General features: G+C 42.4%; 8 protein-coding genes, 1 long non-coding RNA gene and 1 pseudogene across 17 annotated transcripts; 4 read left to right on the top strand and 6 right to left on the bottom strand.

The window, feature by feature from the left end:
- Positions 1–20,493: 20,493 nt before the first annotated feature.
- LOC122032393 lies at positions 20,494–21,462 on the bottom strand (annotated as a pseudogene).
- Positions 21,463–23,130: 1,668 nt separating this feature from the next.
- LOC122032353 (iron-sulfur assembly protein IscA, chloroplastic-like) lies at positions 23,131–25,431 on the bottom strand. 2 transcript variants are annotated; one of them, XM_042591638.1, is made up of 3 exons: positions 25,186–25,431; positions 23,597–23,815; positions 23,131–23,406 (listed from the first exon to the last, which is right to left on the bottom strand). In XM_042591638.1, the coding sequence occupies exons 1-3, from the start codon at positions 25,334–25,336 to the stop codon at positions 23,264–23,266; spliced, it is 513 nt and encodes a 170-aa protein (XP_042447572.1). In that variant the 5' UTR covers positions 25,337–25,431; the 3' UTR covers positions 23,131–23,263. The 2 variants fall into 2 exon arrangements, with proteins under 2 accessions (XP_042447572.1, XP_042447579.1); XM_042591645.1 differs by having other exon boundaries at positions 23,597–23,812; positions 25,186–25,428.
- A 3,265-nt stretch (positions 25,432–28,696) lies between these two features.
- Positions 28,697–33,589, top strand: LOC122032344. The gene is made up of 7 exons (XM_042591628.1): positions 28,697–28,903; positions 28,998–29,097; positions 29,171–29,291; positions 30,456–30,577; positions 30,688–30,809; positions 32,818–32,977; positions 33,305–33,589. The coding sequence occupies exons 1-7, from the start codon at positions 28,741–28,743 to the stop codon at positions 33,312–33,314; spliced, it is 798 nt and encodes a 265-aa protein (XP_042447562.1). The 5' UTR covers positions 28,697–28,740; the 3' UTR covers positions 33,315–33,589.
- On the bottom strand, positions 33,506–36,649 carry LOC122032334. The gene is made up of 7 exons (XM_042591616.1): positions 36,324–36,649; positions 36,014–36,135; positions 35,554–35,643; positions 34,994–35,046; positions 34,149–34,251; positions 33,932–34,050; positions 33,506–33,840 (listed from the first exon to the last, which is right to left on the bottom strand). Exons 1-7 carry the CDS (start codon positions 36,568–36,570, stop codon positions 33,771–33,773), a joined length of 804 nt encoding a protein of 267 aa, XP_042447550.1. The 5' UTR covers positions 36,571–36,649; the 3' UTR covers positions 33,506–33,770.
- A 550-nt stretch (positions 36,650–37,199) lies between these two features.
- LOC122032325 (translation machinery-associated protein 22-like) lies at positions 37,200–40,406 on the top strand. Its single transcript, XM_042591607.1, has 7 exons — positions 37,200–37,491; positions 37,582–37,674; positions 38,087–38,151; positions 39,086–39,167; positions 39,279–39,346; positions 39,433–39,516; positions 40,057–40,406. The coding sequence occupies exons 1-7, from the start codon at positions 37,344–37,346 to the stop codon at positions 40,111–40,113; spliced, it is 597 nt and encodes a 198-aa protein (XP_042447541.1). The 5' UTR covers positions 37,200–37,343; the 3' UTR covers positions 40,114–40,406.
- A 274-nt stretch (positions 40,407–40,680) lies between these two features.
- Positions 40,681–45,843, bottom strand: LOC122032310 (probable phospholipid-transporting ATPase 4). Of its 2 annotated transcripts, none has more exons than XM_042591599.1 (11): positions 45,655–45,843; positions 43,568–45,397; positions 43,370–43,480; positions 42,940–43,216; positions 42,788–42,876; positions 42,612–42,699; positions 42,299–42,508; positions 42,070–42,195; positions 41,870–41,968; positions 41,603–41,794; positions 40,681–41,512 (listed from the first exon to the last, which is right to left on the bottom strand). In XM_042591599.1, exons 2-11 carry the CDS (start codon positions 45,379–45,381, stop codon positions 40,853–40,855), a joined length of 3,666 nt encoding a protein of 1,221 aa, XP_042447533.1. In that variant the 5' UTR covers positions 45,382–45,397; positions 45,655–45,843; the 3' UTR covers positions 40,681–40,852. The 2 variants fall into 2 exon arrangements, with proteins under 2 accessions (XP_042447533.1, XP_042447528.1); XM_042591594.1 differs by having other exon boundaries at positions 43,568–45,394.
- A 405-nt stretch (positions 45,844–46,248) lies between these two features.
- LOC122032294 lies at positions 46,249–49,489 on the top strand. Of its 4 annotated transcripts, none has more exons than XR_006126030.1 (8): positions 46,249–46,342; positions 46,640–46,714; positions 46,918–47,058; positions 47,708–47,803; positions 47,879–48,127; positions 48,302–48,419; positions 48,501–48,758; positions 48,912–49,489. It is a non-coding gene; the product is annotated as an uncharacterized LOC122032294 (long non-coding RNA). The 4 variants fall into 4 exon arrangements; XR_006126024.1 differs by having other exon boundaries at positions 47,874–48,127; XR_006126028.1 differs by having other exon boundaries at positions 47,874–48,127; positions 48,897–49,489.
- A 1,324-nt stretch (positions 49,490–50,813) lies between these two features.
- Positions 50,814–53,358, top strand: LOC122032262 (phosphatidylglycerophosphate phosphatase PTPMT2-like). 3 transcript variants are annotated; one of them, XM_042591551.1, is made up of 7 exons: positions 50,814–51,318; positions 51,451–51,573; positions 52,073–52,166; positions 52,369–52,451; positions 52,556–52,645; positions 52,924–53,196; positions 53,303–53,358. In XM_042591551.1, exons 1-6 carry the CDS (start codon positions 51,124–51,126, stop codon positions 53,194–53,196), a joined length of 858 nt encoding a protein of 285 aa, XP_042447485.1. In that variant the 5' UTR covers positions 50,814–51,123; the 3' UTR covers positions 53,303–53,358. The 3 variants fall into 3 exon arrangements, with proteins under 3 accessions (XP_042447485.1, XP_042447492.1, XP_042447478.1); XM_042591558.1 differs by having other exon boundaries at positions 52,924–53,209; XM_042591544.1 differs by having other exon boundaries at positions 52,924–53,358.
- A 732-nt stretch (positions 53,359–54,090) lies between these two features.
- On the bottom strand, positions 54,091–56,204 carry LOC122032284 (protein NONRESPONDING TO OXYLIPINS 2, mitochondrial-like). Its single transcript, XM_042591567.1, has 3 exons — positions 56,003–56,204; positions 55,798–55,925; positions 54,091–54,296 (listed from the first exon to the last, which is right to left on the bottom strand). The coding sequence occupies exons 1-3, from the start codon at positions 56,125–56,127 to the stop codon at positions 54,271–54,273; spliced, it is 279 nt and encodes a 92-aa protein (XP_042447501.1). The 5' UTR covers positions 56,128–56,204; the 3' UTR covers positions 54,091–54,270.
- A 594-nt stretch (positions 56,205–56,798) lies between these two features.
- LOC122032249 (50S ribosomal protein L1-like) lies at positions 56,799–63,003 on the bottom strand. Of its 2 annotated transcripts, XM_042591525.1 has the most exons (10): positions 62,419–63,003; positions 61,200–61,277; positions 60,158–60,199; positions 59,979–60,084; positions 59,348–59,412; positions 59,209–59,253; positions 59,027–59,134; positions 58,434–58,521; positions 58,163–58,209; positions 56,799–57,170 (listed from the first exon to the last, which is right to left on the bottom strand). In XM_042591525.1, exons 1-10 carry the CDS (start codon positions 62,968–62,970, stop codon positions 57,090–57,092), a joined length of 1,212 nt encoding a protein of 403 aa, XP_042447459.1. In that variant the 5' UTR covers positions 62,971–63,003; the 3' UTR covers positions 56,799–57,089. The 2 variants fall into 2 exon arrangements, with proteins under 2 accessions (XP_042447459.1, XP_042447467.1); XM_042591533.1 differs by lacking the exon at positions 58,434–58,521.
- Between the last annotated feature and the right edge of the window lie 4,630 nt (positions 63,004–67,633).

The raw sequence follows: 67,633 nt of genomic DNA, 5'->3' as shown, positions 1-67,633 counted from the left end.
CGGTGGTCCGCTCGGATGGATGGACCGCAGATGTAGCCGAGCGGAGTGGTGTCTCCATGCGGCGCCTCTTTTGACGGAGGGGGCGCTCTTCCTCCTGAGCCGAGCCTTCCTCTCGGACGGAAGGCTCTCGACTAGCAGTTGCGCCAGCCGCTGGCTTCGGGAGAGAAGCCTGAGCGGCTGACTCCCCAGCATTTGTCTCGCTCTCCCCTTCGTTAGAGCCGACCGGCTGAATGCCTAGCGTCTCCATCTCTTTGGCCGCCGCGGCCTCGAGCGCCGCCGCCTTCCTCTTCAAAATTCCAGCCATCACCGACTCCATGACATTGTTCGCTGCAAAGGAAAAAGGAGAAAATCAGTTAGCAATCAAGACAAATGTACAAGTAAGATTCTTACCGAAGCCGCTCGGGAGGGGGGTCCTGATCGGACTCAGACCGAATATGTACATCACCCCTTCAGGCAGGAACTTATTGATGTCAAACCTCAGACCGGCTAGCATGTTGGCGGCATGAAGATAGTCCGGTCGGGTTTTGAACCTTTTGAGCTCTGGTGAGGTTGGTGGTCCGATCTACCACTGCGTCCGGAAGGGGGCCCGCTCGGGCATACGAAGATAAAAATAAAATTCTTTCCAATGCTTATTGGAAGAGGCCAGTTTATTGAAGAAAACTAACCCGGGCCGAGCTTGGAACATGTAAGTGCCCAGCTCGGACTGTTTAGGGTAATAGAAATAGTAAAAGACCTCCGGTCGGAGGGGGATATTGTGGATTTTAAACAGGACGACAACGCCGCATAAAAGGCGGAAAGTGTTGGGGACTAGGCTTCCGAGCGGAATGCCGAAAAAGTTACAAACTTCAACGATGAAGGGATGAATGGGAAATCACAGACCGGCTGTGAACTGGTCGCGAAAAATACAAAAAGCTCCGCGCAGCGGTTTGTGTGGCCGAGCGGAGGGAGAGGGTAAGATAATTTCGAAGTCAGATGGGATGTCAAAATTATCCATCAGAATATCGGCGTCGCGCCGGTCGAAGCGCGACTCCATGGTAGTATACCATGGGCCGAGGGCTTGGGCTTGAGGTTGGGAGGAGCTAGCCATTGTCCGAGCGGACGAAACCAAAAGGAAGAAGATGATAGACGAAACAGTGCGCAGAGGACGAAAACACGACAAGAAACACAAGGCTAACGAAGAAAGAAAGAAGAAGAACCTTACAGAGGAGAAGGAGGATCGACGAAGAACGAGGGATCGCCGGAAAAAGAGAACCGAAGCTGTCGGAGCACTGAAATGCCGAAGGAAGCTTCTGGGCACGCGAGAGCAGAAATGCGGCGAAGGCGGAGAAAGCGAAGGATTTATAGGGTTGACCCCGAGCGGCCTCCACCGTCGGATTCAGGTCGCGAGAACCGGAGCACGCATCGCGCCTTCCATTTCGAACTAAGGCGGTCCCATCGAAGGTAACGCCTCCGCCGTACACTGACGGCATCAGGGGTGCCACGTGGCATTCCATCACGGGAGAGCTTTTAATAAGCGCCTTATCGAGGCACAGAGCGCGTGCTCGCCCTTAATGACGGAGATTGGCGCAAATTCCGAGGTGATCCGAGAAAGGGTGGCGTTGACTGAGGCCGTACTTATCTCCACACCGGCCGAGCGGATGATGGTTTCTTGGAAGCGCCGCTCGGCACAACGGGCGTCGCCTCCTTCGACTAGACTTGAAGGGGAGGCAAGTGATCCGGCGGTGAGAACAGGGGACCCCCTTTGAGGGAAGTCAACGCCACGTGTAGGTCAAAGGTCAAATGGCTGATCGGAAAAGGGGGACCGGCTGGCCGAACGGGGTCTAAGCAGAAGCAAAGGCAACCCAACGGGGAGTCGGGTCTCCGACGCTCATGGTGAATAGAGTCGCCTGGCCGAGCGGGTAGCCCACTCGGCCGAGATTTGAAGCATCGATACTGTAAAGGAACCGTTGGAGCCAAGCACCCGGTCGGACCGATGCCTACGTCCGGTCGGATCGATGCTTGCCGAGCGGATGGATACTCGGCTCGGGGAAAAATAAGACAAAGGCAGAGGGAACATTGGGGAACATCTTTTTCTGACAACGGGCATGTTCGACGACCAGGCCATACGTAAAATCGTACAACGGAAGGTTCTGCTATCCCATCGGAGAGGTGATCAGACTGTAGCAGTATGGTGTCAGGCATGTTCCTCTGACAAGCCCATACTACGGTATGGGAAACGACACGTGTACATCTCGGTAAGTGTGCACAAAGCTCTATATAAGAGCCCTCATACTTCGACGAAGGTAGGCGATCACGCATTCTCTCGTATTCGAAGCCACTTCTGCATTTCCTCTTGCCTGACTTGAGCGTCGGAGGGTCGTCGCCGGGAACCCCTTCCCGGCCCGACTTCCTTGCAGGTTCGCCGAAGATCTGTACGGCCGGCCGGAGATCCACCTCATCAGTTCATAGGGAGCCACGTGCCCAGCGTCCGTTGATTCAGCGCTCGGACAGGATCAGTTACCTTAATAAAGGTTTATTTAAACTCAATGTAGAAAATGCTACCTTAAATAAATCTACTGATATTGGTTGTTCATATAACATTGAGTCTTATGATATATGGCATGACAGATTAGGATATGTCAGTTTTAATACCGTGAAAAGGATGATGAACCTAGACATGATTCCTAAGCATGCTATAAATGATAAGAAAAAATGTGAAGTTTGTGTGTAATATAAACAAACCCGAAAACCCTTCAAATCAGTTGAGAGAAATTATGATATTTTAGAATTGATCCATACTGACTGTTGTGAGTTTAACGATGTAATAACGAGAGATCATAAAAGGTATTTCATCACCTTCATTGATGATCACTCTCGTTATTATTATGTTTATTTGCTGAAAACTAAGGATGAAGCTTTAGATAAATTTATGATTTTTAAATCTGAAGCTGAGAATCAAACAAATAAATCTGTTAAGAGGTTAAGGTCCGATAGGGGTGATGAGTTTACCTCAAACCTGTTTCAAAAATTTTGTCAAGATACAGGTATAATTCATGAGGTAACTGCTCCATATAGTCCTCAATCCAACGGTATAGCAGAACGAAAAAATCGAACCCTTGAAGATATGATTAATTCCATGTTAGACAGTTCTGGGTTACCCAACTTCATGTGGGGGGAAGCTCTATACACTGCATGCCATGTGTTAAATAGAATCCCCATGAGGTCTAGGGATAAAAGCCCATATGAGCTTTGGAAAGGTCGGAGGACAAGTTTGAAATACCTTAAAGTGTGGGGGTGCCTTGCAAAGGTACTAGTACCTGAACACAGAAGGAAAAAAACTTGGTCCAAAGACCGTAGATGGTATCTTCTTGGGTTATGCTCAAAATAGTATTGCATATAGATTTCTGATTATTAAATCAGAAATTTCTGGAATAGATGTAAATACTATTGTCGAACTTCGCAATGCTACATTTTTTGAGGATATATTTCCTATGAAGACAAGAACATCTCAGTCTATATCTAGTATTCCTACTAGAGATAAGTCTGCTTCCGAAGAGGCCCCATTATCCGTAGAAGGTATACCTTCCTCAAGTCACTCTAGACTAGATGAATCTAGTGAGTGTACAGAACTGAGAAGCAAGAGGCAACGTGTGTCTACAGATTTAGGTCAGGACTTTATCACCTATAATATAGAAGGTGACCCTGTGACATATAAAGATGCTATGACTTCTCCTGAATCTAAGTACTGGAAAGAGACCATTAAAAATGAAATGGACTCTATTATCTCTAATGCCACTTGGGAGTTGGTAGATTTACCTCCTGGGTGTAACACTATAGGATGTAAATGGGTGTTTAAAAGAAACTAAAACCTGATGGGTCAGTAGATAAATTCAAAACCCGTCTAGTTGCTAAGGGATTTAAACAGAAAGAAGGGATTGACTATTTTGACACTTATTCTCCTGTTACTAGAATTACTACAATCCGAGTGTTGATAGCATTGGCATCCATATATCATCTTGAGGTTCATCAAATGGATGTCAAAACGGCATTCCTTAATGGAGATCTTGAAGAAGAGATATATATGGATCAGCCTGAGGGACATGTAGTTTCTGGAAATGAGAATAAAATCTGTAGGTTAGTTAAATCTCTTTATGGTTTGAAGCAAGCCCCAAAATAGTGGCACGAAAAATTTGATAGTGTTATGCTATCGTTTGGCTTTGAAATGAATGACTCTGATAAATGTGTGTATGCTAAAATGAAAGGTGATAGTTGTATTATCTTATGTTTTTATGTAGATGATATTCTACTTTTTGGTTCTAACCTTTCTATTATTAATGAGACTAAGACCCTCTTAAGTGGTAAGTTTGATATGAAGGATATGGGTTGTACTGACATGATTTTAGGGCTGAAGTTGACTCGATCAACTGATGGAATAGCAATTTCTCAGTCACTCTATATTGAGAGAGTATTAGAGAAATATGGCTATAGCCAAGTTAAATCTGTAGTCACACCGTATGATCCTTCAAAAACTCTCTATAAGAATAAGAGTGGTGTGGCAGTGTCTCAATTAAGATACTCACAAATAATAGGTAGTCTAATGTATTTAGCAAATTGTTCTAGACCTGATATTTCTTTTGCTATATCGAAATTGAGCAGGTTTACCAGCTGTTCGGACAGAACGTATTGGGATGCATTAGACAGAGTACTCAGATACCTAAAAGGCACTATATCCTTGGGCTTGTGGTATGGGAGATTCCCTGCAGTCCTGGAGGGATATAGTTGATCCTGTCCGAAAGCTGGATCAACGGACGCTGGGCACGTGCCGCTCTCCGGTTGCTGACGTGGGTCTTCGACTGCTGGTGCGAACTTCCGGCGATCCTGCAAAGAAGTCGGGCCGGGAAGGGGTTCCCGGCGACGACCCTCCGACGCTCAAGTCAGAAAACGAATGGCAAGAAGGTGGCTCCAGGGATTTCAGATTGCATACCTCCGATGAAGTCTGATGGCGTTTATATAGAGCCACGGGAGCTTGGTGCACACAACCCGAGGTGTACACGTGTCATACCCCATACCGCAGCATGGGCTTGTCAGAAGAGCATGTTTGACTCCATGCCGCTACAGTCTGAGCGTCTCCTTGATGGGACAGCAGAATATTCGATCGCACCATACTGCGTATGGTTTAGTCTTCGAACATGCCTGTTGTCAGCAACAGGGGTTACTGAGATGACGTCCACACTGTCCCCTACTCTTTGACTTCTTCTTCTCGGATCGACCATCCAGCTGCTCGGCCAGAGCGCTCGTCTTTAGTCCGACGTAGGTGGTCGCCCGTCCGGGAAGACTGAGGGTCGTCCTTCCGCTCGGCTCGTATCGCCTGAGACCCTGGCCGAGCGGACAAACGGCTCGACCTTCATTCGTGCGTTGTCTCGCGGCCGAACGGATTATCCGCTCGGCTTTATGCCCCTTCCTTCCTTGGCGCCCGGCCGGATGGTTGTTCTTTCGGGTAAGGGCTATTGCCTGGTGCTCGGCATGTCCTGCCCGCTCCTCGAGCACAGGGGGTTGACCCTCCCATTGACTGCCGATCTCCACGTGTTGTCGGACTTTCCCTTATGAGGGCCCCCCGGTCTTGCCACAGGATCACTTGCCTCCCCTTCAAGTCTAGTCGAAGGAGGCGGAGTCCGACTGACTGGACTGTCGACTCGATTGAGTAAGGGCCGCTGTACTAGGCCGCTCGGCCGGGCTGGGGAATGCTCATCCGCTCGGCTTATATTCCCTGTCAAGTCCGTTCGGCTCTATTACCGGGTCGGTGTTAACGCTTGTTGCACGCTTGCTGCGTGCGGTGACAGGCGTTCATTAAATGCGCCCTGTGTCTCGTTGACTCGTGGCGCTCCCGCTATCGTCAGCGTACGGTGCTGGCCTTACTTTCGATGGGACAATCGCCGTTTGAAATGAACAGCTGGATGATGGCCTCGTTCTTTACGACCTGAATCGGACGGTGGAGGCTGCTCAAGGCCGACGTTATAAAGCTCGCGATCCCTCTTCTTCGCCGCATTTCTGCTTCATCGATCCCCGACGCCCCACTGCTCTTTCTTCTCCGGCGACCTCGCTTCTCAACTCTCCGACGACCCCGAGGCCCCTTGCGACCATCCTGTTGCTCGTAAGCCCTTCTTTTCCTCGCTTTCTCCCTCCTTTTCTGTCTGTCGATTGCCTCTTTCATTCTGCCACCTTCATTCTTTGCTTTATTTCCCTTTCCTTTTATCTCGCGTTCCTTCCTTGCCCCCGACCATGACCAGTACTTCCTAGCCGACTAGCGGCGCTCCTGGTCTATGGTACACGACCATGGAGAGCCGATTTGATGAGGAGGACGCCTTGCGCCTCACTCGGACATACAGCCTGCCGACCGACAACCACATAGTATTAGCCAACCTTACCGACTGGCCTCATAACCCGCCGCCTGGCACCGTTCTTTTCTTCCGAGACCAATTTTTGGCCGAACTACGCTTTCCTCCACATAAATTTTTCTTACAAGTGTGCAACTATTTTCGCATCCCTCTAGGCCAGCTAGTCCCGAACTCCATTAGGCTGCTGAGCAGGGTAGTAATTCTCTTTAAACTGAACGGCATTCCATTAGACCCCAAAGTCTTCCACTATTTTTACTACCCTAAGCAAGCCGGGTGGGGTACTTTCGTTTTTCAATCGAGGATAGGTTTTGTCCTTTTTGATAATATGCCGAGCTCCAACAAACACTGGAAGAAGCATTTTTTCTACATGCGCTTCCCCAAGCCACCGACCTTCCGAATCAAATGGCAGACGGCGATGCCAGCGCAACCGGAGCTCGGTAAGTTTAGGAGTGATCCAGCCTACCTTCATGCAGCCGACCGGCTGGTCGGCCAACGCTATCACATCGACAAGCTGCTCCTCCCGGGAGTGATGTATATATTTGGCTTGTCCCCCATTCCAGCCGACCTGCCTTGCAGCATGAGTAAGTTCTCTTATCGTCCCTTATCTTTTGTTCTAACTGATTTATTCTTTGCTTCTGCAGCCGAAGTTATGTGGCGCGCCAAGGCTACAGAGCGGCTGAAACTGCGAGCCGCTGAGATTGAGGCGGCCAAGAATAAAGAGGTCGCCGAGCGGAGCTTGGCCTCGGCTGGTCCGGCCAGCGGAGAGGGCGAGGGGACTCAGATTGTCCCCGAAGCCTTAGACTATAGCCGTCAATTTGGGTTGGGCCCGTCGGGTTGGCCCGCCCCGCCAAACAATTTAAGCGGGTTGGGTTGGAATTTTATCAACCCAAGTCCGCCGTGGGCCGACCCGCCTACGCCCGCGACCCGCGTGGGTCGGCCCGCTTGGGCTTGGGTTGGCCCGCGGGTTGAAAAACATATGTAAGTTAAGTTTTAGGTCAATTTATTATCTTTCTTTGTTATAATTTTGAAAAAAAAAATAGTACTTTTCATCCAACATAAGTACTCATTTGTGTTCATTTATATTTAAAATACATGTTTATGTATACATTTAATTGTAGAAAACTTTTTCGAAGTAAAATGTTGAAGATATGAAATATTTTTTAATTTTTTTAAAAATTTTTAATGGGCCCGCCGGTTGGCCCGCCAAACCCGCAACCCGCCTTAGAATGGGTTGGGTTGGAAATTTCCCAACCCGCCAAGTTGGCGGGTTGGCCCGCCCCGCCCCGCCAAATGGTTAGCCCGCCATGGACCGACCCGCCCCGTCACGGGTTGACCCGTCTGACAACTCTACCTTAGACGCTTCTGCCTCTCTCGACGAAGCTGCGGGCGATATAGAGCCCTCTACTCAAGTCGGGCTAGAGGGTCGCTCGATCGACGAAGCCCCCTTGGCAACTCGGAAGCGCGGACGGCCAGAGCGAGTCTCGCAGCCGACCCCATCTGATGAACGGCGCTCCGAGCGGGGCGATGAAGCTCCAGTGCTATCCGAGACGGTCTCCATAGAGAGTACCCCCACACCGCTCGGAGGAATATATGGCAACTGCTGGTCGGTCAGTGGTCCCCGAGCAGCAGATCACCCTTACGGGTCTTCTTGCCAAAGCCTGGGAGGATGCTCGGCTCTGAATTGCAATGATGACTCCCAGTCAGCTAGGCGATAGCAATCTACAATAGGCGACCGGGGTATGTTCTTTTACCGTGTTGGTTACTTGGCTTGAGTTTCTAACTTGTTCATATCCGTTCGCAGAACTGGGTGAAGCAGATTGCCATCAGCAATCGACTAGCCGAACTGGAGGACGAACTGAAAAAGCTCAAAGCCTCGGGGGAAAGCAGACAGTCAACAGCCGCTCTGGAGAAGGCCAAAAAACTCCTGGAAGCCGAGCGGGGTAAGTCCTCCGATCTGTCGAGTGAGGTGGCTCGCCTTGAAGCTTTGGTCAAGCTACGAGATAAGGAGATAAAGACTGCGACCACCCGGAAGCGCAAAGCCATCGAAGACATGGACCTGATAAAGGTGGAGAACCGGGGGCTAGAGCGGCGCGTGAAGGAATTGGACGCCTCGTTGTCCGCCGAACGGGAGGGTCGTTCGGCCGACCAGGCTAAAGCGGAAGGGGCTCTGAAAGATCTTCAAGCTGCCTTTGACGCTTCTAAAGCCACGCTTAAAGAGTATCAAGACGGGGAGCCCGGTCGATCGGCGGAGGTGCGCAAAGCTTTCATCCGCTCGGACGAATTTGGCAAAAGGTTCAGCGACAAGCTGTCCTTGACTTTTGAAGAGGCGATCAAGGTGGCGGTGGACTATTTGAAGACCAAGGGCCACATACCAGCCGAGCTGTCTGTCCCCCACGAAGACCTGGCTGTGATGATGGGCTCCATCCCCGATTCTCTCTTTATTTTTGGTGATAGTGAATGAAGGGTTTGTAAAACTTCTTTCAAGTATTTGTAATCTTTTGTATGCCTGACGTTCGGGGCGAATATTGTAAATTTTGTCTGTCCGTCGTTCGGTGTAAATGAATTCTCTCCTTTTGTTATCTGTTTGTTCGATCAGCATCCAATCCTTAACTTTTTGCGCCGGTCCTAATTTTCTCGCGCTAAGTGCATTTTATAAAGGAGCCGCACGACCCCACGCTTTCTTTATTCTTGCCTTATCGGCAGGCCCGATCAGAGGTCGGCCTTTACAATCGAGCAGGACCTTGCAGAAAGTTACCCGTCCGGAGGATTTATAGACTCCGGTTGCTCGCCTTTTAACGTCGAATTTTACCGTCAGCACCTGACGACCTTCCGCTCGGCGGGTTTATAGACGTCGGCTCGTCTTTCGATTTTTAACGTCGGAACTCGACGGTCTTCCGCTCGGCAGGTTTATAGACGCCAGCTCGTCTCTCGATTTTTAACGTCGGAGCTCGACGGTCTTCCGCTCTGCGGGTTTATAGACGCCGGCTCGTCTCTCGATTTTTAACGTCGGAGCTCGATGGTCTTTCGCTCGGAGGGTTTATAGACGCCGGCTCGTCTCTCGATTTTTAACGTCGGAGCTCGACGGTCTTCCGCTCGGAGGGTTTATAGACGCTGGCTCGTCTCTCGATTTTTAACGTCGGAGCTCGACGATCTTCCGCTCGGAGGGTTTATAGACGTCGGCTCGTCTCTCGATTTTAAACGTCGGAGCTCGACAGTCTTCCGCTCGGAGGGTTTATAGACGCCGGCTCATCTCTCGATTTTTAACGTCGGAGCTCGACGATCTTCTGCTCGGAGGGTTTATAGATGCCGGCTCGTCTCTCGATTTTTAACGTCGGAGCTCGACGGCCTTTTAAGGCTAACTTTGAAGCGGCCGTTCGGCGAAGCTATTTGCCCTTTAATCATTTTTGCTTCCTGCATTACAAGTATATAGGCGGCCCAAAATATATACAAAAATGAGTTACATCAGTGCACCTTTCACCCAGCTCGATAAGGCTGGAGATGATTCGCGCTCCATGGCCTATCCAATTGTCGCCCGTCTTCATCCTCCAAATAATAAGCGCCCGAGCGGAGCTTTTCGATGATTTTGAAGGGGCCCGCCCAAGGAGCTTCTAGCTTACCGACGTCTCCGACCGGTTTTACTTTTTTCCAGACAAGATCACCGACCTAGAATGATCTGGGGATTACGCGCCGGTTGTAGTTTTGCTTCATCCGTTGTCGGTACGCCATCAGCCGGACGGACGCCTTGGCTCGCTCTTCTTCGACCAAATCCAGCTCCATGTTCCTCCGCTCGGCGTTGTCATCATCATAATTCTGTATCCGGGCGGACTCGACGCCGACTTCAACAGGAATCACCGCTTCGCCGCCGTACACCAGATGGAAAGGCGTAACGCCCGTTCCTTCCTTTGGGGTCGTTCGGATGGCCCACGGGACACCTGGCACCTCATCCACCCAACTTCCTCCCAGATGGTCGAGCCGAGCGCGCAAAATGCGAAGAATTTCCTGATTGGCTACTTCGGCTTGACCATTGCTTTGGGGGTATGCTACGGACATGAAGTGCTGCTCGATGCCATAGCTTCTGCACCAATCTTCGAGCAACTTTCCTGTGAATTGCCGCCCGTTGTCGGAAATAAGTCGACGAGGGACGCCGAACCGACAGATGATGTGCTGCCAGATAAACTTCTTGACCATCTGCTCGGTGATCTTGGCTAGCGGCTCGGCCTCCACCCACTTAGAAAAATAATCGACTGCCACCAGTACAAATTTCCGTTGTCCGGTCGCCATAGGAAATGGACCAACGATATCCATTCCCCACTGATCGAACGGGCAGGATACTGTGGATGCCTTCATTTCCTCTGCCGGTCGGTGGGAGAAAGTGTGATACTTCTGGCAAGAGAGGCACGTCGCCACGGTCTGAGCGGCGTCTGCTTGTAAGGTTGGCCAGAAGTATCCGGCTAGCAGGATCTTCTTAGCCAGCGATTGTCCGCCCGGATGCCCTCTGCATGATCCTTGGTGCACTTCTTGAAGGATGTACGATGCGTCTTCCCAACTTACGCATTTCAAAAGGGGGCGGGAGAAAGCCTTCTTGTAGAGTTGATCGCCGATGAGTGTGAACCGGCCGGCTCTCCTTCTTAGAAGCTGGGCTTCATCCCGATCGAACGGTGTAGCTCCCGATCGGAGAAACTCCATGATGAGTGTCCTCCAGTCGCTCAGAAACGTGAGACCCTCCATCCGGTCGACGTGCGCCACCAAAGATACTCGTTCAATTGGCTGCTGGATGGCGACCGGCGTTATTGAACTTGCGAGTTTGGCTAACTCATCGGCCGCTTGGTTTGCCGCTCGGGGTATCTTCTGGATAATGACTTCTCTGAAATTGGCTTTGAGCTTTTCGAAGGCTTCAGCGTAGAGTTTGAGCCGAGCGTTGTTGATTTCAAAGGAGCCTGAGAGTTGTTGAGCGGCCAATTGGGAGTCTGAATGTAGCGTCACCCGTCCGGCTCCTACATGTCGGGCAGCCTGTAAGCCGGCTATAAGGGCTTCATACTCTGCTTTATTATTCGTAGCTCTATAATCAAGCCGAACGAATAGATGCATCTTTTCTTCTTGGGGAGAAAGCAACAATACACCTATACCGCTCCCGAGCCGAGTGGTCGATCCGTCCACAAATATCTTCCATATGGCTTCAGGTTCTGGCCTTTGTACTTCGGTGACAAAATCCGCCAAGGACTGCGCCTTTATCGCCGACCGGGGCTGGTATTGGATGTCGAATTCGCTCAACTCCGTCGTCCATTTAATGAGCCGTCCGGACACTTCGGGATTCAACAGCACTCTTCCCAATGGGCTATTCGTCCGGACGATGATAGTAAGAGCCAAGAAATAAGGACGGAGGCGCCGAGCGGCGAGGACCAAAGCGAAAGCCAGTTTCTCGAGCCCAGTGTAGCGAGATTCAGCATCTTTTAAAATATGGCTCAGAAAATATACAGGCTCTTCTCCGCTCGCCCTTACTAGTGCCGAGCCGACGGCTTGCTCGGTTGAAGATAAGTAGATACAAAGTGGCTCACCCATAGTTGGCTTGGCTAGTACCGGAAGAGAATTCAAATATGTCTTCAGATCTTCGAAAGCCCGATCACATTCTTCGTCCCAGTGAAACTTGGTGGCTTTGCGCAAGATTTTGAAAAAAGGTAGGCTCCGGTCGGCAGTCTTTGAGATGAATCTGGACAGAGCAGTTATCCGACCGGTCAAGCGCTGCACTTCCCTCAGATTTCTTAGAGGCGGCATATCTTGTAAGGCTTTCACTTTACTGGGATTTGCTTCGATGCCCCGCTCGGTCACTATGTAACCCAAGAAACGCCCTCCTTTTGCTCCGAACAGACACTTCTGGGGGTTTAGCTTGACTCCATATTTCCGTAGCGTTCGGAAAGTTTCCTCCATGTCTTCGAAGAGATCGGCCGCTCGGACGGACTTGATAAGAGTGTCGTCCACGTATACTTCCAGATTTCGCCCGATCTGCTCCTTGAACACTTTGTTCATCAGACGCTGATATGTGGCTCCCACGTTCTTCAATCCGAACGGCATTACATTATAACAGTAGGTGCCGTCGGCTGTAACGAAGCTGACTTTTTCTTGATCTTCTGGGGCGAGCGGCACTTGATGATAGCCTTGATAAGCATCGAGCATACATATCAGCTCGCAGCCCGCGGTGGAGTCCACCAGTTGATCGATCCGCGGCAGAGGATAAAAGTCTTTCGGGCAAGCTTTGTTGAGATCCCGAAAATCTATGCACACTCTCCACTTATTGCCCGGCTTGGATACTAATACTACGTTCGCCAGCCAGCTCGGGAACTGTACCTCGCGTATATGGCCGGCCTCCAGAAGCTTCTCAACCTCCGCCCGGATGATGGCATTCTGCTCGGCGCTGAAATCCCTTTTTCTCTGCTTCACCGGCCGAGCGTCCGGTCGGACATGTAGCTCGTGCTGCGCTATGCTCGGCGAAATTCCGGGCAGCGCATGCGTCGACCAGACGAAGACATCACAGTTTCTCTGGAGGCATTTGAGCACTTCCTCTTTCCGGTTGGCCTCCAGATCGGACGCAATGAAGGTCGTGGCCTCCGATCGGGTCGGGTGAATCTGCACTTCCTCTTTTTCTTCATAGATCAAAGAGGGTGGCTTTTCAGTGATAGTGTTTACCTCGATCCAGGGCGTCTTCATAGCGGAATTGGCTTCTGCTCGGACCATCTCGACGTAGCATCGCCGAGCTGCTAGTTGATCTCCCCGTACTTCTCCCACTTTGTCCTCCACGAGGAACTTGATCTTCTGGTGGAAGGTGGAGACGGCCGCTCGGAACTCGCTGAGCGCCGGTCGTCCCAAAATGACGTTGTATGATGAGGGAGAGTTGACCACCACGAAGTTTGTCGTCCGCGTCCTTCTGAGCGGCTCCTCTCCCAATGAGATAGCCAGTCGGATCTGTCCGACCGGTTGAACTTCGTTGCCCGTAAACCCGTAAAGGGGGGTTGTCATGGGCAGCAGCTCGGCTCGATCAATTTGTAGTTGGTCGAAGGCCTTTTTGAATATGATATTGACCGAGCTCCCTGTGTCAATAAAAACGCGGTGAATAGTGTAATTGGCTATTACCGCTTTAATGAGAAGGGCGTCGTCGTGGGGAACTTCAACCCCTTCCAAGTCCCTGGGCCCGAAACTAATTTCGGGTCCGCTCGTCCGTTCCTGGCTGCAGCCGACCGTATGGATCTAGAGCTGCCGGACGCTCGCCTTCCTTGCTCGGTTGGAATCTCCTCCGATCGGACCACCAGCTATGATGTTGATCTCGCCTCGGGAAGTATTACTTCTATTTTCTTCTCCCCGAGCGGACGGTCGGGGCCGTTCCCTAGACATCCGGAGATTCTCCCGCCTCGGAGAGCGATGCCGCTCGGGCGTCTGTTGTTGTCGCCTGTCAGCTATCGTCCGATCGGCTTCACGAGGCCTCTGTCGCCTGTCGGGCTGATGGCGACCGACGACCGCCGCCTCTAGGAACGGGGTGGGCGATTAGAGGAAGACTACGGCAATCCCTAGTGTTATGTGTGTCCATCCGGTGGAAGGAGCAGAACATTGGGGTCCATCTCTTCTTTGGCTTGGGCCACGCGGCAGCTACCTCTTGCACGTGGGACCTAGCATGGGGGGAGCGGATTGCTTTGGCCCTTGGTCCTCTGGGTGGCTGATGAGCAGCGTGCGACTTCCGTTCGGCAGGAGGAGCCCGCTCGGCTGGAGTTTTTTTTTCCGGGCCGCTTGGGCTTCCTCCACGTTGATGTATTCGTTGGCCCAGTGTAGCATGTGATCGTAGTCTCGGGGCGGCTTCCGAATGAGTGATCGGAAGAAATCCCCATCCACGAGGCCTTGTGTGAAGGCATTCATCATGGTCTCCGAGGTGGCCGTTGGAATGTCCATGGCCACTCTGTTGAACCGCTGGATGTAGGCTCGGAGCGATTCGCGGGCTTCCTGTTTGATGGCAAACAGACTAACACTGGTTTTTTGATAGCGCCGACTGCTTGCGAAGTGGTGGAGGAAGGTCGTACGGAAGTCTTTGAAGCTTGTGATAGATCCGTCCGGCAACCTCCGAAACCACCGTTGAGCCGATCCAGAGAGGGTGGTGAGGAAAACTCGACACTTCACCCCATCTGTGTATTGATGCAGGGTTGCAGTTTTATCAAATTTACCCAAATGATCATCCGGGTCGGTGGTTCCATTGTATTCGTCGATCGTCGGAGGCACATAGTGCTTGGGCAGAGGGTCTCGTAGAATAGCCTCTGAAAATTGGCGGTTGATCCGCTCGGGCGATGCGTCCGCTCGGAGGGCTTTCCCTTTTCTGCTATCTCGTCTTGGCATTTCATCCGAAGATGATCCTCGATCTCGATTAGTTGCTGCGGCTTCAGGAGTGCGGAATAGGGCTCGATGGAATGCAACGGTGGCCTGAGGTGCTTCCGCTCGGCCGCCTGATGCTGATGTTGCTTGCTGCTCTGCCCGCTCAGCTTGTGACTTTTGTTTTTGTTCCACAAGCTTAGCGGCCCTCAACTCGATTAGAGCGTCGAGTTCCTCCGTGGAAAGCGTCACCGTGTGCTGTCGTCTAGCTTCGTCCATTGTTTCCAATCGGATGCAGGAGTGTTCCCACAGACGGCGCCAAATTGATCCTGTCTGAAAGCTGGATCAACGGACGCTGGGCACGTGGCGCTCTTCGGTTGCTGACGTGGGTCTTCGACTGCTGGTGTGAACTTCCGGCGATCCTGCAAAGAAGTCGGGCCGGGAAGGGGTTCCCGGCGACGACCCTCCGACGCTCAAGTCAGAAAACGAATGGCAAGAAGGTGGCTCCAGGGATTTCAGATTGCATACCTCCGATGAAGTCTGATGGCGTTTATATAGAGCCACGGGAGCTTGGTGCACACAACCCAAGGTGTACACGTGTCATACCCCATACCGCAGCATGGGCTTGTCAGAAGAGCATGTTTGACTCCATGCCGCTACAGTCTGAGCGTCTCCTTGATGGGACAACAGAATATTTGATCGCACCATACTGCGTATAGTTTAGTCTTCGAACATGCCTGTTGTCAGCAACAGGGGTTACTGAGATGACGTCCACACTGTCCCCTACTCTTTGACTTCTTCTTCTCGGATCGACCATCCAGCCGCTCGGCCAGAGCGCTCGTCTTTAGTCCGACGTAGGTGGTCGCTCGTCCGGGAAGACTGAGGGTCGTCCTTCCGCTCGGCTCGTATCGCCTGAGACCCTGGCCGAGTGGACAAACGGCTCGGCCTTCATTCGTGCATTGTCTCGCGGCCGAACGGATTATCCGCTCGGCTCTATGCTCCTTCCTTCCTTGGCGCCCGGCCGGATGGTTGTTCTTTCGGGTAAGGGCTATTGCCTGGTGCTCGGCATGTCCTGCCCGCTCCTCGAGCACAGGGGGTTGACCCCCCCATTGACTGCCGATCTCCACGTGTTGTCGGACTTTCCCTTATGAGGGCCCCCCGGTCTTGATATGCGACCGGGGGGCCCTCATAAGGGAAAGTCCGACAACACGTGGAGATCCGCAGTCAATGGGGGGGTCAACCCCCTGTGCTCGAGGAGCGGGCAGGACATGCCGAGCACCAGCCGAGCGGCTGGATGGTCGATCCGAGAAGAAGAAGTCAAAGAGTAGGGGACAGTGTGGACGTCATCTCAGTAACCCCTGTTGCTGACAACAGGCATGTTCGAAGACTAAACCATACGCAGTATGGTGCGATCGAATATTCTGCTGTCCCATCAAGGAGACGCTCAGACTGTAGCGGCATGGAGTCAAACATGCTCTTTTGACAAGCTCATGCTGCGGTATGGGGTATGACACGTGTACACCTCGGGTTGTGTGCACCAAGCTCCCGTGGCTCTATATAAACGCCATCAGACTTCATCGGAGGTATGCAATCTGAAATCCCTGGAGCCACCTTCTTGCCATTCGTTTTCTGACTTAAGCGTCGGAGGGTCGTCGCCGGGAACCCCTTCCCGGCCCGACTTCTTTGCAGGATCGCCGGAAGTTCGCACCAGCAGTCGAAGACCCACGTCAGTAACCGAAGAGCGCCACGTGCCCAGCGTCCGTTAATCCAGCTTTCGGAACGCATTGGGATGCATTAGACAGAGTACTCAGATACCTAAAAGACACTATATCCTTGGGCTTGTGGTATGGGAGATTCCCTGCAGTCCTAGAGGGATATAGTGATGCTAGTTGGATAACGGACACTACTGAGTGTAAAGCGTTACTGGTTATGTCTTTACACTTGGAGGCGGTGCAGTTGCTTGGAGGTCTGTTAAACAGACGATTATAACCCGTTCTACATCTGAGGCAGAATTGTGTGCTTTGGATACCACAGTAACTGAAGCTGATTGGCTGAAGGGTCTTCTTTCTGAAATTCCCTTGATGATGAAGTCAATACCTTGTATTTCAGTACACTGTGATAATCAAACAACAATAGCTCAGATTAGAAGCTCCAAGTATAACCAGAAACAGAAGAGACATGTACGAATACGATTAAAGTCTATTCGTGAGTTAGTGTCTCTTGGAATGGTGTCATTGGACTTTGTAAGTTCAAAGGACAATATTGCTGATCCACTTACTAAAGGGCTTGATTCTGAGAAAATCAAGAGATCCAATAAGAGAATGGGACTGAGGCCTGTCCTGGATTCATCTATAGCAGCAACCCAACCTATCTGATTGGAGATCCCAAGAAGTAGGTTCAATGTGGTATAAACAAGCTATAAGGATGAATCGTAAGCATCAAATTGATTGAGATGTAATCTCATAGTCTCTTCCCTGGATAGATGCTTGACTGCTAGTAAGGATGAGCTTAGGAGCTCTTAATGAGTTCAAGGTCTTAATGACAAGATGCTTGCAGTACATCCTTGGAGAACTCACCTATGTAAGTGTAACTGTGGGGCCGCAGTGTGGGGGGTCTAGGCAACTCTCCTTAGCACTTATGAAACAAGATTCGGTGGCATGGCCGTAATGCACCAACCCAGAAGGATTCAACCGTCGCCAGTGATCAGTTGTTACCAATTGATCTTCACATATAAAAGGTTTAAGATCAAGACTCAGTTCTCTTCAAACCTATGTGAATAAGATTAGTGTACTTAGGTGAAAATTCAAACCGGAAGGTATTTTCACTAAAAGCTCATTGCAACCAAGCCTCAGAACTTATCTTTGTTTTCGACTAAAATAATTTAAATTAGTGGGGGATTGTTGAGCTTTAATTCATATTATCCCTTATGCTTTTAGTCCCACATTGCTAAGCCAAGAAGGTTGGAAGGCCTTATATATAGAGTCCTTCCATCCATGCTTAGCAATGTTAAGGGGACTTACACGCATGCGCGGGCTGAGCCCAAATCAGGTGGTTTCGGGGGGTTCGAGTCGGAAATCCATAAACCGGACGCGACGCACGCGATCATCGCGCAGGGGGGGTGCAAATCCCCAGTTTGGTGACCTGATTTATTTTTGTTGGTCCGGTTTGGTTCTGTCCCTCGCACCTGGTGGTTCAGTTCTGTCCGCGCGAGGAAGCGAAGCAGCGCGACGGCATCTGTTCGGTTCTGTTCGCGTCGCGTGAGGATGCGAAGTAACGCACCCGCGAAGCAGAAGCAAAGCGTGCGTCGCTTCCTCTGCACTGCTTCAAGTGTATAAATACACTCCCTCTGCTCCTTCTCAAATCACTCCGAAAAAAGAAAAGCATTCCTCTACTATCTGCTTTCTTCTTCTTCTTTCCAAGTTCTGAGGCTTGGTTCTGCGATCTGAGGTTGAGTCCGAGTGCGGCGTTCGTCTTGGAGTGCACCTACGAACGACGCGAGCGGTTGTCGGATCTTGGGAGGATTTTGCCAGAGAGTCTCTGCATCGTGGGCGGCAATAAATTCTCTAAAGACAGTCGGCAAGCCTGACGCTTCAACCGGAGATACACAAATTCGTAACCTTACTCTTATTACCGTTTATTGCATGCTTGTTATTTATTGGTGCAATTATAGATTACTGTGTTAGCGTAATCATATCACAACACCTTGTTTTTCAGAGCAAGATTAGGCCGGCAAGCATGTGCCCTGAAGTGAAAATGTTACAAGATTTTTTTTTTTAGAATTTTGTAAACCATCTAAGCAATAAGATATCTGAATTCATACATTACTGGCTTCCAAATACTGATACATTACTGGTTGATGTAGTGCTCCATATAAACATCAGCCAAATGCCGATGATTGCCGGTTAACAGCAGACATTTTGTGAAGAACAATATCCACCCAATTTACCATCATTTTCATAATAAGTCGAAAGAAATAAGTGTTGAATATAAGTGAATGGAGAAGAGGTGGAAGAAGAAAGAGGCTCCATTGTGAATTATAGGATCGAAAAGAATTTAGATATCTCCACAATGACATGATATTGTCCACTTTGGGCCTAGGCTTTCATGGCTTTGCTCTTGGGCTCTCCCCAAAATGCCTCATACCAATGGAGATATTTTTTCTCTTATAAACCCATGATCTTTCCCATGTGTTTTCAATGTGGGACCATGTTTGCAACCTTGCAACTCCAACAATTCCCCCCTCAAACAAAGGACCACAGGCTTCCCACGTCTGATCCTCGACCCACCAGGTCTTCCTGCCCCTCGGTCCACCCGACCTACTAGGACTTCCTTGCCTAGCCGCAACTAGGACTTCCTGCCTGGTGTCTGGTCCTCTTGATCCGAACATAGGAGCCGCAACTTTCTTTGTTCGAGGTCAATATTGTACCCACATGGCTTAATCAGACCATAGCTCTTGTGCACAGTCGGCGGTTAAACCTTTTAGCAGTCCAGGCTCTGATACCAATTATAGGATCGAAAAGAATTTAGATATCTCCACAATGACATGATATTGTCCACTTTGGACCTAAGATCTCATGACTTTGCTCTTGGGCTCTCCCCAAAAGGCCTCATATCAATGGAGATATTTTTTCTCTTATAAACCCATGATCTTTCCCATGTATTTTTAATGTGGGACTATGTTTGCAACCTTGCAACTCCAACATGAATGAGACTTTAGTCTCACATTGGGAGTTTCATGGCATGATGGTTGATTTATATTGATTCACATGCAATGAAGATGTGAACAAATGCATGGGGAGAGGCTCTCTTTCACGCGTGGATGCGCAGGGGGGTGCAAATCCAGGACTCGGATTGCACTGAATCATGTTGACTCGTGTGCGGGCACGACCCGCGTGTGCTGAATGTCGGACCGGTCGTTGATCTGAGCTCCTATATAAGGAGGTTGCAATCACAAGCAAAGAAGAGATACGCATCGAAGCAAGCAGAAGCTCTCCACCTCATTCCCTTCCTCTGTCGTGCGATTCTTGCTCGGCAGAGTGCCCGTGATAGCAATCGGGCGTCACTCAGTTCGCCGTGACCACCAGTGCTTGGTGGGGTTCACGGTCAATCGTTGTATCCTGGGAAACATACGACCCAAGTAAGCCTCGAAGCACCGCCGGAGGTGGGGGCGAATCTGTTTCAAGGAAATTGCGACTCGCAGACCTTAGTCAGCTCGCCTGGTCGGTCTCTTTGTTAGACCGACAGACTTCTCTGCCCGCTCGGGTTCTTCGCTCGGCCTGTCTGCTCGACCCGACCGGCCTGTCTGCCTCTTCCGACCGGCCTGTCTACCTCTTCCGACCGGCCTTCTGCTCGGCCCGTCTTGCTGTTCGCCCGACCGGCCTTCTGCTCGGCCTGTCTCGCTGCTCGCCCGATCGACCTTCAGTCCGCTCGGACTTTGCTGCTCGGACGCTCTGCTCACTCAGTCACTCCAAGGTTAGACAACCAACCCGTGATGGCAGACTGAGATTATCAGCTCAGGTCATTTCAACAGGTAAGTGAATTTAAATTCGGTATATTTAAATTCAGTTAATACCCTGTAAAATCTCCAGCAATAGATTGTTTGTGTCCAACAATAAGCAGCGCCACATGTAAAGAATAAATAGTTAGGGATTTTGTCGACAAGGTAAACAAAAATAATCAAACCAATTTAGCCATCAACCCGGGAACTTTACACTAATGAAATAGAAAAAAAACATTATAAAGCAAATGGAAGAGGAAAAAAAAACAATACCTGAAATTCCAGCAATTTGAAGGTGGGACTTAGAATAGCACATTGAAGAGCACAACCACGAGCAACACATTCACTTGCATTCATGGTACGCCTTGGCTCTTTGCCAAAGAACTCTGTCAAAATCTTGATAATAGCTGGTACAAGGGATCCTGATCCAACAACTTCAACTGGTGAATATCCTCCACACTTAACCCACCTTCAGTAAGTGCCTTCTCCAATGGCCCTTTGACTCGCTCCAAGATGGGAATGTTGATCTGTTCAAACTTCTCTCTCTTGATAAAACCTCTCACATCCTTCTCATCCATCAGACATTCAATGTTCAATGGAGCCTTAGGATTTGCACTAAGAACCTTCTTTAGCTTCTCACATGCTGCTAGGAGCCTGATACAAGCCCTAGCATTTTGATACACATCTATCTTGTATTCATCTCTGAACTTAGCAGCAAAGAACTTCATCAAAATCTCTCCCGCCAAGGGACCAATCAAAAGAATGAGCTAATATCTCCAGTTGCCTCTTCTTGTTACCAGCAATACAAACTTGCATGCTTGCATGCCCAACATCAACAAAAGCCACATTAACCTGATCATTCTCTGGTAAATCTGTCTTATAGATACCATATGTCAGTGCAGTAGCAGTGGTCTCATGGAACAAGCGGAGAGGACGCAAACCAGCAATTGTAGCAGCATCCAGCATCACTCTCCTCTGGAGAACATTGAAGTAAACCGGAATACCAATGCAACAATCAACAACTGCTGCATTTAGATTCTTCTCTGCAATACTCTTCAGATTCGACAGAACCATCGCAAGGATCTGGGTCGCAGTAAATGTCCTCAGTTAACCGAGGTAGTAAGAAGACAACAGCAGGGGTCTCACGCTTCGATTCATCGTTCAGAACTACATCGATGCCACGTTGCCGTGCTACCGCAGCAATGCAGCTCTCATTCCCGACGTCGAATCCCACAACGCTCATTTTCAAATGCAATCTCGAAATCGAAACTAAAAGGAGATCGGTGAATTAGCGGATCAAGAAATCAATTTTTTGACAAATGGATTTGAAAAAAAAAACTAAAATAAGACTAATTTTGTCCAAAAATATATTTATTATTATAGTAACAGGAAACTACCGCTCTGGGAATCTAACTACAGCATAGATTAAACAGAGCACTCCATTTGATCTAATTTCAGACCAAGAGCAACAAAAAAAGAACGAACCAAAGCAAAAAACTGAGCTAAACAGAGGAAAAATCTATTGAATAACCACTAAAAGATTTTCTTATCTTAGAAATATACAAATGCCGAATCCAGAGCAGGGAGAGGATTCGGATCGTACCTCGGAAAATCGCCGATCGATATTTACCGATTTGTCGTCGTCGCCTCAGTTGGATCTGTTTCGGTGGCCGTTACGCACGGAAGGGGGCAACGTCATCAAGCGCCCACCCCACCCTTTGCGCTGTTTCTAGTACTCTCGGCTAGGGATGTAAATGAACCAAACGGTTCGCGAGCTATTCGGAGCTCGATTCGATAAAAAGTTCGTTCGAGTTCGTTCGTTTATCTTATCGAGCCGAGCTCGAGCTCGATTTCGAGCTCGACAATTTTATCGAGCCGAGCTCAAGCTTAAGGATATTCGGCTCGTGAGCTCGCGAACATGTTTGTTTATAAACTCGCGAGCCAAAAAAAAACGAACCTTAAAACGAGCCAAAAAAACGAGTTCTAAAACTAGCCTTAAAATGAACCAAAAAACGAGCCAAAAACGAACTCTAAACGAGCCCGAAAATGAGTCCGAGCTCGCTTAACGAGTTAGGTTCGTTAACTTTGATAATCGAGCTAATAACGAGCCGAGCTCGAACTGTTCGCGAGCCTGATAATTCTAAAACGAGCCGAGCTCGAGCCTTGTGATAAAAGCTCGATTCGAGCTCGAGCCCTAATATAACTTAAACGAGCCGAGCTCGAGCCTGATACTGTTCGGCTCGGTTCGACTCATTTACATCCCTACTCTCGGCTCCGAGAGATCTGTGAGTCGACGGTTTCCGCCGGTTGGACCGTTGTGATTGAAATCGAACCGGGCAATTGAGGAAATGAACCGGAGAGTTCTAGAAGGCCTGGTAGCTTTTCGTCTTCTCTTTCACTCGTGGAAACGCACCCAATTTTTTTAATTAAAATTTTAAATTTATTTATCGTAATATAAGTGTTTAACGAGTCTCATAATAAATATTATTATGTGGATTTGGTTCTTTAATATTTTGGCTAAACGTTTTTTTGTGGATAATTTCATTAGTTACGAGCTTTCACTCATTAATATCAAAAAAAAAAAAAAAAACCAATCGTTACCCAGGAATATATGAGAAAAAGAGTAGCATCAACACTACCAAGCTCAAGAACAAGAACAAATGGAATGGCCACATCAGTGAAGAAGAAGATAGGCTACCAAAAGCATAACAAGCATGAATCCGTAGGCCACCCCCCGATCAAACGTTGCCCAGTCATTGCTCATCGGGGTCGGGAGCCTCAGCTTGGTCCTGCACCAACTTCATAAAACTCAAGAAGAATAAGCTGTATCACTAATATAATTCATTTTCAAAAGCAATTAAACAACAAATCATCATTGTAGATAACGGAACAAAAGTAAATGAGCTGTCTAAGGACTTGAAACAAACATTGAACTACTTTTCTATGTTGTACATTGTTTATTTACCTCCTTTTTTTTTTGGCACAGAGGGATTCATAGAATAGTTAACAGATACATGCTTTTATCGGTCACAAGTGATATAGATACATTTTACATTTCCGCAGCAAAGGATTTACCGCAACCGCATGTTTGCGTTGCATTAGGGTTCTTAAATGAGAAACCGCCACCTATGAGTGCATCACTGAAATCTAGCTGCATTCCGTACACGAAAAGGAGGCTCTTGGGATCACATACTGCAGAGTCGAGAATCGTGAGAAACAAATGTTAATCCAACTACATCATACAATCAAATTATTAGCAAAGGCCTAAACTACATACGATAAGATTGGTACTGGGATCATTTGGTTCTGCAAATGGATTTTTCTTAAGTAACCTTGCCAAGCAATACCCTCAAGGACAAAGTTTTGAATCGAACAAACATACCTATCACGAAACCATTGTATTCTATGATCGAGTCATCGGGCCGTGAATTAGCTCGGTTTTCAAACTCCATAGTGTAGGACATGCCAGAGCATCCGCCCTGCTTCACTCCGATTCTCAAGCACAGATCTTCGTTGCGTTCAGATCTCATTTTATTCAGATGGTTTAAAGCTTTATCAGTTAATGAAATTGCAGGGGCAACACTACCAGTTGCTGGAGCTGCTACAACAATAGCAAATTAACTTTCACAGCATTAAAGAATATAAATAAAAAAAACATTATTATTATTATTATTATTATTATTATTATTATTATTATTGCATAGGCATCTGAAATTCATTATTGACGAAAAGTGGCACCAAATACAAAATGAAATTATGGGTTTGAACAGAGAATGTCAAGAACAAAGAGTTAATCAATTTGTAGGAAGGTCGATCATAAACTCATAATTAAGCTAGAAGGCCATACCACCTGATTATTTAGAACCTTGCACCAGAAAAGAATAGTGTTACAATCAATTCAGTTAAACTAAATGTTTTTCAATACAAATCGACAACTCAATATATAGTGCGTGTGCAACTTCTTTTACCTAAAACTTAATTGGTGCAGCAAAAATGCACTGACACACATACACCAATAAGTAATGAAAGAAATGTCCATATGATTCGAAGGGAGTGATTTGCAGAATTATATACTATTAAGGCTAGAGAACATTTTACCTTCAAATTGCTAGAGCTGAAAAAGTATTGTAGGTTAACATGCTACTTTAGTAACGAAACAAAACTAGAAGAAAGATTGCAATTGGCAGAGTTTAGGATTGTAAATGAGCAAAGCTTAATCAAGCTTTGTGTTGTTTAGACTTGTTTGATAAGGTGATCGAGGCAAATAAAAATGAACATAAAATTAACCAAGCTACTCTTGGCCTGATTTTTTTTTTTTTTTTTAAGCTTACGCTTTGTTCACGCATAGCTTAAGTTTGATTCATTTAAATGTTATATCAAGAGCTTGTTATAAGAGCATTGTCGATGATGGTTCACAAGCTTTGTTCGTGTATATTTTTCATGAATATTGTTCATGAACAATTCACAATTTTTATTCACAAACGTAACGAGTTGAATACATGTTCAAACTTGTTTATTTAGTTTAATGAGTTATTCAAGCTTATTCATTTAATTGATCCTATGCATATTGAATGAACATATACGAACTTTTACTAAAGCAAACACCAAACTTAATTCTAACAGAGCTCACTGTTTCTACATAATTTTAGATCAATTTCATATGTAGCAAGTTAACATACAAGAAAGAAATCTGTAGAATTATGTTACTTTATGCATTAGAAGGGGGTATAAAAAACACTTAGACAAGTAAAATAGAATGACAAAGCACAAGGAACAGTTCGGCCAAAATTTCAACGTAGACCTAAAATTTGGAAACAAAATTTCATTCCAGATCAACCAAAGTAGACGGTCAAAGAATGGTACGAGCACAGCGTATATGAGCAAAAAGGAGCGAACGTGTATAGCACAACAGTTTCAACTAATTCTTGCTATAGAAACAATAAGCTAACAAAGGGAGTCCAGGACCAATACCTGAAATAAGCGACGATCGGACACAGACCAAACTCCTGCGACGGAAATCGCGGGGAAACCTAATCGAAGACGGAGGTGCAGCCGCGGTTCGAGAATCTCCGCCTTGCAACCCGCATAAGATCTGGCTAGGGACTCCGGCGGAGAGAGCCATCGTAGAGCGAAAGCGAGATTGAGAGAGAGGAGACGCCGGTATTCTTCTTCTGTCGCTTGGTCTTTTTCCAGGGATTTCGGGCACACGACGGCCTTAAAAATGGCTTCATTTTCCTAGTCATTTATTCCACCACGCATCCAACTGGGTCCGCCTTGCGGGTCCCGCCAGAGTATATGTCAAGTGGGTGGAAGCCGAGCCGCTAGCCAGGATCACCGAACAAATGGTTAAAAAGTTCATATGACAACACATCATCTGTCGGTTCGGCATCCCTCGCCGACTGATTTCCGACAACGGAAGGCAGTTCACAGGAAAGTTGCTTGAAGACTGGTGCAAAAGCTACGGCATCGAGCAGCACTTCACATCTATAGCCTATCCCCAAAGTAACGGTCAAGCCGAGGTAGCCAATCGGGAAATTCTTCGCATTCTGCGCGCTCGGCTCGATCACTTGGGAGGAAGTTGGGTAGATGAAGTGTCGGGCGTCTTATGGGCCATCCAAACGGCTCCAAAGAAAGGGACGGGCGTCACGCCTTTCCACTTGGTGTATGACGGTGAAGCGGTCATTCCTGTTGAAGTCGGCGTCGAGTCCGCTCGGATCCAAAATTACGATGAGGAGAACGCCAAGCGGAGGAACATGGAGCTGAATTTGGTCGAAGAAGAAAGAGCCAAGGCGTCCGTTCGGCTGATGGCGTACCGCCAACGGATGAAGCAAAACTACAACCGCCGCGTAATCCCCAGATCATTCCAGGTCGGCGATCTCGTCTGGAAGAAAGTCAAGCCGGTCGGCGACGTCGGCAAGCTAGAGGCACCGTGGGCGGGCCCCTTCAAGGTTATTGAAAAGCTCCGCTCGGGCGCTTATTATTTGGAGGATGAAGACGGGCGTCAACTGGACCGGCCGTGGAGCGCGAATCATCTCCAGCCTTATCGGGCTGGGTGAAAGGTGCACTGGTGTAACGCATATTTATGTATATTCTAGTTGCCCATGTCCTTGTAATGCAGGAAGCAAAAATGAATTAAAAGGATGGCTATCATTCCTGCCGAGCGGCTGTGTTAAAAATTAGCCAGGAAGACCGTCGAGCTCCGACGTTAAATATCGAGAGACGAGCCGGCGTCTATAAACGTCCGAGCGGAAGATCGTCGAGCTCCGACGTTAAAAATCGAGAGACGAGCCGGCGTCTATAAATGTCCGAGCGGAAGATCGTCGAGCTCCGACGTTAAAAATCGAGAGACGAGCCGACGTCTATAAACGTCCGAGCGGAAGACCGTCGAGCTCCGACGTTAAATATCGAGAGAGCAGGCGTCTATAAGCGTCCGGCGGAAGATCGTCGACTCCGACGTTAAAATCGAGGCGAGCGCGTCTATAAACGTCCGGCGGAAGATCGTCGAGCTCCGACGTTAAAAATGGAGAGCGAGCCGGCGTCTATAAGCGTCCGGCGGAAGATCGTCGAGCTCGGACGTTAAAAATCGAGACGAGCCGGCGTCTATAAACGTCCGGCGGAAGACCGTCGAGCTCCGGCGTTAAAAATCGAGAGGAGCCGGCGTCTATAAGCGTCCGAGCGGAAGATCGTCGAGCTCCGGCGTTAAAAATCGAGAGCGAGCCGGCGTCTATAAGCGTCAGAGGAAGACCGCCGAGCTCGACGTTAAATATCGAGACGAGCCGGCGTCTATAAACGCCGGGCGGAAGATCGTCGAGCTCGGTAAAAATCGAGAGCGAGCGGCGTCTATAAACATCCGGGCGGAAGATCGTCGAGCTCCGACGTTAAATATCGAGATGAGCCGGCGTCTATAAGCGTCCGGCGGAAGATCGTCGAGCTCCGACGTTAAATATCGAGAGACGCCGTCTATAAACGTCGAGCGGAAGATCGTCGAGCTCCGGCGTTAAAAACGAGGCGAGCCGGCGTCTATAAGCGTCCGGCGGAAGACCGTCGAGCTCGACCGTTAAAATCGAGAGACGAGCGGCGTCTATAAACGTCCGAGCGGAAGACCGTCGAGCTCCGACGTTAAATATCGAGAGACGAGCCGGCGTCTATAAACGTCCGAGCGGAAGACCGTCGAGCTCCGACGTTAAATATCGAGAGACGAGCCGGCGTCTATAAACGTCCGAGCGGAAGACCGTCGAGCTCCGACGTTAAATATCGAGAGACGAGCCGGCATCTATAAACCCTCCGAGCGGGGAATGCCTATAAAGAGAATACAATTGCCCCAGAAACTCACCCTCAATATCATTAAATCGTCTCTACGTTCCGCTCGGCCCAGAGCCAAAAAGTACTTGCTCGATACATAGCGAAGGATCTCTGCTATCAGGGCGGAAAATTAAGTAGGCGAAGTATTACATGTTTAGCCGAACGGCAGGGCAATGCCAGGCACTTTGTAAAAATCCCTTTCGAATACCAGAGCGGTGATAATGGGAGAGCGGACGAACACATATTTTGGTTATGTAAAAAAGACAGCAAATATGAGGAAAACATTGCATTAAAGTTAAAGTTTTAGGCCGAGCGACCCAATTACAAAAAAGGATGATATCCTGGCGAGTGGCCGAATTACAGAAAGCTACTCAATATAATCATAAAGGTCCCTGGGAATGTTATTCAGAAGCGCCACCTGATCGCCGGTCGGAATAGCAGTAGACTCCGGGAGAAGACCCTTAGACTTCAGATAAGTGGTGGTGGCGGTCATAGCCAAGTCGAAGGCTGTGTACATCCGCTCGCATATTTTCTCCGAGAATTCGGGCGAGCGGATGTAGCTCTGTCTTAAGGCAGCAACTCGACTCGGCTCGGCATCTTGATATTCTTTGAACGCCGCCTGGGAGCCAGTAAGGGCCTCATTCACGTTCTGAATCTTAGCCGTGTCTGTCGAGCGGCCCGCCGTCTCCCTGTCGAGCTGCTCTGTCAATTCCTTTATCTTCAGCTCCAGGCCCCAAGCCTCAACGTTCTTCTTCTCCAGATCGGAGGAGATAAAATTTATATCCATTTGTGGGATCCGACATCCTCTACATTTATATAATTTAAAATTTAAAATATATAAATAATTAGTTTTTTATATAAAAAATAAACATTGGTAAATATTTTGAAAATAAAATATATTATATATTTGGATCGATCGTATGATCTCAGGGTGCATTCATTGTGCAAAAAGTGGATCCTGTCGCCCAGCGGCTCCCTAGGTCTGGCCCTGCAGAGATCCTAGGAGGAGATAAATCAGCGGTGAATGCTGACCCGGATAAAGGTGGTGTCTCCGGAATTTAATACAGCCGGTCCAGATTATTCATCCAGTATGTGTCTGTGAACTTTTGACCCTATAACTCATTGTGCAAGGATGTCACGCCTTAACCGGTTGATCCAGACCGCGAGGGCTCTCAGGGTGCATTCGATATATGTACAGAGAGAGAGAGGAAGCGGAGGAGCAAAATGCGGTGGCCGTGGGATAAGTTACAGCAGCTACAACGGCGGGAGAACCGGGGGAGGGTTTGGGCGGCGGCCATCCTGCTATGGCTGTTGCTGATGCTGGCCACGCCCAGGATCCCCCGCACCCCTTCCCTCCACCTCTTCGCGGACATGCGGAACTTCCTGGGTCTGTATCGTCTTCTTTCTAACATCCAATCTCTCTTATTGCTTCTTCTTCTCCTCGTCCTTCTCTTCATGCTCCATTGCTTATTGGAGGACAGGTGTTCCGAATACGTTGAATGTTCTTACGAGTTTTCCCCTTTTGCTCGTCGGAGTCCCGGCGCTTGTTCTCTGCCTCTCCGGGTGTTGCTTCGGCATAAGGTTCGATTTTTATTGGTTTTATGTGCTTTCCACGCTTATTTTTCAATTTTGATACAAGTTTTTTTATTCGAAGCTTGCGGGGAGAAATTTGGGGATGGGTGTTGTTCTATGCCGGAACGGCCGCAGCGGCGTTTGGGTCGGCTTATTATCATCTGAAACCTGACGACGATAGCGTGGTCTGGGACAAATTTCCGGTACTTCTTCTCCTTTTTCTGTTTCTTTCTTCACTCTTTTGTTGTGTAGGTAAATGTTCAGAGGAGGAAACCTAATTTTGAAAGTCATCTCTCATGAACGGGGGTGAAGAGTAGATGACTTTATGCTAACACAGTGTATGTTTCAATCTGCGTTCTTAACCCTCGCTCTTATATAACAATTAAGCAGTGGCGATATACGGGTGGGGAGGTATATATGACACAAAACGTTTGTTGAATTTTCATAGCTGATCTTAATTTTCAAGAAATCCTAGGTAGAGATTTGGAGACGGTCCAACAAGAAGCCATAATGTTAAACTAAATGGCAATCTCCTCATGGGGCTGTTAAACTAGAGAAAAAAAAATATGCCAACTTTCAGACAGCCATTAGTTTAGAATTTAGAAGAAATTTTTTCTTTTCAGTTAAACTCAAGTTGTTGTGGTTAATAAATTTGATTTCAATTAATAGTTTCCTTATCAGTTCCATTGGTTGGTTTTCTGTTTCCACCATTCTGTTAATTCAATGTCATACAGATGGAGGAAGTTGGTCTTGCATTCTGTTTTAACATAAATCCCATTAGTTGTGCAATATCCAATATTGATACCTTCGGTTAACTAACAAACTGTAATATATTGATATGAAGAACTTTCCATGAGATGGAAGAGGAAAGAAATTGTTGTGGAAGATATCCTTCATTTTCTTCATTTACATAATAGGTGACTAACTGCACATTTCTTCTTGCACTTCCCCTTAATATTAACTTGGGCATTGTGCTTGATTTGAATGTAGTTAGCCAAAAAAAAAAATTGAATTTACTGTTGAATACCTGTGCAATTCCTCTAGTCGTGTTAGATGGTGTAGTTGGTTTGATAAAGCACTTGCTCGATAATTCTGTAACAATGATAGTTCACTGGTTTGTCAGCCTTTGGTAAGTTTTTGCTGGCTAAAAATTAACAACAAAGTTCCATGTTTTATTTTGGAATTTTTCACTTGGTACCCGGTAGCAACATGAGTGTTAAATTTCCCTAAATGTCATTAATTGTAAACTTTAAAGGATCTGATGAACATTAGACATTGCTTCATTTGACACGTTATTTTGGTGTTTTGTCCCTCCCTTTTTTTAGTTGCTTCATCTAACATCTCTTTTATATATGATTCTTATGCAGACAATGACTTCAGCTGCTTCACTGCTATCGATATTAGTAATAGAGAGAATAGATGAGAAGATTGGAATGGCTTGTTTGTTCTCCCTCATGACATTTGTTCTTGTCAGCATTGGATGTGAGAGGTGATTGCTTGATCTTTACTCTGCATTCAAGATTTTTTTGTGCACCTTAAATGCTTAAAGATTTATGTAACATTAGATTTTGTTGAATGTGCTATCTTAGCTGGTTTCAGGACATTCGATGATTTGCGACTATGCATGATGTTCCACATTGTTCCATGCATTGCAATCCCTACTTTGCTCTTCTTGTTTCCGCCTAAGTACACCCATTCAAGATTTTGGATATGTGCAACTGGTAAAATTTAAGCCTTTCTTTTGTTTTATTTACCAATAACTAACATATGCATATAATCAGGGATGATGAATTACAAATTCATGCCTTTTTGTTGAAAACTATCTTTAATGTATTCTTACTCCTAGCGACCCAATATTCATCAGTACATTTTGTTTTCAAATTTTGAGCAGTAGAACAGTTATATGATTGTGGAGTCCCACTGCAAATTATGTCATAGAAAACTTTACTTATACCTCGTATGAGTAATCTAGCACTTCACAAGACATCATCATCACAGCCATCCTTTTAATATTTGGGGCAAGCTACTTAGTCCTCACTTGAACGATTAAATTGTTACCAATTGCAACTATCTTACTGTCTGTGATGCCCAAGACAGAGCTGGGTCGACTCTATTCAATCTGTAATGGCATATATACGTCTGATATATTAAATCTTGTTGCAAAAATTATTTTATGTTGCCATTTATTACTTTTATTGCTTGATCTTCAGTTCCTTGCTGGCTTGAAGTTAACAAAACCAATAATGGTAACATTGAGCTTTTAAACAAAATGTATCTCGATCGTGATTATATCAATGTGATTTTTCAGATAAAAGAACTCATCCCATCAATCAAATACTCTCTATTTCGGCTTTGAAATGCTCTGAGCTTAAATATTGAGTGTTTCAGTCATGTTTTTTTTTACTTTGGTTTTGATTTCTTTTTGGAATTAATATGGAATTTGGGTTCAAATCTTGTGAAAATATGAAACTGAAGAGTCAAAGATGATCAAGATTGTCAGTGTAAACTTTGCAATACAATTTTGTGTCCCCGCTTGAATGTCGTTCTTTATGTCCTCTCGGATGGGTCTAGTGGCTAACGCATGAGGTGTTGCCACCACGAGGTCTGGGGTTCGAAACTCGGTAAAGCCGAGGTAAATGCCTCCCTTATATGCTAGTTATTATTCCAAAGGCTAATAGCCACCCGTGATTTACCTCCTCCGTGTTTAGGGCTGTAAACAAGCCGAGCCGAGCCGAGCCGAGCTTTGGGGTATTCAAGCTTGTTTGATAAGATAACCGAACCGAGTCGAGCCGAGCTTAAAATGAACCAAGCTTTTGAAATGAGTGTTCAAGCTTGGTTTGGTTTATTTTTTATGAGCTTGAGCTTGTTTGAAGCTTGACTTGAGCTTGGTTCGTTTAGATGTTATCAAGCTCTTAATTCAAGCTTGGCTTGAGCTTGGTTCGAGCTTGGCTTGAGCTTGGTTCGAGCTTGACTTGAGCTTGGCTTGAGTTTGGTTCGTTTAGATGTTATCAAGCTCTCAATTCAAGCTTGTTTGATTGTTTGAAATTTTTAATTGTTTGATTGGTTATTAAGATTGATAATTTAAATTTATTTATTAATTTAATTTAATTTAATTATTTATTTAGGATATTGAAAAGAGTTTTATTAATAAATATGGTTCGTGAACATTGTTCACGAACATTGTTCACGAATATTGTTCACGAGCGTTAACGAGTTGAACATATATGTGTTCAAGCTTGTTTGTTTAGCTTAACGAGCTGTTCAAGTTTGTTTGTTTAATTAATCTTATGTATATTGAACGAACATAAACAAGCTCTTACCAAGCCGAACACCAAGCTTGTTCACGAACGCTTGGTTCATTTACAGCCCTATCCGTGTTGGTCCTGGGACGGGTTGGCGGGGGCGCTGGGGCGAGCGTATTCGTCTTTTTCTGCCACCTTGAATGTCGTTCTTTATTCATATAATGATGGAATCAAATCTACTCATGGGTTCATTTTTTGATAGATTTGCTATAATACTAAGATATGCAAATTGCATTTACATGAACATAGAAATCATGGCTGGTTAAATTATGTTTTGAAGATTCACTATCTTTCTTAGCTTTATATTCTTTTATGTTCTTCCTTACTAAATGATGATTTTTTTCATGCGTGATAATCACCTTGCTATAGTTGCAGTAATAACATATCAGGATCCTTTAGGACTTAAGCTGCCATTTAATCCAACCAGGATTTTACCTCCTAGCCAGATTTCTATCGGTAGCCGATAAGAAGGTTTACAGTTCAAGTCATTACATAATAAGCGGGCACGCATTGGAGCATCTATGCTTGGCAGTAGTTCCTATCATACTCACACTGATGCTTTGGCTAAGAAATATAAAGATTGCCAGGTATGTTCATGCTAACTGTTTTTTTTCACAGAACTTAATCACGCAATTTTATCATGGTTCTGAAGTGCATCATATTCTAACTTTGACAGTGTATTTTACTTAATTCTTAGATTAGTGATATATAATATCTATGACGATGGCTTTCAAAATTCAAAATTTAGTTGATAATTTAGAGATTGACAGTCTTCTGTAAGCTACTGTGAACTTACCACAACATAGCATGACTGTTTTTATCCATATCAATTAAATTAAAGCTTTTCCTTATTGATTAGTTTGTTTTTTTTCCCTTCCATTTCATATCGATCCACATCTTGTTCCATCTCGCAGGGATTCGTAGTCGAGTAGAAAGAACACTAGAATCATCAAACCGACTATGATCAAATTTCGAGAAGAAAGAAGTTAGCCAATTGCTCCAACAAACTGAGATGCTAACTGGAAGTAAATACAAGCCATAGTTGAAAGTAGCTACTGAATTCATCTTTTTTTTAGTTTCTTAGAATTCGAAAATAGCGAATTTGTTTTGCCCTCTTTTGGCCAATGAATATGACTGATGTTTGAGAATTTGAATTCATGCCAAGTTCTTCAGCTAATTCAGAACTTTACATTCATTAATCATTCGTATCAAGCTAAACATGCTTAAGACTTCTGGCTGATCTCAACCAAACTATCGTTTTTCACAAGTCTGACTAACTTAAGGCTTGTTCCTTTGGAGAAGGCTTCAACTGGACCATCATCATCGTTATTCAATAAACGATCATGCGATATGAAGCTGGTTTTTGCTGATTTTAACATCTCAATATTGCACTGCAAAAGGTTTTGTAGATAATTCGCCGTCTACAGATGCAGAAGTTGTTGGTTTTTTCCTGCCGATTGAACAAACACCTCCCAATCATCCGTCAAGTCAAGAGGCAATGGGATGAGCATTCTACCCTTGCTACAGAGAGAGAATCTCACCGAAGATTATTTGTGCGAAGTTCCTCTGTAATAAGTTCTGTTGAAGCTCCAGTCAGGAATCCTAACTTGTACATGATTTCTTCCAATCTCTTCATGTTTGTTAGGTAAAGATATCCAACCTGTTAAATCATCTCCGTCAACCATCAACCGAAAACCAATTTGCTGGAATAGATTAGCGATAACGTGCAAAAACATTCAGTGGGATAGATTAAAATACCAGTGTTTCGAATGAAGAAGCTCTGTTGTAGGCAGCTATACCGACTCGCTTTCTGGTTCGTGTTTTGCTGGAAACAATATTTTTCCCCCAACGAAGTATTTCCCTGCACAACAAAATTCTTTTTGGTGATTGACAAAATAATATGTGAAAGTAACAAGGAGCCAGAGGGGAATAATAATTTATCGGAAAATCAGGTAAGCTTAAGCAAGCTAAACTACATTCAAATTCCTATCGAGCGGGGAATCTTTAAGGACAAGAAATTGCAAATTCAGCTCTTTCGTAAACAAAATCTTCCACTGATCAAGAAAGATTGACATATCAACAAGCATTCAACATCATTGAGATCATAAAATTGTATTAAAATTGATAGAGTAGAAATCTCAAACAGATATTCATGAGGGTACAATTAATAGAGTTAGAAAATGGATGGTTGAAACAAAGAAGCTTCTTGAGTTTTATTTGATTGTCATGTATTCCTTGAGTTAATTTAGAAGTTAATTTATAGATGAATTGCTTGGTAATTGGGAAATAGTGCATAAAAGAAGTAAATACAATGCGCAAGGTTGAAAGAAAAGATAAAATCAAGTGCACAATTATCCTGGAAGCAATCAGGCCTATATCTATTATTCTAGTAGACAGATAAGATGAGAGAATATAGGTTAAGAAAATCTAATCTAAGACGACTAACATAATTGATAATTAACTGAGAGAATATTAACACTGATATAATTGTGCTCAGAATTCAATCGAGAATATGCTCAATGTACGCGATCCCAAACATTAGGGGCTAACATTGTAAATATCGTACTTACGAAAGGATAAAGAATCAAGAATCTCATTCTAACCTTTCTTCCTCAGTCAAGTAGTCTTCATCAAGAAGCTTCTTGAGCAATAAGTCCTGGAAACAAGTATGCAAAACTCACATGAAAGCAGTAATAGACTGATTATTATTGAGTGCAGCTTAATTACATCAGAATTAATCAGTCAAAATGAATGCAATTTCAAATTATAATGAAGATGTGCCTCGATTTGGAACATCAGTCTTTCTAATTGTTAGAATAACACTTGGTCATTTATTTTATTTTTATTGAAAAAGATAGCTACAAGAGCTCTCAAGCACTCACATCTCGAGTGAAGGTGGATTTAGAACCCAACACCTACATAATAATTTCAAAGACCTTACAGTGCTATGACATTATTTATCAGCAATAACCTATGATAATAGTTGTTATAACAAGTGATATTATTCGGTTTATAAAGACAGCAAAAAGGCTAAAAAGTCACAGGTTAGCGTATGAATATACAATCTGATATTGATAGTAAAATAGCAATGTGAGGAAAATTTGATGAATGGATGCTGCAAACATAGTTAACATAAGCACATTAAGAACAGAAGCTTGCACACCTGTGCTTCACAGCGCACAACTTTAGTAACCCGATCATTGTATTCGTTGATACTCAAAGGTGGATATAAAAAGTGCCTTCGAGCATATAACTGTATATCCAACGAAAGGGAGTCAAAAAAGAACCATTAGAACCATGGGAGATGCAAATGTTTATTTTTTTGCGTAGTAGATAAGTTTCAAACTCACATATGACGATAGTTATCATCACACCAGAACCTCAACTCATATAAAGACTCTTGATAAAATAGACTATAGAGTGGTAAATAAGAAATCTTCTAGTTGAAAAAAATGTAGCTTGTTGGTTAGAAGAGCTTAAAGATACTTTAACTGTTGTAGACAGTAGTAGAGAACAACAATATTAGAAACAACATTATAAATTAGTGAAAGTTGTGTTGATCAAGAAACGACAATGAGAAAGTTTTGATTCCGTATGAAAGATGTTTTTTTTTGAAGTTCAACCTCATATATGCAGTCTCCCAAGTATGCCAGAGATGCCGCATTGTAAATTGAACGCGGCTTGTTCACTTTAGGTGCAACCGGCAACCATGTCTCCAATCCCAGGTACTGCTCGTCCGATTTCCCTACCACCGCACAAATAGTGAATCAGGAACGAAGTCACTCGAAGATAATAAAGAATGATAGGGCTTTTTCTCAACAAATTGAAAGCTTGAAATTTTGTTTAAGTTCCCGCATCCTCTTATTTGCTAGCGATCGCGCTCCAGAATAGCTCGCCTACTAATTTATACATTTTTAGAGATCAAAATGGCACCTTTCTTGGCGGTGGAGCGGCGGGCAGCGTTGAGGAGCATAGAAAAGTCCTTCTCGAGGAAGGCGACCCTCGACGGAACGCTGGATGTGGGTTGGGCGGTGGTCGCCGGAGGAGGAGGAGGAGGAGGAGCGGGCGGCGGGACTCGAGCGGGCTTGATCGGCTTGAAGGCCGGAGGTTTGGGGCTCGGGTTGGTGTCCCACGAGGCCCTCACCGCCACCGGCGAGTACGCCATGGCGATTGCAGCCATCTCGGAGCAGGGGAAGACCGGAGATTCTTCGAGGGTTCTGCGAAGGCTTGGCGATAAGGAAGAAGGTACAATTGTGAAATGAGATATATGTCAATTATAAAACTTTCCTCTTTAAACCCCCCTCATTTTTTAGTAATTTCAAAAACGTTGAAATAAAAGAAAATTCTAAAAATTGGTTGAAATTACAAAAAAAAATCATTTTAAACATGTTTTCTGTCCATTTGATATTCATAAAAAACAAATAACTACGACTTTTTAGATATTTAATTAGTTTGAAGTTCATATAAAATTATATATACAGATATTTTGAAAGGTATAAATCATAATCCTTTATTATATGACTATTTATTATAATAAAGAGCACATCCTTAAGACTTTTAATCTGTGTAGAATTGTATCATTTTCTCTTTTAAAAAATACTTTACAATTTTTCGTCCAAAAAGTAAACTCGCCAATAATTATGAGGGCATTTTCCCAATTTTTAAAGTAGTAAGGGTAAAGTTCTACATTTATCAATTTAAAATTAATATAAAATTCATTATGTTTGTTTAAAAGTATACAAAAAGAAAAATAGAATAAGGCAATTGCATGGGCCGGCCCATTGTAGGCCCAACTTGCTTCTGTATTTTCTGCTCCGCTTCTCGATTACGCTACGAGAGGGAGAGGGAGAGGGAGAGGGAGAGCCGGAGAGGGGAAGAGAAAGCGAGAGAGACAGAGAGAGTGAAGAGAAGAGAGGAAGAAGGGAGCAGAAGTCCCCCTCGACGTCGACGACCATGGCGGAAAAGCCGCAGGCGGTGCGTGTCCTCTACTGCGGCGTCTGCAGCCTCCCCGCGGAGTACTGCGAGTTCGGCCCTGACTTCGAGAAGTGCAAGCCCTGGCTCCGAACCCACGCTCCCGATCTGTACCCCGATCTCCTCAAAGGTATCTTCCTATTTGTCTTCACCACCTCCTTCTCGTCTCTATCCCTTTCCAATCCTTCACCGAATGATAAATCTGGGTTAATTTTGGAAGAGACGGACGCGGACAAGGCCGCCCAGCAGATGAAGTCGGTGGCGATCTCGGGTTCCGCTGACGCAGGGGGAGATGCGGGCGGGGCTTCTTCAGGTTATTCAAGATGCCTACTTTTTTTTGTTGTTATTCATTTCTTTATCCGACGAATCTTCGTCGGAAGTGAGCTCCCGGTATTCTCTGATCTACCTTTTCATTGAAATTTAATCAATGATGAGGGCTCTCTTTGAAATGTTGATTTATAAATTGACTTTAGAAACGAAATCGATAGTCTGATATTGGAGTAGTTTAATTTTGTGTCCTAGGTCGGAAAGAATTCCTTTGGCCGATGCTTACTATCAGCCATTGTAAATTGGATACTATTTTGAATTGTTTTTTGTGTATTTCTTTTAGCACTATCAATTCTTCTGATTCCAACCGTTGTATATCTAGGGTTTAGTTATCAGTGTCACTTTAGATGACCTTGTTTCTCTGTTTCTTTGTTTAAAATTCCGAATTCCTTGAACAGGTAGTGCTTCAGCATCTAAGCAAGAGGAAGTAAAGCGCCTTCCTGGTGGTAAGATAAAGAAGAAGGTGAGTTATGTAAACTTTGGTTTGTTTTATCTCAGCTTAGGAGATGCGAGTCTTTTTGAGTTTTTTCAAATAAATAATTTTCATCTTTGACTGATGGATATTATTATGCACAAAGTTTATTACTGTTAGAAATAGCGTGTGTATACTTCCAAACAGATTTGTGTTTCAAAATCTTCAATTGACCATACAAAGAGATTTTGAGACTGAATTATTTATTGTGACTTTGTGAATTATTCTTCTATGATCAAAGTCAAAGAATTTGAGATTGCCTGCAAAATGGATCCACAATTCTTGTCTGATGATTAGCTAATCTGTATAATGAAAAATATATATTCATGCATTTGAGCTTGTTGGTAAGCCTTCTGACCAGTTTATCACTGCCAGCTTATCTCATAATCTCAGTATTGGATGATTTTTGTTATTTGTTTAACCTTATATATTGTCAAGTATAGTTCGATATAAATTATCTAAAGGTCCCATTCGTTGTTATTCATCTTGGCCCATCTAGCTAAAATGAACTAACTTGTCAATTTACATTTCTTCATATATTGGTAACACACTGAGTTCATCCTATTATCCATTTAGTTATTGGTTTCTTTTCATGGTATCGACTTCATTCAATCCTCCATAGTTTTATCCAAAATGGTTTATCAAGTAGAGTTAGGACAGGCTTCAATTTGTGCAACATTTTCAGTGGTTGTACCTATGTTCTAATGATTAAAATTGATAGGTTCGCTGAAATCATGATTTTGTAAATGATCTAAATTGTGGTATAATAGATTTTGAAGCTTGAGCAATGTGAAACCTTAGATTAGAAGGATAATCAATGTAATTAGGTTGCCTAAATCTAAATTTTCACATGTTTTAGTTAATGTTGTATTCTTAATGGTTTTTGCTATAATATGCTAATTAGGATTAGCTTATTTTGATCCAGGAGAAACAAGAAGTTATCATTGAAAAGATTGTTCGCAATAAGCGCAAATGTGTTACTGTTGTGAAAGGCCTTGAACTTTTTGGTGAGTGACAGCCAAACAATTTTATTTGCTACTAAATTTGAGAAATGAGAAATCTGAACATGTTACAAATATAACTGTCTCCAGTATTTATAATTTATGAGATTTTTTTAGGTGTAAAACTGAGTGATGCATCAAAGAAGCTTGGTAAAAAGTTTGCTACAGGAGCTTCTGTTGTCAAGGTAAGCCAGCAGCCTAGCATAGTTTAGTTGATGGAGGAAATGCTTTTGTGTTGTCTAGATACTAACTTCTAGTTTATTAATTTAAGGGACCAACCGAGAAAGAACAGATTGATGTGCAAGGAGACATTGCCTACGATATTGTGGAATTCATTACTGAGACTTGGCCAGATGTAATCTATCACTGTTTTTTTCATGTCTATTAGTATTATATCTGGTAGCTTCATCATGGTCATTTCATTGTAGAAAAAAAAAACATATTTGAAGGAAATTTTAGTACCATGCATTTATCCTTTCCCTTAAAATAGACAAGAACATTCTCTATGATACACTCTATTCACTCATAGTTTGAGATTAAATAGGCGACAAGGCCAGTCTATTGCATTTCATTTTGTCAAAAGTTCAAAAACATTTAAGTTTTCACACACTTCAAAAATTGGAAAGCTAGGTCAGTTGTCCTATCTTTCTTTTACCTGATATTTGACCAACTTGATCACTCTTCACCTCAGTAGATTGAGATCTGTTCTAGATTGAATCAGCTGGGTTTAGCCAAGTTTGAGACACTATTAACTGTATGGCATTCAATTAGTTTAACTACTCATTCCATGCCACTGCATCTCCCTATGCTGGTCCTTCGCCGCCAAATTTAATACCTTCATCATATTTACTTCATTTAAAGTGTAATAATTTATCTATATTTTGCTATCCACCAGGTGCCAGAAACTGCAATTTTCTTCATAGAGGATGGAAGGAAGGTTGCTGCTGCTTAATGGTTACGTCTTTAGGAAATAAAATTTTTGGGGAAATTGCTTGTAGCAATACAATGTCTGAGCTCACTTCACCTCACTAAACTTTATCTGTATGCATGGATTTCCATTCGATCCCTGACCTCTTTGTAGCAGGGTGTTCTTGTTTCAAGGGGCAAATCGTATAGGCAAAAAAACAGTAAGGGTCAGGTCCTTTTAAAATTATATATATCTTGTTCTGTTTGTGCTCACAATCACAAGTAATTCAAATGCACTAGTGCTTTACATGACTTGAAATTGAATGGGAAATTGCTTTAGGGTGTGTATTGACTCTGTTAAACTTGAACACATTGAACGCAATGCGTTTTGCTCTGTAAATATGCTTAAACATGGATAAAATCCGCCCGACTAGTTTACAGTCTTGAAAGTATTGAAAGACTGCAGTACTAGACTTGCTCAAGAAGTGCTTTTACAATGAACATGTATTTACAAGGAAAAAGGCAGCCATGAACCAACAACATCCATAGAACAAAACTGAAACAAGATATGAAAATGCATACCCTAAGCTAATTCACATCCATGTGCACCTCATTGTTCTCAAACTATTTCCTTGAAACTTTGCGTCGATGCAGGTATAAATATCATACACAATGTAGCCGATGTCATCCCTTCGATGAACACAAGCAAATGGATCAAGAGCCAAAACATTACAAAGCGAGTCAAAACATTACAAAGCAACGGAGGCCAAGCCATGGTCTTGGCCTCATGGTTGAGTCTGGATGCTCAATGAGACTTTCTTCTGCAACTTCCACCTTAGTTGCCTGATCTTGGCTTCTACTCTTGCCGTAAAGCCAATCTTAGTCTTCTGTCTGGCCTTCGACCTCTCCCTCTTCCACATGCGCCGGTCCTCAACATCCATATTGTAGTGTTTGATCTCTTGGATGATATGGTGATCGAGTGGGTTCACAGATCTTTGGTAGGAGATGTGGACCAAGTAAGGAAGATTACAGGCAAGAGCGATGAGAAGAGTGGCAGCCCAATAGACAGGGGCGGGGCCGAGTGCTTCTGAGAGTATTTGGTAGTCGTTTCCGGAGATCAAAGGGGAGCACATTCCATAAACAAGCAAAAAGAGGTACCATGTAGCAATGCTGCCCCATACAAAGAGGTGTTGCATCCAAGTGAAGTGGCTCATTAGTTGAACTATTTGTAAGTTCACGGCGCAAACAATGCAAGTGAACATGCTTGTTCCAACAATAGCCATGTCAGTCGTCTGTCCCTCGACACGGAATGCCTGGCTAGAGAATATTTGGATGCCGAGGAAAAATATCAGTACTGATGAGTATACCCCATTTCCTATCCAACCAAAAATCCTGCACCAATCGAAAAAAAGGTTCCTTGGTCCTTGTTGGTACAAGGCTGGGAACTGCAGAAAGACCAAAACAATATGAATTGACCTAAAGTGAAAGGAGATGTAAATATTTTCATAAAATAATAAAAAGTTTATTTCGTTTACCTGTAAGCATACATCAGACGATACATCTTGTTCGAAGACACCTAACGATATCACTGGCAATGAGGTTAGAATGACATTGAACAATAACATGTACCAATCATCGTATACTGATTGTCCAGAGAAGCCAGTATAAGCCTCAAAGTAGAAGATTGTGAGGCCAAAGGCGATGTTCTTGTAGAAGAAATAGCAAATCTGAGCAATAAATGAATATCATTCTTTAGAGAATTACCAGCAAAAGCATAAATCTATGGTTAACCAAAAACTCACCATCAGCGCTATCCTCTTGTAGCACCAATGGCCGTGGATGACAAGAAGCCGTTCAAGGAAACTAAATTGTGAAATGGAGAAATCACTAGCCATTACAGCCTGCAGCATGAAAAACATGAGCATGCTAGCAAACTAGTTTTATGATTTCAAAGTCCCGTAAACACAATTGGAATTTGATAAAACAAACAACCACTGCAAACCTGCATTCCTTCGACGCCACTAATTCCGACGCCGATATCAGCCTCTTGAATCATGCCTACATCATTCGCACCATCACCTATTGCCAAAGTAGTTTTTCCTGTACCTTCTTTCACCAACCGGGTCACCTAAACGAAGTAGATGTGCATTACTAAAACTCCATTGATGATTTTGTTCGAAATAATTGGTTGGTGCAAAAAACAATAGAGTATTCAATATTTCTATCATTACCAAAGCCTTCTGCTTCGGTGACACTCGACAACATATGACGGAAGCACATTCAACTGCTAGACTCAAAAATTGTTTTTTTAAGTCATCTTCCAGGGCATAGGTTAAGGTCTTGCCATCTATGATCAAAGCAAATGCTGCGTTAGGATCCTTCTCTAGATTGACCATTTGAGAGGCATCGGTTAACTGCATCATGATATTCTCTTTTGCAGCCTGAGTCATTTCTCAAGTAAAAATACACAAATGGTAGATATCAATGTTCTGTGGAGAGCAACGAACAACGATAGATTAACAAAAATCTGACAAAATGATGTACCTTTTTAGGGTCTAATGACAATATATTACTGCTATCCACCGATAAACGTATCTGTTTCATGCCTTGCCTAAGTAAACTACAAGCAAATCTGCAATAGGCATTGGAGTTTATCGTGAAGGCTCGAAAGGAATGACTCTATTTCTGGATATAATCTTTTTTATCAGTGAGATTCATACCCTATATTGATTGCAGTCTCAATCTTATCGCCAGTCAGAACCCAAATCTTCAGACCAGCTTGCGCTAATCTGTCTATGCATTGAGGAACCTATGACGAAACTACATGGTCAGCATGCTCACAGGAGTAAAATTTAACAATAAAGAAACATACTCCTTTTTGTAATTTGTCTTCTACAGCAGTTGCACCGATGAGAACCAGCTCCCTCTCGATCATGTCTGCGACTCGCTCAAGTTCAGATTCTCTATTAGGCCCAATCGCAGTTTTTGCTTTAAGAAACTCAACATTCCAAGCAGCATACTCAGATTCTTCAAGTGCCCGATAAGCCAATGCTAAAGTGCGCAATCCTGCTTCCCCATATTCATTTAGGTGTTTGATGGTCTCAATCTCATATATTCTTCCTGCTTTTGACAGTCGCTCCAAAATGATGCTGTTTGGTTCACCCAAAAACATTCTTTAGAAAATTAAAGGGCGATGTTTGTTTAATGGATCTTATAGTTACAACACAATGATATTGGTTGAACGAATCTTTGAATATAATTCATTATTTAAGTGTATAATAATATGAGTAATTCTATTGTACCTATCAGCACCTTTACATAGAAGAATGATATGTCCATTCTCATCACGTACGATTACTGACATTCGCTTTCTTTTGCTGTTGAATTCCAATATATTTAGAATCTTGAATTCCCTATAGTAGAACTGACTAATTTAGATTCCATGACCTACCAAGGAGACAAGTAATTGACTGATAAAAATATTCAGATGTAGCTTTGACCTTTCTACAGGATCCTCTGAAGGAGAGTATTTTTCCCTCACAAAGACACTTGATTGAGTCCTCTTCGAAAATTCAAAGCCAAATTCTCTGGCTGCAACTAGGAAAGCTCCTTCATCTGGTGATTCTGCTTCATAAGTAAAACCATTCCCTTTGTTGTTTGGCTCAGCGATTGCCGTATGGCATAAAGAAAGTATCCTCAGAAATACAAGAATTGTACCAGAATTTGGTTCCTTTGACCAATTGCCATGCACGAGACGTTCATCTTCAAAGTTAAAACCCTTTATTGTAAGGTTATGTGAATTCTCAACCATGCTAATAGTGCTACCTTCCGATTCTCTTTCTGGTGAGCCTAAACCTTCTCCACCGCCTTCCCAAAGATCCTCAATATCTTTATCCTCACCAGTTTCACAAGAAGCTTCTGATAGCATATGCTTTGCAGCAGCAATATCGACATCACTGGAACCAAGACCATATGAAACTCCTGCAATGGAGCACCTCAAAAAATCCATTTGGTTGCATGTTAAGGTGCCAGTTTTATCTGACAATATCGTATCAACTTGACCAAGCTCTTCATTCAAATTGGATGTTCGTGCTTCTGCTGTTTTCCCCGTTTCCTCATCACACATGTAAATATCTCGGTTAATGAATGTTGCTTGCAACACTTTGACAACCTCAAGTGAAACATAAAGTGAAATTGGCAGCAAATATCCATAAAGAATAAGAGCAGTGACAAGATGGTAGACGCCAGATAATATGGGCTTCGATGCATCGTAGATGTAAGAGGTGTCTAATGGTTTCAAGTACCACCAGTGTGGCATCCCAAATTTTACGAAAACAGCATAACCTACTGCACTTATCAATGAAATTAATACAAGAATGGTGAAGAGAAGGTATATAATTTTATCCATTTGTTTCTCTATTGTGCTCCTCTTTGATGGTGATGGGGTAGCATTCTGCATAACCTTACTGTCATGACCAGTGAAAATAACCACTCCATATACCAATGTAGTATTTCTAAGCTTTGAATCCCTAAGAAGAACCTGACTAGGGTCAAGTGCATAAATCTTCTTTTCATACTCAAAGTTACCGACAAAAGTGTAGAGACTAGGATTAGGGTCCTCACAACGGATTGTGCCAGTAAAGTCTGCAAAGGCCACATCATCATCCAATGGTAAAGTCACTTCCAAAGATCTTTTAACCTTCAAATTTGTTTCTCCATCCAAATTCATGGTCTCAACATAGCAAATTCCATCTTCATAACTTGAGGACAAAAGAAGCAAGTCAGCTGGGAAGAACTTGTCCTTCTCAACCTTCACTACATCTCCAACACGAACCTCTTGCCAATTCTTGTAGCCGAATCGTCCTTCTCCTTGATGGACACTAACCTTACGGCTATTGACCTTCATGTCCTGCATGAACCTGTTCCAATCTTCCAGCGCCTCTTTGACCATGCTGAGCCCAACCACGAAAGCCAAGGGCGCAATCATGCTGACAGCAGAGAAGGGAGTCAAGGGAGTGAGGGAGAGGAGTGCGGTGAGAAGGAAGTAGAGATTGGCCACCCGACGGAATTGCTCAAAGGTGGCCTTTGGGAGGAAAGTGATGATGTTGTACTTGGTGGTGCTGATGGAATTGGAAGGGTACTTGAGGGGCTTCTTGGAGTGTAATCCGGGTTGGTTGCAATGTGCCACCCGCGAGAATCCGGGACCTTGGAGGGCCGGGGATTCATCGTTGTTCGTCACCGCCGTGGGACGGATACAGGAAAAAGTATAGAGATTCGTCCAGCGGAGACGTTCATGTAACCTTCTCCGGCCCATTTCTTCCCTTCTCCTGCTATATCCATTATCAAAGTTTTAACTTTAGGGCAGAAAATCTCCGACAACACAATCACCAGCGAACAAAAAAAAAAATTCAAAATTTTCATCTACCACAGACTTCGATTTACTCAGAATGCCACAATCCGACGACAAAGCCGAAGAAAAACGACGATTCTAGAGGAAGGAAACGATCATCGACTTTGCATCAACTCCTATTGCAAGACAAAAGCTGAAAAATTCGACTACATTAACAAAAGGGATTCGACCGCGCACCTGGATCCGACTTTAGAGGCAGGACGGAAGGTTCGCCGGAGCTCTGATGAGATCGAGGAATGGATAGCGACCACCGATCGGCGCGTGAGGGCGCGGGCGCTCCCTCACGCGCTGGGAGGCGGAGGAGGGAAGTCTCGAAATCGTTGGCGCAACGTTTTAGGCACGTCCTCTCTCGCTCGCCCTTCAATTGTTCGCGAAGGTTAAAAAAAACAGAGAAGGCTAATAATTAAGCTTAATTAGGTAATTAATTAGCATTAATGACTGGGGCAAGAGGTAATCTCGGCGTGGGGCCTATGGTGAGGTGATGGCGTCGACACGTTTCATGGTTAAAATAATAATAATAAATAAATAATATATTATATTATTATTTCAATTGTTTATTTTATTTATTTCAAATAGGAAAATCTTGTCATCGATTTATTTATTTTATTCTAAATTTCTGAAATATTGTTTTTTTTCAAAAAATAGAGAAAATATGACGTGGATTGAAGTAGGTGGGCTCTTGGTCCAGGTGGAACGACGTGGCTTGCGCTTTCAAGAATCCGACCGTTGGAGCGTCCTATTAATTCAAATGCCGCTCGCCTTTTTTTCCTTCCGCTTCTTCCACCGACAACGATTCAACGCTTCCCTCCTCCCTCTCGCCCTCGACTCGACGGCGATCGACGCGGAATCGCAGCAGGAATCGGAGGTAATTGGCTTGGTTTTCTAGATCCATGCTCGTATTGTCGCGTTAGTCGCTTGATGATTAGGATTTGATTAACCTTTTGTTCCCCCGCAGATTCTTTCGTTTTCGCACTCGTTTGTTGGGCAAAATTTAGGGTTTTCATTTTAATCTTATTTTTAGGAATGACAAGAGTTAAGTCTGTTACTTCTTTTGGTTTGAAATTTTACTAGAAGCATTTGTGGAAATCTAGGAATAGATTGTTTGATAGGGGATTCGAAGGTTTTAAATTCTTGAGTCTCATGATTTCTTCGCCGGATACAGTCTTCTTGAAGGATCCAGTATTGGAGAAGAGATGGACGCTTAATGATTTCGATATCGGGAAGCCCCTTGGAAGAGGTAACTTTGGCCATGTCCATGAGTTGGGGAGTTTTCTGAAACTAATAATATTGCCAAATTCAAGCTTGAAATTTTCAGTGTGATGACCTCTTTAATTTTGTTCCCATTAAATTGACTGCTCAAATGCGTAGCAGGCTAGAGTTTATTTTGCTAGTACGTTCATTCCTGTTATAATTGATTTTTTAAGTGCCATTTTGGTGAAGCTGAGTTACCATATTGTGGCACTGAAAGTGCTATTCAAGTGCCAGCTCAAGCAATCTCTAGTCGAGCATCAACTGCGACGTGAAGTTGAGATACTGAGTCATCTTCGGATATTACGCCTATATGGTTACTTCGATGATCAGGTTTGGCTATCTCTTGATTTATAAAGATTATGGTCATATTGCACCTGTATTTTGTCTTTGACACCTCAATTACCTAGATTCTCCTTGTATCACATACTCGAAATTACTTGATATTGGAATATGTAGCGACAGGTAAACTCTACAAGGAACTGCAAAAGTCTAAATGCTTCAGTGAGAAGTGAACTGCTACTGCGAGTTCTTTGCTAACACGCAGAGTAACAGTCATTAGCGTATGAGCTTTTATGTGTTTCTGACGGAAAACTAACTCTAATCTTTTACCTATAGAATTTACAGCTCCTTTCTCACCTGTGTACAAGTGTTGTGCATTTGTAAATGAGAATAAGTTTCATTCCTATCCTATGTACACCTACATTACAAGGAACTGCAGAAATCCAAAGGCTTCAGTGAGGAGAATTGCTATTTTGAGTTCTGTGCTAACTCTAATACTTGACCATAGAATTACAGCTCCTTTCTCGCTGTATATGAAGTTAATTAGATGAGGCTATAAGCTCCATTTTGTAAGAACACATTTGTTGTGCATTTATCATTTTCTGATTCTTGAACTCAATTTCTTTTGTCCCTGTGCTAGTATATCAGCTTTTCCTCCTCCCTTTTGCTCATATGTTTTTTCATGTTCATAATTCTTCAGTACACTGCATCTTTAGCACAAGCTCTGATATATCGCCACGGGAAGCATGTGACGCATAGAGATATTAAGACATAGAACTTACTGATTGGACTCCAGGTAATTCTTATTGCTTTCATTTTTCCCTAAATATAATAGCTAAAATGCTTACACTGAATTCTTGATGCAGGGTAGGTTGAAAATTGCAGATTTTGGATGGTCAGTCCACACATTTAACCGTAGACAAACCAGACCATGTGTGGAAACACTAGATTAACTTCCCCTTGAAATGGGCATGCTAATCTTTACCATCAGTGAATCCTATAAAGATAGGACAAGCATGACTCGAGTGTGGATATTTGGGGCTCCGGTGTATTGTGCTACGAGTTCCTTTATGGGGTGCCTCCATTTGAATTCGAAGGAACATTCTGATACATACAGAAGGTCTGCAAAACCACTCTGTTACGGTCTAAATTTCCATCTTAGTTTGGTTAATGTAGTTAAGAGGCTTTTAAATGTTCTAACAGATATACGATTAGGCATAAAACTAGTTCTGTTTCTCTCTTAGCTTCCTTTTCAACTCCAAGTAAATTTTCAGTTTGTTTACTTTGAATGCAGGATTGTGAAAGTTGATCTTATCAACCAGGTGACCGATAAGATAGATAGATCCTTTTGAGTTTGTGCCAGTGCCCTTGATAAGAACAATTGTCTCAGTTAGAACCCCAAATGGTTTGAAGTACGGCTGTTTTGATGTCTTGTCAAACTAATCTAAGTTAGATCTTACTTGTGGCACTAACTCGTGTGTCTAAGTATGCAGAAACTTAAGAGAAAAAATAGACACCTGATGGCTTGCTATCCGATGGAATATGGTGAGGAATCAGAAAGGACAAGGAGCATCGGAGATGATGAACTTTGACAGAAGATGCAGCAAATGAGAATGATGATATGGGAAATGAGTTGACGAGTTCGGTGTATCCAAGGGACGAGGAGCTACAGACAATGACAGATCTAGAAATCAAAGATGGACTGGGCTGATGTCAAATTGAATGAGTCCGTCAAAGACACCATAGAAGAGGTCTGAGTTCATTATGTGCGATCAAGTTATCATATCGTCTTTTCCTATATTCCACTTATTTAAATTTTTGTTAAATGATTTTTTTATTATTTATGAAATTATTATGTTAATTTACCGATAGTAATATCTAATTTGTAGATATTGAAAATTTAGGGATTATCATAGAAGGTCTGATCGCTGATGTCGGTATTAGAGAATTTGCTGCTGACGATGAGATAGAGGCAGTCTATCCATGAGCGCAGTGCAAGACCATACTCGAGCATCTGACGCGAGACCTTAATCTACAACTACTTACCTCCGGTGTCAATGTAAGGGTATGCCCACGTGGAGGAAACGTCAATCCAATCATGGAAGCTACAGTCGAGAGTGATCATGTTGACAACTATGCCTCCGATGGTGACATCCTGGCCACAAATGGTGACAGTGAAAGAGCATGGGGACAAGTAAATGAGGGGGAGGAGGGAGACGATATCGTCGAGGGACGACGAGTAGAGGACGACGATGGGACGAGCGAGGCGAATAAGGCAAAAAATTGTGCTGTGATTTCAGAGTCAAGGATGAGGATGATAGAAATAAGGGCTACCTTCCATGATCGTAGTTGGCTGGTAGCTAAAGAAATAGCAACCATGTATATTGCAAATTTAATCTGAATGGATAGGAGAAAGAAGAAATCCGTATTTATAATTATAATAAAAAAAATTAATTAAATAAATATATAGTTGAATTAAAAATAAAATTATAAGGTGTAAAAAGAAGAGTTGTCAACAATAAATGTGTGAAACATATTTCCAACCTTACGTGTAAATTAAAATTTGTGGAATTTAAAAAAAAATTAAAAACAAAGCTTTCTATTTGATATTTTCTTAGTGGTTATTTTTTTTCTACTTGGTATTGTTTTTTTCCCCTTAACATGATATATGCATGGAGCCATTCAGGGCTGGGCCACAGCCCAGGATAGCCCCTGAGTGGCTTCATCTTTGGCTGTAGACAAGAAGCCAAGAGGAAACATGTGCAAGGTTCAAAGAATTTCAAGTGATCGAGAAAGTGTTTCGGTCGATCAGAAGATATGGAGATTCAAATGACCAAAAGCAAAGGGTTGGATGTGGTCCGTTGAATGGAGGAACCCATTTGTCATGTCAGCTTGCCATGTGAGCAAATGACAGTAGAGTAGATGAGCCTTTATCTGTTACATTAGCTCGGCACTTTAGCAAACAGTCGAAGCAAGGACCGTTGAGTAGATGAGACTTTACCTGCCATGTGAGCTTTCTGGTTGACGAAAAAGCTCGATTGGTCAACCGAACATACCACATCAGTAGCCTGAGCAATGGGCTATAAAAGAAGGTGAGGGGCGTAGTGGAAGAACAACACATTCAAATCATATTCTATTTTTCTATTCTTTTAATTGTTCCTCTCACACTCTATTGTTATAAAGGGTCTGAAGAGGAGATCATATTGGACGTTCATAGTCTCAAACTAGCACCCCATGGATTGTTAAATTAAGTAAACAACCGAGTTTCATTTTTCTTTAATGTTAGTCTTATCTTTATAACTTGTGTGTCTCCTTGCTAAGCCGTTAGAAAGAGAAAGATCATTAAACATTAGAAAGAGAAATATCGCTTCCGCTGTACCAACAATCACGTCTCAACATGACCTTCTTACAGTTTATAGATGTTCATCTCAGATCACAGAGCAGACATTCAAAATATTCATCCAAAGATTCGAATCTTGATTCTTTTATTGTTCCTTTTAGTATTTTACCCCTCCAGGACATTAGGATAATTAACAAGCAAAGTAATTTGATGATTTTGAAACTCTAGAAGGTATTTAGAAAGAATATAGTTTGAGGAGGAAAATGAAACTTATTATACGATATTTTATCATCAACGTCCGAATCACATCACTATCTCTGTCCGACTAACTGTTTCGCGCCATCAATTGCCCCACGCACAACGGACAGCTCAGATTGCATATCTACCAAACCAGGTGTCCTTATCTAACGATCTCTACCGTCCATCTGGCCGACGTATTATTCTGTATCTTTTTAAATAGACAGGGGCTTTATTGCATACGTAGCGTCACGGCGTTATCCTCTGCGAAGTGGACGACTTTCTCGCTCCGATGGGATCTCCACCACCACCAGTCACGACCGCCGAGATCGGCGATTTTGGGGGGCCTCGGTGGTGAATCGGTTGCAGATCGGGCTTCAAGGCTTCGATCTCTCTTTCCGCCTCGTCGCGCGCCCGACGCAATCGCTTGCCTGCGTCGTTATCCGATTCGATCTTCTAGGGTAAGGGTTTTCTGGAATTGCAAAGCGGATCCCCGATTGGAGGTGCTGTGGAGTGGGAATTTGGTATCGGTGGACGATATGAAGATAACGGAGTTGGAGGACGGAGCGTCCGAGGAATATTGCGATTCCGGCTCGCAGGAGATTGTGCCGCTCAAGGCAAAAAGGGCGCTCGTCGGAGCTGGTGCCCGGGTTCTCTTCTACCCAACGCTTATGTACAATGTTCTCCGGAACATGATGCAAGCGGAGTTTCGCTGGTGGGACGAAATAGAACAGGTGATTGTTTTTGTGCAAGCAGAGTTTCGTTTTCCCTTCTACCCAACTCTTTTCCTTGCTTCCAATTTGAGTTTTGTGTTATTACCTTCTCAAATTCACGTTCTTTTTCCCCCCTTCTGTATGATTGTGTAGTTTCTATTACTTGGGGCTGTGCCATTTCCTAAAGACGTACCGCGCTTGCGGCAGCTTGGTGTTCATGCTGTTGTTACGTTGAATGAACCATATGAGACCTTGGTTCCTCCATCATTATACAAGGCAAGTTTTTCATGATAGCCTGTTTGATAGGAAGCGTATACTTTTTCGTTTGAAATCATGTATAGACGTTAGCAAAAGATGGCTATAACTAATCAAACAATTAAAGTTTTCAAGCAATCAAACAAGCTTGAATTGAGAGCTCGATAACATCTAAACAAACCAAACTTTAACAACCAAACTTGAATTGAAAGTTCAATAACATCTAAACAAGCTAAGCTCATAAAAAATAAACCAAATCATGCTTGAACAATCATTTTAAAATTTTGATTTATTTTAAACTCGGCTCAACTCAGTTACCTTATCAAACAAATTTGAACACACCAAAGCTAGGTTCGGATCGGCTCGTTTACAACCCTACTTTTACTAATATGTATTTAATGTTTTTTTGTTGCATTTTCGACTACATTATCTGAAATTCTCCACTAGAAGCACAGCAAGCTCTTCATCACTGGATTTGATATATATTCAATGTTAACATTTTGTTTATGTTGATTTACAGACCCATGGAATTGATCACTTGGTGATCCCTACAAGAGACTACCTTTTTGCACCTTCACCTGTGGATATACGCAGAGCAGTTGATTTCATCCACAGTAAGACTATATGATATTAGGCCTTGTGCAATTACGTTTACAAAAACCCAAGATCTGGTAACTGATTCTTGATTTGTATACTCGTTGGGAAGTAACCTGTTTTGATGTGTCTGTTAAAGGACATTTATGTCGAAAGCTTTTTTTGCTTATGTTTCTTAGTTCTTCCAGCATGTCAGTGAGACTTCAACACCTCTTGTTTCAGGCAATGCATCTTGTGGGAGGACGACTTATGTTCACTGTAAAGCTGGAAGGGGCCGTAGCACAACTATTGTTTTATGCTATCTGGTACAATGGAATACTAATATCGTTCAACTTCTCCTGTGTTAAGCTTGGTGTGACCAAACCAGTCTTTATGTGTTCCATTGTTTTTTTTCCAACTTCTTATGCAGGTTAAGTACAGGAATATGACGGCTACAGCTGCTTTAGAGTATGTTAGATCGAAAAGACCAAGGGTGCTATTAGCTCCTTCCCAGTGGCAGGTATGCAACAAAATTTTGGATCAGCAACTAGAAATATTTGAATTAAATTATTTTAAACTCCATGCAAGGCTATATATATCCCTAGAAATATTCGAATCAATAATTAGATTTTCATCTGTCTGTTGTATCTTCCACTGCAATAGAATCAAACTCTACTGGTTATCATCATGTCCATGCCATCTCAAACTTTGTATTTCTATGTTATCATCTATTGGAACGGTATGCTGCTGACTATAGTTTTGATATTCCTGCCAATCCATACTTTTGGTTATTTTCAGGCTGTCCAAGACTTCAAGAGACAAGAACTGGAAAGCCTTGAAGTCAAAAGCACCCTGTTTTTCTCTTATCCAGGAGACACGGTACTGATAACAGAGGCAGATTTAGAAGGATATGGCTCCACTGAGGTGGAAGCAAAGGAACTGAAGCGCATTCGGAAAATTGCTCTTGCAAGGCCAATGATGGCGAGGGTCTCATGTTTCTTTGCAGCTTTAATGGCCTCCGGTGACCTTCCAAGACTTCCTCCTCGTCTGCCTGAAATAAGAGCTTGCTAGGTAACATCTGCACGTAAGGGTTTGCGCTTATCTTTTGTGATTTTATATCCTTATGCTGGCCAATAAGCTATTCTATTCTACCTTCTGTAAATATGATATCCTTCAGGGAAGTTTACGTTGGCACATTAAGGCAGCAAGCACCATGGCATTCTGAATCCCCAACTACTCCTGCCACTGTTTTTCTATTTATTTTGTTTTATTTTTTCAAGGAAAAAAAACACTTGGGGAAATGTAGACAACATCCAGCCAAACATAACCAGAAACTTTCATCTCTGATGGACGATCCTAATCGCTTATGGTCACAGATAACATTCACATGAACAAGAATCTTGTGTCTCTGATTTACAGTTCTAAGCGCTTACAATGAGATCGAACTAGTAGATCCTTCCACTTCTGCTAAACAATCCTGACCGCTGACATGAGAGTAACACAAACTTTTTTACCACGACCTGAAGACAAATGAATCCAACCTACCTACCAATCGAAGTGAACAAGCCAATCCATATCTGAAGACGATGGATCCAACTGACCGATCGAAGCAATGATTTAATTGTTCAAACTCCGGTCGTAACTTCTTGCAGTTGAATTAGTCGAACCCCCAATTCGAACATATGTTAGTTATGCCCTGCCTTAAACCCAGCCCGCAAGAAGATAGGATAGAAAAGTTCATAGCTAACCCGCAATGCCTCACTACATTTCCATCCCTACTCTCACAAAAAAGAAGAGAAAGGTAGTCAATCTGTCGAGTAAATCGAGTGCTGACTTAAGAGTTTACCGGCAATCAGATACAATTCAATCTGTCAGACAAAGAAATCATCAAACCAGCCAGTTGGGTTTCATAACATTTGTGATTTTGTTGGCAAAACATCACAACGAAAGCCTACAATGAGGCTATTAAACAGAACAGAATTTGAACATTGAACTCATCCTAACTTTGACAAATTATTCAAGCTGATTGACAACAAGGAATTTATCTAATGGTTTCGATAAAATTGTATGAGAATCTCGCTTGAACTTTTTATAAGAGCAAACTAACCTGAAACCCTCAGAATATGAACGATAATCAGTGCAAATTCATCGGGGCACGGAAAGACCCAACTCTGTAGGAAATATAAAACAAAAAAACATCAGCACTACTTACCTTGTAAATGATAGTAAACTGAAATAGAGTAAAACATGAGATGAAAAAATAAACATGATGGTAAACGCATTTTGCTATATATCTTTTTCCTTTCTATACCATTGACTGTTTCATGAACATACAAATTTCAAATGTTAATCAAATATTCACATTATACCAGACATTGCTGCTTATATTCATTCCTTTCACATCACTAAAAAACTGAAAAACCATATCTTCATTTTTATCCTGACTAAAAAAAATCATCATATTTCACTCTCACAAGTTCTTCAAAAGCTTTTTTCCTTATACTGCATATGGAAAAGGAGTTGAGAATCATTGAAAAGAATAAATTTGTTTTACATTTTTAAAAATTTTCTAAAAGTTAATAGCCCATTCACATCAATTCAGGTAGCTCCACCATGAAGGATCAACAGAATGTCAATTCCCCGCATCATTGCATCTAGCAGAATCATGCCAAGACTAACTAAGAAAAAATAACACCTATCAATTGGCATTCCTATCAATTGGCATTCGTACATCGGTCAGTGCAAGTCCAACATTTCTTCTGTAGGTGGTAACTCGTTTACAACTCTTTCGGCATCATTTCAGTCATGCTACTTGCCACAACACCACCCTTTTGCCGCGGCATTAACTATGCTTCTCAACAATGATCACCAAGTCCTCACCCTCTTCTCACTCGAATTGTGATCTACCTTTTCATCATTAGGTGCAATATATGTAGGAATGTGGCTTTTTCCTAAACCATGCTCACCTCTACCTCCTCCTGTCTCCTCCAAACACTGATATGAAAATAACATAATACTGTCAACTCTAGCGCTATTTCTGCCTAGCAATCAGCTATCTCGAAGACAATAAAAGACATTGCACACTCAACTAATATTCTGGGAATTTGTAGGGGTCAATAAGTGTCCTAGCTGTATCAAGTTCGCCTACAGAAGAGTAGTAGAAGTTGGCCTATGAACAGTCAGATGTCCTTAGTTGTCCATATAGCAGTCTCTCAGTCAATGTTGTAACACATGAGTCGATCGTTCTTAACAATTCCATGTAAAAAAGGTATAAACCCTAGACTTCTCAACACTTATGGATCTCTGATTAAGCCATGCAAGAAAAACCTAGCAACAATAAGGGCAACAGAAGGAGGGGGAAAACACTACATGCTATCAAAGCCTAATTACTTTCTAGGTTCTAGAATGGTGACTAATTTAGGCAAATTTAAGTGGTTCATTTGTTTGATCTTGCTCAAGTATGTCAGATAGAACCTTCCAAATCTCCAATAATCCAAGCATTTTAAATACAATCAAGCATAACATTATTAAAATGTATGGTATAAATATAATGGGCCAGCACCGAAATTAGAAGAAATCGAAAAACCAGTGACTGCTTACTCAACCAAGCAATGAAAGAAACACATCTTGGGAGATCAGATCAGACACCGGGGTCGGAACCGCGGAGCATACCCTGGGACAATGACCTCGAGGACGAGCTCCCGGAGGCGTCGATCCCCAGCCTCGAGATCAGACGCGCCGAGGAGACCGCGCTGTAGAGCGGCAGGAGGGTGCAGAGAGCCCCCAGTTCACGCGAGACACTGAAACAAACGCCAACCGCTTCAAACCCTCAACATTGACCGAAAGATCAACAACGAGCCGAGCTGAAGTGGGTTACCTTGGAGAGCGAGGCCGACGAAGAATGGAAGGATTTGGTGAGAGAAGAGGGCTGGCGTTTCTCGTCCTAGCGTGGTTGAGGAAGGAGAGAGCCGGTCGCGAGATCGATCTGTACCGAGACGCCATGACTGGCTCAGCCACTGATCTGGGACGACACTCGAGGGCTTAACGCGCAAAACCCTAACGATTGATTGCTATGTGGGGCGACGGATGCTTCCTCGGCCCAATAAATCATCTTCATCTTGCACTTTCGCATTAGTAATTAGATTAATTTCAAGGATCATTTAGTAAATCAGGTATAAATCATTAAATGTTTTATGAAAATCTAATAAAAATGGCCTGACATTAACTTTTAATTTTATAAAATTGATGCATATCGATTAATATATTACCATAAGAATTTTTGTTAATCAAAGAGTATTGTAATCTAATCAAATGATAATATATTAAATCGATTATATTATTCAATAGCATGTACATACTCAAGTAATTATTATATTATTCGATTCTATTTCCAAAAGATGTACATTAATCTTTTAATTTAAAGTATCAAAAACGTATTAATTGTCTTTTAACTTATTCAACAAATGTAGTTCGAACTTATGTATCATAAATTTATTTTCTTCTTTCTTTTGGCTAAAGTGTTGAAAATAAATGATAAGAAATTCTGGAATTTGGTAAAGTAAAGCATGAACATAGTGAATCGGGGTTATGGGTAAGCTTTTATAAGAACAAACAAGAAATTATTGAAAAATGCTGATGGCTTCCAATTGCAGCTGCTTCAGCAAAATAAATGGTGAGATAAGAAGCCTCCATGCCATTTTGGATAGAAATGAAATACTAATTTAGTACAAATAGTGGCATCGAAATTCAAGCACTGTTTATCAACTCTGGATGACAAATAGTGGAATCAACTCTTGAGTCCTCCAGATTTCTTTGCTCTCTGAGAAAGCAAGTTTAGCCAAATCCTCACTAAAGGAGAGACTAAGAAAACAATTATAGTGTGCAAGGAATTTTGCTGACGCTCTATTGGAATTGCGTGCCAGTTGACAAAATTGTGTCCGACTCCAAGCGCTGCAACAGAGTTTTCACTGTTTTACATGGACCTTGTTGTAGTTGTCAGCAGCCAAAGAGAGTGACTGTATTGTGATTGGAAATCCAGGTCCCATCTGTAACAAAGATGCAATTATTCGTTTAAAGACTAGCATGTAAAAGAAAATGATGGAAAACAAGATGAAGCAGCAGAAAAAAAAGGTATTGGTTATTGTCTTTACCGAAAGGAATTTATTATGTTCATCTTCCAATAATAGATGAGTGAAGTATTTACAAACTGGGTTGGTTTAAGTATTTTGAGTCATTGGCTGGGCTCGACAAGTTAAAAAGTCAGTTCTGAGTCACAATCGGCAACAATGTTACATAATGCTAGACAGTGAGCATTGGAAAGGCTGGTTTGGGTGTAGTCACAGACGATTGTAGAATATGAGCTAGACTATAAGTCTTGAAGAGGATATTAAACCTTAAGTGAGTCATGGTGAATTATACGCTAATAAAGAAGCTTTACAAGTTAGATGAGTGAATTGCTATTAACTTGGACTTGAATGTTTTGGGCCAGTAGTAGAACATGATAAACTAATAATGGGTTGATACTCATTAAACGGACTGTGGCTGGGACAATTACCTTACTATTGTTCCACTACAATGTAATCGAAGTTAAAACAATTACAACTTAAAAACAGAAAGAACACAGACATTAATATATTGACAGAATATTAGGAAGGTTCCAAAAGGCCTATGTAGATGGTATGTAGTATGAGTATGCAGATGAATATATGTAAATCTAAGCAATATATGATATGAAGTAAATAATGCATGATAATGCTTGTTAACCAACAACACTATCACATGATCCTTGTGTGACCATAAGCATATCTTATGCTATCATTTATTGCATAAACTGGCCACATAAGAGATGGTATGATATTATCTTTTCACATAGCAATCATCTGAATTAAGACTAAATAAGATATTGAACTATAGCATTCATTCAGACATTTTAGCTGTTTTTTTTTTGTCAAAGGGCTACGAAAACTGTAAATTTTGCAGTGTTTGGAATTTTACAAACTTGACTTTTAGTCAACGGATTTGGTTTAGAGTTACTCACTGTGCTACTTAAAGTGAAGTTCTTGACATATCCAGCATATTTGGAGGCTGCAATAACAAGAAACATGAGAATATATCATTTAAAGTATAAACAGTAGATACTTAGTCGAATATTTAAAGGCACATATAAGTGCTCATATCAGATCATCAGAGCAACAGCTGGCATTCCTTAAGTAAATTCATTCGGCCAATTTAATAGTATAAAATCACTTCTTAATGCAAATGACAATAAAAAAATATATAATTAAATTGGAAACTGATAGCGAAGATACTCTTTTTAAGTCCAACAGGTTTTGCAACTAATAGTGAGTGTACAAAAGCTCCGATGTTTTCACGAAGAGACTCCTCAGAAAAATTGACCTGGAAATGTGAAAGGAAAGAGTAAGAAAAATTGGCCTGGAAAATGTGACAAGACCGAGAGAGTTTCATCAATAGCAACTGCTGCCTTGAGTTGGTTTGAAAGAAGATAGTCCAACTCTCAAAGAAACGTATGGTAAAAATAACACATACACATTGAATCACACTATTTGTCATGTTTAGAATACATCAAAAATTAGTGTGAACATAATACTATCAATCTACTAATTAACCACAATTCTTTTGCAGGCATGATCAATTGTATGTGATGTGACATATACCAAAGTCCACAACATCAAGCAGCAAACATATGCAAGTCATGGTCTCCAACCAGTTCCAGAAGAACCTATTTTAGATATTTGTGAGCCAGGATAGAATTCAGTCTCTTGAACATCACTCCAAACACTAAAATGAATTACAGCCTAGTGTGGAACAATAATATGCACATATAGCAGGATATGCTAACACATTTTACTATGATAAAAAATCAATACATGAGTAATCAGACCTTTCCAAGGCCGACATGAACAATAGCAGTCTTGTCGATCTTAAAGTCGATACGGCCAGATTTTGCTGCTTTTACAGCTCCTGAAACATCACTTGTTACAGACCCTAACTATATAAAAAAAGAAGATTTAGAATCAGCAATGCATGTTTCATAATCTTTAGTGAAAAGTAGAAGGAACTTACTTTTGGATTCGGCATCAAACCTCGAGGGCCAAGGATCCTAGCAATCTGAAAATAGAACAGCACAAGCAAAGTAATGAAGCATGCATAGAGAAGCAAAAAACAAAAAAAAATGCATAACTCATGTTCCATGGTACAAAACCTTTGACAGACGAGGCATGAACATAGGAGTTGCTATGCACTTGTCAAAGTTAAGTTTGCCACCTCCTACATACAGATTTTGTCATGGTTAAACAAATCAGAAAGCAATTAATAGTTACAAGAAGTGCAAACAAACAGTCATTAACACCCATTAAAACCTGAAACGTGAATGTATACCAAGACATATTGGGGAACCAAACAATTGGATATGCATTAAATAAATTTACGTATTATCCAAAATACTCCCACAAAGGTGCAAACATAATAAAGATGAGCAGAGAAGAAATAGGAAGAAATATCTAATAACGTGTGTCTAACGTGCATTTTAGGATGCCCTAGGACAATCGCATATATATAAAAGATTTAAGTAGTAAAGACTAATAAACTGCATGCATTCTAACTTGCTGTAAACTAATTAGAAATTCAACTTTGGACAACGATTAAATAGAATAGGAATATAAAGTCTGTTATCTAGTATAATGACAATTAAAGGCTGTTCGAAAATAATATAACTGTTTTGTAATAATGAACAAAGTTGTGCCTGCTTCAACCTTTGAGACAAGAGAAAAATGTAGCAATATCAAAATTACTTGAAACTTGACAATTTTCTATCATAGGTGAAGTTGTAATACCGTTTTTTATTTCTTCAATAAGCTCATTGCCACCGACAATATCAGCTCCTGCAGCTCTGGCTTCTTCTACTGAAGGCCCTTCAGCAAATACAGCCACCCTTACAGTCTGGACCAACAGAGACTATAAGTATCCTTGACAAAATGAATGGAAAAATATGAGCCAATGTAATCCAAGATACCTTCCCAGTGCCATGAGGCAGTGTTAAGGCACCACGTACCATCTGCAACAGTGAGATGAGGTCTAAGAGACATATCCAGACTTCCAGGGGAAAAAAATTTAGAAAATATGCAACATTAGCTCACAAAAGAGTGATCCACTGATTGTTGAAATGTGGAACAGAGATAATTTGATAAAATATCTATGCCCAATCATGATGACCCATCCAAACAAGAAAATCATCCATCAACTTCGTTTCGCACAATTATTGGCCCAAAATGCTGATTACAAGTTAATCATAGTTCACCTATGAAAGCCTATAAATCTTCATTAGCCTACAATCTATCTCACTTAAAGCTTAATGTCCTCATCAAGGCCACAAGCCCACCTCATTAGCCCACAACCTCACATGTGGGAATACACATGGAGTTTAAACCAATATCACAAATGGCAGATAGATGCAAATGATATGGGTATCTGCAGTAAGATAGTGACTGGGAAGTATATATATGCAAATGATATGGGTATCTGCAGTAAGATAGTGACTGGGAAGTATATATATGCAAATGATATGGGTGTCTGCGACAAGATAGTTTTACATCTTAAAGCTTCCGTAAATCAGTCCATGCTGGGAAGTATGCAACAACATAGTGACTGGGCATCAGCAATCTGTTCTACTTTCCACACACACACATATATATAGGAAATGAAAAAGGATAATAGATTTCTGGCATTAATATTATGGATAAAGTCTGAGAGAAGTAGATTCTTCAAGAGGCTCAACAATTCAGTCTTGTTGATAGGTCTGTAAGCTATCTATGTGCATAATATGTATACTTACAATAGATTCAACTATTCCATCTTGTGGGTCATATGAACACTTTATGCAAACCAACACAGCAAAATAGAGGGTGCATAGAGCATTGATGCAAAATAGTACCTCAAAAGTAAAAGAAATCATAACTGTTCTACTGTTGAAAAACAATAATAAAGAATGAACAAGCCAGACATGGAAGGAATTACTTGATTTAAGGATCGTCTTCTAAAAAGTATTAAAAAAAAACCTGATCGCCTCTACGTGGATCAACACCCAAGTTAACATGAGCTTCAACTGTTTCAACAAATTGACGCCTTGCATTAACCTGAACAATGGCTAGAAATTATGAAAATCAGTAAGAAGTGGATTATGAGCAGCAGCAGCAGCAGCAGCAACAACAACAACAACAACAACAATAATAATAAATGAAGACGGTATCAGCAAGATCTTTTAATGGATTGAAATTCATATAATTACCAGCAAGTGATGAAGCCTCAGAAGGTGGGAAAAAAATAGTTTCCCTGACAAGAGTATCTTATAAAACTGTGAATTTTATAACACTCCCACCTCCTACAGTAAGTCAATCTAGCATACATAGAAACCTCTCACTCTCTAAATATCTCATATGGCATATTATTACCAAAAATCAACTGCTTGTCAGGATCGCACTAGCTAGCTTCTCATACAATCTCATAGGATTGTACAAAATAATAATAAAGAGTGCAAAAAGAAGTTCAAAAAGATAGGAGATGGGATTCTTGAAATGGATTGAATCAATGACAAATGGACATAAAACCAATGAACATCCCTTCAGAATCAAAGTGGGAACAATGCACACTATCCGACTCTGAATCTAGTAATCACAGGTCTTCAATCATCAAAACCATTCTTGATTGTTGGATAGTCAAAATGACATAACACAAGTTTAATTTTTAGATTTTGATTGATTGCTCGAATTTTCTTTGATTTTCAACATGACATATCTTATTAACTGTTATCACAAAACTTTTGTGGTTCCTAAATCAAGTATATGCAAATACTGAAGATTGTAGTTTAATATAAAGTAGAAATGTTGATACACTTTTGGTGCAGTAACAAGTAGAGACCTTAAATAGTAAAGTTTGAACTGCAACCTCTCCGATCTCAAATTGTAAAGCTTGCACTGCAACCTCTACTCATAATAAATCATCATAAGTTCTTTAAGTTGGAAGCACTTTCCCTATGAAATTTATTTAACATTAAATTTAGAATCGGGTGGAAAATAGTAACAGACCGTGTTCATTCTTTTTCAACCTAAATTATTACATTGGATCCCCTCTAATCAGTGACGCAGAAATGATTGTAGGATCAAACATATGGCAAGCATTCCCACAAAATAAAACATTGTGAGTAGAAACAACATAAAAAATAGAAATTTCTTACGCATCCAGCAGTTTTAAGGTAATGAAACAGACGAAGATGCTGACCTTGACTTGACGGATGGCCTCCATCAAATCCATCGGAACCTTCTGCGGTTTCTTCTCCTGAGGGATGAGAGTAGGGAACGGAATTTTCTCTTCCTCCTGAGTAGCAAATATGCTCCGCGTCGGACCCCGTGGTTGGATCCTCCTGGCCTCCTGCTGCAGTAGCCCTTCCTCATCCCTGTTCTCCTGCGGATCTGGAGCTTTGTACTCCGGCAACGGAGCCACGCGAGACGCGTAAGACACCGGGGATATAGTAGGGACGTCCTTGACGAACCGGGCGTCCTCTCTCGTCCAAGGGCCGGAACCGCCATCCGGAAACGACGAGCGAGGACGACTCGGCGGAGGAGTGGGATGGCTAGGTGGAGAGGCAGCCTCCTTGGCCGACGGATCAGGATCGCCTTCGTCGTTGGGATCCTTGGGCTTAACTGTGTACGAAACGGGACTGATCGGGCCTGAGGAGGAGAGGGATCGCCAGAAGAAGGAGACGGATTGCGAAGGCCGTAGGCGGTGGCAGTGGCCAGCGTGAGAGAGGAGAAGGTGAGCGAGGCGGGCCATTTGGGGGGAGGAAGTCGAAGGCTGCGTTTGCTCGGGTTTAACTAGGGCGATTGAAAATGGAGTGTCGTTTTAGGTTACAGTTCGGATCTGGACCCTCATGGCACCCGATCCGATTAAATTGATTAACCAATAATTTATCAGAAATAAGACAATCTACATTGTAGAGGATCCAACCCTGTTTGCGCAAGTTCTTAGAGCAGAAGGTGATGTGATGTGAAGGGAAGTAAATCATGATGCGACGTCTCTATTCCCCGAAAAAATAAGAGCATTCACAGCTCCTACTGTAATATGGCAACAATTAATTTAGGTTTTTTCCCTTATGGAAGGGAGAATCCAATTATTCCATTATGGGAGGGAGGTTTTTTCCCTTAGAATGAAAAAGCGGTTCCGTAGTTACGGAGCCGCTTTTCATATTTTTTATTTTTTATATATTAATTTTTTTAAATAATTGTAAAATAAATGAAAAACCCAACAGCTAAATTAATTAGAAAATTTTTTTATATAATAATTTCTTTTAATTATTAATGTTATTTAGTAATTTATAAATTTAAATTTTATAAAAATTTAATGATGTGTAATGTAAAATATGAAGGAGAAATGAGAATTATATATAATGAAAAGTGTAGGACCCACGAGAGAGTTGTTGAGAGGTTTTCTTGATAGTGGAAAGAGGTATGAGGTTTTTAACTTTTAATGTGGCGTAAACGTGGCAACGAAGAAGCTCATAATGGGTTCTAACCACTGTGGATGCCCTAAGAGTATATGTAACGTGGCGTTAATGCAGCGTTATAACGCCACTGTTCAAAATTTTCATTCCAACTCACTATTTTTTAACGGCTAGTTCAAAATTTCATCTATAAATATCCACCCATATGTGCACATATTTTCATTCCAACTCACTACTTTTTCGATTCTACTCTCTAAATTCTCTCCCCGTCTATTTTTTCAAGTTCCTATCATCTTATTTTCTATCCAAAATGGATGAAAATAATAGGACATTTTTTACAAATTTCTTGAATTTTACAAACAACTCGTAAGAATATTCATCTTCCCAAAATTCACAAATTCCACCAAATTATCAATACTCACATCAATTTCCCAATATGTCGTTTCCTCCACAAAATCTTCAAAATTTCCAAGGTTTTGAAAATTCTATGAATCATCTGAATTATGCCCCTCGAGGTCCATATCAACGGCTTCCAGCCGAATATTGGCAAAACATGAGTCATCGGTATTTCACGTCGTCGGTTATTCATGGATATAGTACCCCACACACAACTGGTATGTCTTTCACTCCTTCGATGTCGAATGAACCTACAACTCCGACTTTTGTCCCGGAGACTCAGCTTTCCGACCGTGAATCCCCAATTGAGGTGGTCAATTTAGAAAAGACGGTTTCAAATGCTGAGGGTACAAAAAAGCGTTCAAGTTGGACAAAGGTTGAAGACGAGGTATTAGCGAGAAGTTTTGTCACTATCAGTGATGATCCAATAATCAGCAATGATCAAAAGGCGAATGCTTTTTGGGGACGGGTTGCAAGTTACTATAATGAGAATCTTCCCCTAGGTTCAAACACCAGATGTGCAAATGTTATACGGTCACATTGACACAATACAATCCAAAAGAAGGTATATCGACACAACGCAAATTACAATAGTGTTTATAGTTCATATCGAAGTGGTCACAGTGATGAAGATATATTAAGGTTTGCGTACGAAAAATATTGATCCGAAAATAATGGTGTTGCATTCAATCTCGAACATATGTGGAGAATTGTCAAAGACCGTCCAATGTTTACTCCACAATTCGATGATCACTTTCTGGCCACAAAGAAGACGAGGACCTCAGAGTCGGGAGCAAGCAACACCTCCTCCAACCAAGATGTGAGTATAGACCTGGATTATGAAGATACTCGTCCAATGAGACAAAAGGCAACAAAAAGAAAGGGAAAAGACAAATTAAAATCGACCATGGATGATCTGACAGTAAACTACAACAATATTATCACAAAGTTCACTGAGTACACAAGCGTGAAGAAGTCCGAAGTCGATTAGAAACAAAAACAACTCGAAGTAGAAGATATTAAGGCAAAAGTTACATTGTCCAAATCTGAAGCTAAGAATCGTCGCTTGAAGTTAAAGGAGTACGAAGTATTGAACAAAGACACCTCGCAGATGACAAAGAAAGCAGCTTATCATACATGAATGTCTATCCCAGGATATTAAGTCGAGATGGAATATCTAAATTGTTTACTCAACGTTTATTTTCTAGTATCATTATATTTTCCAGTGATTGTAATTTTTAATTATTATATTTCTCATTTTGATTAATGTGATTTTTAATTATTATAATTTTACAAAATAGTCATTATAAACAAACCTTGGAAACTAGCTATTACAACTAGCCGTTGGAAACTAAGCGTTACAAACTTACCGTTGCAAACTAACCATTGCAAATAAGTCGTTGCAAACTAGCCGTTGCAAACTTACCGTTGGAAACTTACCATTGCAAACTTACCGTTGCAAACTAGTCGTTGCAAACTAGTCGTTGCATGAGAAAAACAATATATATAGACACATTGTGCTACAAGATTTTCATTCGACTATCATACAATTTCTTAACCACATAAACTAAAACGTGTTTCCTCCAAAAATATCTCATTCTACAGACAGCTCTAGCTCAAGTTCCAGCTCGACAAGCGAAGACGAAGTCCATGTTGAAATCGATGAGCAAGCTTATGATCCGGGTGAAGAATTAATGTTCTTGGTTCTTCAACAACACCAACAACTTATGAAAGCATATCAGAGGAGGGGCATGCGCAGAAGAAGGTTCATCCAAAGAAATCGTGAAGCGGGGCATGAGAGGCTCGTCAATGATTATTTCTCTATAACCCCGGTGTATCATGATGAAATATTTCGAAGACGATTTCGAATGCGAAGAGAGTTTTTCCTCCGCATAGTGAATGCATTAGAGAATCATTCAGCATTTTTTCAACATAGGGACGATGCTATATGAAGAAAAGGGTTGTCACCACTACAAGAATGCACCGTCGCGATTCGTCAACTAGCTTACGGAGTCCTTGCCGATCATCTTGACGAGTACCTACGTATGGGTGAATCAACTACCATCAAGTGCCTTTTCAAGTTTTGCGAATACGTGGTTGAAATATTTGGTGATAGGTACTTGAGAAGGCCAAATGTTAATGATATTCAACGTCTTCTTCAAATGCATGATGAGAGACATGGCTTCTCTGGTTGTTGGTTAGTCCTAGGAAAACGTACCGGTTCCACTGTACAAAAAAATTTTGTACAAGTGTCGAACCTTTCCTTAAATAACCTATTGTGTTCTTTAGAAGTTAAATTATAAATCGTAGACGGAACTTAATATCATTGATTCCAAATTTAACTTATCTGTTCTTAATGGTTTAGATTTGAATCGCAAAGTGAACTTAACACTATTGATTCAAATCCACATATGTTATTAATTTCATTAAATATTAATTTCCAAAATTGACTTCCTGGACTGCATGGCAAGACACATTGCCTTCTTGGATATGAGAGCAACCACCACCACCTAGACAAAGCCTTTTAAGGAAAGCTAATATTTAATTTCCTTAAATAACTCTAGGTTAACCAAAAAGAACAATCGAATCACAAATTCGAAAAAGAAGAAAACACAAACTCGAAAAAATAATTCGAAAAAACTAGATCTAATGTCTCTTGTGTTTGGTATTTCCAAAAATAACTATACAAAGAAAACTAGTATAATGCGAAAAATAATTACTAGATATATCTTTCTTTGTATGCAAATAACCTCTTGATCTTCTACCGTATTCCTCTTCTTATCTCGGACGTTGTGTGGGCAACGATCTATAGAGATGAGAACCACCCAAGCCCTTCTCCTTTCTTCCAAGTTTCGGCCACCTTCTTTTCTTCAAGGGATGAAGAACTTAGACCACCAACCAATCTCCAAGGGATGCTAGGAAACAAAACCTCCTCCTTCTTCTTCTTCCTCAAGTAAAATCCGGCCACCAACCAAGCTCCTAGAGAAGTTGCCGCCGGCCACAAGAAGAAGAGAAGAGGGAGAAGCTAGGCCCGGCCACCAAGGAGGAAAAGAGAGGAAGAATAGAATAGTCGTTAGCCATGAAGGCACCTCTACCCCTCTTTTATAATCTTTGATCTTGGTAAATAAGGAAATTTAAATAAAAACTTCCTTAATTCTTTTACCATGATTAAGAAAAATTAATTAATTAAAAAATAATTTTCTTTTCTTAAACATCATGGTCGCCCACTTTAAAGCTATAAACAAGGAGAGTTTTAATTAATTAAAACTTCCTAATTTGTTTCCGGAAATTTATAAAAAATTTCTCCAATAATTTTTCCGGTGGATTATAAAAAGGAAATTTTATAAATTAAAATCATTCTTTTAAACATGTGGATAATTTCCAAAAAGGAAAGTTATCTTTAAAAATTTAAAATCTCTTTTCAATCTACAAATAAGGAAAGATATCAAATCTTTTCTTAATCTTTTGTAGAAACTTATAAAAGAGATATTTAATTTTTAAACTCTCTTTTAAATCATGAATATGGTTTAAAAGAAAAGTTTTCTTAAAATTAAAATCCACCTTTTAATCTACAAATAAGGAAAGATTTCAATTCTTTTC

The sequence above is a fragment of the Zingiber officinale genome, chromosome 1A (assembly GCF_018446385.1).
Source record: "Zingiber officinale cultivar Zhangliang chromosome 1A, Zo_v1.1, whole genome shotgun sequence".
Lineage (NCBI taxonomy): Eukaryota > Viridiplantae > Streptophyta > Magnoliopsida > Zingiberales > Zingiberaceae > Zingiber > Zingiber officinale.
The sequence above is the reverse complement of the archived record's forward strand: the minus strand, read 5'-3'. Positions and strand labels throughout refer to the sequence as shown.

Excerpts from the sequence above, each read along its gene's own strand:
- LOC122032325 (XM_042591607.1), top strand. The coding sequence starts at position 37,344 with ATGGCGGAAAAGCCGCAGGCGGTGCGTGTCCTCTACTGCGGCGTCTGC. Across the intron at positions 39,168-39,278 it reads GAAAGGCCTTGAACTTTTTG|GTGTAAAACTGAGTGATGCA; the intron begins GTGAGTGACAGC and ends AGATTTTTTTAG. Across the intron at positions 39,517-40,056 it reads TTACTGAGACTTGGCCAGAT|GTGCCAGAAACTGCAATTTT; the intron begins GTAATCTATCAC and ends GCTATCCACCAG.
- LOC122032353 (XM_042591638.1), bottom strand. The coding sequence starts at position 25,336 with ATGGCTCTCTCCGCCGGAGTCCCTAGCCAGATCTTATGCGGGTTGCAA. Across the intron at positions 23,816-25,185 it reads CCGATCGTCGCTTATTTCAG|CAGCTCCAGCAACTGGTAGT; the intron begins GTATTGGTCCTG and ends CTATTGTTGTAG. Across the intron at positions 23,407-23,596 it reads ATACAATGGTTTCGTGATAG|TATGTGATCCCAAGAGCCTC; the intron begins GTATGTTTGTTC and ends TCGACTCTGCAG.
- LOC122032262 (XM_042591551.1), top strand. The coding sequence starts at position 51,124 with ATGAAGATAACGGAGTTGGAGGACGGAGCGTCCGAGGAATATTGCGAT. Across the intron at positions 51,574-52,072 it reads TTCCTCCATCATTATACAAG|ACCCATGGAATTGATCACTT; the intron begins GCAAGTTTTTCA and ends GTTGATTTACAG. Across the intron at positions 52,167-52,368 it reads AGCAGTTGATTTCATCCACA|GCAATGCATCTTGTGGGAGG; the intron begins GTAAGACTATAT and ends CTCTTGTTTCAG.
- LOC122032284 (XM_042591567.1), bottom strand. The coding sequence starts at position 56,127 with ATGGCGTCTCGGTACAGATCGATCTCGCGACCGGCTCTCTCCTTCCTC. Across the intron at positions 55,926-56,002 it reads CGTCGGCCTCGCTCTCCAAG|TGTCTCGCGTGAACTGGGGG; the intron begins GTAACCCACTTC and ends CGTTTGTTTCAG. Across the intron at positions 54,297-55,797 it reads CTCGAGGTCATTGTCCCAGG|AGTTGGGTCTTTCCGTGCCC; the intron begins GTATGCTCCGCG and ends TATTTCCTACAG.
- LOC122032334 (XM_042591616.1), bottom strand. The coding sequence starts at position 36,570 with ATGGCTGCAATCGCCATGGCGTACTCGCCGGTGGCGGTGAGGGCCTCG. Across the intron at positions 34,051-34,148 it reads CTTCTTCATTCGAAACACTG|GTTGGATATCTTTACCTAAC; the intron begins GTATTTTAATCT and ends ATGATTTAACAG. Across the intron at positions 33,841-33,931 it reads CTTCGCACAAATAATCTTCG|GAAAAAACCAACAACTTCTG; the intron begins GTGAGATTCTCT and ends TTCAATCGGCAG.
- LOC122032249 (XM_042591525.1), bottom strand. The coding sequence starts at position 62,970 with ATGGCCCGCCTCGCTCACCTTCTCCTCTCTCACGCTGGCCACTGCCAC. Across the intron at positions 61,278-62,418 it reads AGGCCATCCGTCAAGTCAAG|GTTAATGCAAGGCGTCAATT; the intron begins GTCAGCATCTTC and ends GCCATTGTTCAG. Across the intron at positions 59,413-59,978 it reads TATTGAAGAAATAAAAAACG|GAGGTGGCAAACTTAACTTT; the intron begins GTATTACAACTT and ends ATCTGTATGTAG.
- LOC122032310 (XM_042591599.1), bottom strand. The coding sequence starts at position 45,381 with ATGGGCCGGAGAAGGTTACATGAACGTCTCCGCTGGACGAATCTCTAT. Across the intron at positions 42,700-42,787 it reads GAGACTGCAATCAATATAGG|ATTTGCTTGTAGTTTACTTA; the intron begins GTATGAATCTCA and ends TGCCTATTGCAG. Across the intron at positions 41,795-41,869 it reads ACAAGAGGATAGCGCTGATG|ATTTGCTATTTCTTCTACAA; the intron begins GTGAGTTTTTGG and ends TTTATTGCTCAG.
- LOC122032344 (XM_042591628.1), top strand. The coding sequence starts at position 28,741 with ATGCGGTGGCCGTGGGATAAGTTACAGCAGCTACAACGGCGGGAGAAC. Across the intron at positions 29,292-30,455 it reads TGGTCTGGGACAAATTTCCG|ACAATGACTTCAGCTGCTTC; the intron begins GTACTTCTTCTC and ends ATTCTTATGCAG. Across the intron at positions 30,810-32,817 it reads ATTTTGGATATGTGCAACTG|GATTTTACCTCCTAGCCAGA; the intron begins GTAAAATTTAAG and ends TAATCCAACCAG.